The sequence below is a fragment of the Gossypium hirsutum genome, chromosome D07 (assembly GCF_007990345.1).
Source record: "Gossypium hirsutum isolate 1008001.06 chromosome D07, Gossypium_hirsutum_v2.1, whole genome shotgun sequence".
NCBI classification, from domain to species: domain Eukaryota; kingdom Viridiplantae; phylum Streptophyta; class Magnoliopsida; order Malvales; family Malvaceae; genus Gossypium; species Gossypium hirsutum.
This window is the reverse complement of record NC_053443.1, coordinates 12,439,509-12,511,597: the sequence shown is the minus strand read 5'-3', so window position 1 is coordinate 12,511,597 and position 72,089 is coordinate 12,439,509. Positions and strand designations below refer to the sequence as shown.

The window sequence follows — 72,089 nt, the reverse complement described above, 5'->3', positions numbered from 1 at the left end:
TAATTATTTAAAATTTAATTTATTAGTAATTTAGGATTAAGCTATAAGTTGTTGTGTTTAGTTTAGTATTTGGTGAGTTTAACATATAAAGTTTATAAAAAATTAAAAATCATTTTATTAAAAGTTTAATTATAAAAATTAAAAATCATTTTATTAAAAGTTTAATTATAACCGACTTTTTTAATCATATAGTTGTTGTTAACTCATTTAATTTTTATATAATGTAACTTTTATATAATTTAATTTAATTTAATTTTGTATTTATTTAACAGTAATTATTGATTTTTTGAAACAAATTAACTGAATTCATTTTTTTGATTGCAGATTTGCAAAAAATGGGTTCTCTAATTAATAATAATAATCACATATCAAGTACTATTAATGAGATGGTAATCAAATTTTTATTTGATATTCATGTTATTTGCTGAATTAAATTATATTGTATTAACTATTTTGCTAATTTAATAATGTCAAGGTCCATACCGCGTATTGAGGGGTTGTGTTAATAGTGTAGGGTTTCAGCCAGATGAACGCCTAATACCATACTTAGAGTTAGCTGGGTCGGATCAGCGGCATTGATCCGGACTTTTGATCCGCGATACAACTTGATTTCCGCTTTAGTCGAGCGATGGCGTCCGGAGACCCACACATTTCATTTGCCGTGCGGAGAGTGTACCGTCACTCTAGAGGATGTTGTAGTACAGCTCGGGCTTCCCATAGACGGGAATGCGGTCACGGGCATAAGTTCAATCTCTAGGCCGGCTACCCTTTGCAATGAATTACTTGAACGCTCGCCAAGTCAGGGGAAATTTACCAGTTTGAGATTTTCATGGCTAAAGGCCAATTTTAAGCATTTGCCAAGTACTGCTAATGAATGGGAGGTGGTGTAGGCTGTTCGAGCTTACATTATGCATCTTATAGGGGGTGTACTCATGCCGGATGCAAATGGCAGTAAGGTTCACTTGATGTACTTACCCCTATTATCCAATTTGCATAACACTCGTTCATACAGTTGGGGGTCCGTAGTTTTAGCCATGCTGTATCGCGAACTTTGTCGGACGACAGATCCTTCTGCGGTTGACATAGGCGGATGCCTCATATTGCTGCAGTCGTGGACACTTTACCGGATGCCATTCTTGGCATCCATTAGTCATCAATCATATATATTTCCACTCGTTAATAGGTGATGAATTTTTACTCATTATAATAATTAGTTGACTTTTTATATTATATTATTCTAACAATTTGTTTTCGTAGGTGGAGTATTAATCCGGGTATCAGGAGGTCACAGACGGTTCCGATATATCGTCTAACGATTGAGAATCATGCTGGAGAGGGGGTAAGTTTTTTGAATATAAACTTAATTTTATTATTTTATCTCACTCGACACACGTTAATATAACAACGTTATTAACTGTGCAGTTCATTTGGATGCCGTATTCTGCTCCAGAAATTATGGCAGTTATGCCATCATCTGCCCACGTCCACTCAAACCTATGGTGCATTAGCGCACCCATTGTCAATTTTAACATAGTGGAGTGGTATCATGGCAATTGAGTACTCCGGCAGTTCGGTTGCATACAGTATATCCCGACACTACTAGTACAATTGGGGGAGATCCATGGGATGAGCAAGAGGGGGAGGTATGAAGATAATTGGGGAGAAGTGCACGAAGAATATATTACGATATAGAACAACCGGTTCGAGAGGGTACCTCAGATGGATCGTGCTCTAGATTTGCAGCCCTCCTTAGAGTACATACAGTGGTACTGTGAGACGGAAACCATTTCTGTTTGGTGGGCGGTCGATTGTAGTCCCTCCGCATACGACACGAATTACACAACCCCTTCCAGATCTGTATCATGACCAGAGCCAGAGCTAGAGCCAGAGCCAGTGCTAGTGCTAGAGACAGAACTACATTCTAGGGGTAGTTCTTATCATCCATAATTTGGGGCGATAACTATTTCGCAGCCTCGTATCCACCTCAGTACTTCGCTCCTTCCGGCCAATATCCGCCGTCGTACTCCTCTCCTCCTGGATCAAGTTCATCAATGGCATTTGAGACATGATTATTCATCTATGTTTCACACACCCCAACATACTGTTGAGGAGAATGTTGATGACCGTAATCTCCCACAACGTGAGTTTTGAGCTCCACAAAAATATACCCCTAGAACCACACCATCAAACCATCAATTTTAGGGTTTTTTTGTAATAAACAACCTCATATTTATGTAATGATTTTTTTATGTAAATAAAATTATAATGGTTTTTTATGTAAATAAAATTATAATGTTTTTTTTTTATTTTGCAATTTCAAATTGCTCCATAACTGCAACAAATTGTAGACAATTTTGTGATTCAAACCATCTTTATCGATTTCTACCCGATTGAGACGATTATCCAACATGGTAGTTTCGGAGAGGGCATTTACTCCGATTATGACCGGCTAATCTGCATACGCCATACAAATTCCCGTCAGATTTCTCCCTAATGTCCATTTCGTTATGGATTCTAGATGATTACGGACGACCTTTCAGGTTTCTACGCAACCTTTTTTCTGGGACTAGCTTAAAGGTCGTCGGAGGTACCTCCCAAGTAGATAGGTCAGGAAGCACGGGGAACTCGTTTTCCCATACACGCAACGTGCGTTCGATAGTGTACACTTCATCGATAAATTGTTCTACATTGAGCCCAACTTTAGCACAAGCTGCCATGACGTGTGCACATGGAAAATGAAGTGTTTGAAACTTTCTGCAATCGTACCGTCTATTTCAGAGATCAACTCCGTAGGACCTAGGTGGTATACCGGGTTGACAATCGATGGTCTTTGTAACTCAAAACGTTTCATTATGTCGTGAATATACTTCTACTGTCATCGACCTTGCAATTCGACGGTTTACAACCATTACATCCCTAATGCCTTCGACAAAGACATGTCCCGCCTCCATCTGGTTTACTTGTTGCTGACCTATTCTTGGCATCAAGGTAGCCAACCTGTAAAACGTTGCCGAAAAGACAGATGAAATTAGAAGATGTTGTGTTTTTAATAACACAACGTTGATCCCCTCCACTAAGTTTGTAGTAATTTGACCATAACGAAAGCCCTCGTCAAAACTTTGAGCCCATTGCCACGGCTCCATGGTACCCAACCACTGTCGAAAAGATGTGTTGGTTTGACCCTCTATGTCACTCTCAAGCTGGGCGATTTTTTGGCGAAAAATGTGTGGCTTTAGCTCGTACGCTGCATATGTATTAAAAAAATTTAAGTTACAGTATTGCTCTAAAACATTAAAACTTATATTGAAAAGATAAGGCAATTCTTTACCCATTCTCACAACTTGTCTCTTCCAGTCTGCATTCTTATAATCTTGCTGGAAGTTAGCCGCAATGTGCCAGATGCAGTAAACAGATCTCCATGGTACACCAGAACGCCTAATGGCTGTAATTAATCCTTTCCCTCTATCGGAGATGATGCAAATGTTATCGTTGCTAATAACATACCTCCGCAGGTTGGTAAGAAAGAACTCTCACGATTCCATGTTTTCCTTATCGACAATGGCAAATTCTATTGGGAGCACATTCCTGTTGCCGTCTTGAGCAACCGTAAGAAGTAAGATCTGTGTGTATTTTCTTATAGCCAGGTTCCATCTACTTGCACAAATGGTTTGCAGTGGGGAAATGCACGCACATATTGATCAAACGTCCAGAACATCCGATGGAAAATTCTTTTTCTCGATTGTAGTTGGTCATTTGGCCCATAATAAGATCGTGTCTGCAACTCAATTACAGTCCCCAGCACATGTTCCCTCATGGCGGCCCATCCCTGTAACTCATTGTACGATGCATCGAAATCTCCGTACAATTGCTCCATTGCCATCTGTTTAGCTATCCATGCCTTCCGATATGATACTCGATACTAGAATCGTGCTTGTATTTTAGCAATCAGTACCGAAACTTTAATGGTCGGCATGTCTTTCACCATTGGCATGATGCATGTATAGATTGTTTTGGAGTCAAGTTTTCGATGATCTTTTGTCATACGTGTTGAAGTGCATGTGTGAGGCCCAACAAATTTTCGTATCTCTCACATCTGCGACTTCTGCATAAATGCAGCTCGTATCTGCCAATTGCAGCCTTCTGTCGACCTCCAACACTCACCAATATATAATGTTGGTTTAGACTCGATGACTTTGTAATCTACTGATATATTCATGCTATACCGCTTAATGGCAAACATGCATTCTTCCTTACTTTCAAATCTCTGGCCCACGCATAACTCCTCTGGATCATAATATACGCCCATTCGGTTAGCATGTGGTATTTTAGGGTACTCCAAAAACTTAGATGCCCGTGTCGTATCGGGGTCTATCCAAGACATGTGTGCCCCAGGATTCTTGTGTATCATAATACGACGAATCTGGTTTCGGACTGAAGACGCATTAATGTTTCCATCCTCATTCACGCCTTCGTCGTTAATATCATCCGGGAACTCGTCCGCGTCGGGATCACTCTCACTATCCACTTCGTAATCAACAGGATCACTACTATAGTATACATCATCACCAACCACATCAGTCTCGGCTGCAGCATTAAGATCAATATTTATCCTGTGTATAGTTGATTGACTATCAACATACGATATTGGAACCACCATACACGGTGCTTCAACTCCATCTTCTTCACCTAATGGTGTGGAATCTTCAGTTGCCTCCACACCGGCTAACTCAGCAAATAACTGAATCGGTGCATTTTTGTTACTCTGAGTCCTACAATAAAGAGCGACCATTGTCTCCACGTCTTCATCGTCTACAAGTTCCATTTCGGTAAATTTTATTGGATCTGTTGAAACTGGAAACTTGTAGAAAACTTTTGATATCCTTCCCCCACAACGTCTATAAAATTTTTCACTAATTTTTTCTTTCATATCATCAAACGAGATATTTCTATCAAATCTCATTGCTACTTGTTTGCGACATTCAAATATACATCCCACAGTTGTTGTCAAAATTTCTCCATTGAAATAAACGCATACAAAAACTGATTCTCCATTTTTAATACTAGATCTGTTAAAAAGAATTTCAAATTTCTTAAAACAGTTTCAAAATGTAAACAAATTACATAAAAATTTTAATGTAAAATTTTTCATTCAGAAGCTAACAAAATTAATAACCTAACAAAATAACTTTCAAATAATAAAATTACTAACAAGACTCTACATTCTATTTAAAAAGAAATAAACCAAAATACCTTATTTTTTTCTTCTTTTCCTTCCTTTTTTTCTTTTGCTTCCTTCTTATTTCTTCCGTTTCTCTAGTAAAATTTATGTCTGTGTTGGGGGTATTTAAAGGGAAAAATCAGACCATTGGCGCCTCTCAGTATGGCACCAATAATGGCGCCTCCCAGATAGGCACCACCATTGGCGCCTCTGAGATAGACGCCAATACTATGTATTATACGGGTTATATATTGACCCAGGAAAATATTTAATTATATTTTATAAAAAAAATTAATATTTTTTATTCATCGGCGCCTATCTAATAGGCTCCAATGAAAAAAGTAACCTATTTTAGTAAATACTTTTTTTGACACCCTATTTCAGTAGATTTTTTTTTCCGACCCTATATGTGTAAAAGAACCCCAGGGCTCTTGACATATATATGAGTCCACATGTGGTCTGGACTAATTGTTTACAAACAAGCAAATTGGATTGCCGGCTATGACCTTGGAAACATTGATTTTAATAAATTCACATACTAATTGATGAGAGTTAATTCGGAAATAAAAAAGGTAAATTTTATTCTTTTGAATAAAATGTAATTAAATTTAGTATGTATGAATTGACGATCAGAATCTATATGAATAGAATTTATAGCGGGATCTCAAAAAACAAGCAATTTTTGTTGGGCCTTTATTTTCTTTTTTTTTTTGGTTCATTAGGGTTTTTATTAGTTGGAACTTCTAGTTATATTAGTAGAAATTTAACATCATTATTTCCGTTTCAGTAAATATTTTTTTCCACAAGGAATCATGATGTCTTTCTATGGGATCGCAGGCCTTTTTATTAGTTCCTATTTGTGGTGCACTATTTTTTGGAATGTAGGCAATGGTTATGATCGACCAATATAAATGAGGGAATAGTATGTATTTTTCGTTGGGATTTTCCTGGAAAAAATCATCGCATCTTTTTACGTTTCCTTATGAAAGATATTCAATCCATTAAAATAGAAATTAAAACAGGTATATATGCAAAATTGTCCTTGATTTAGGATTTGTCTTTTAATTTTATCAAAAATTTCAATGGATTCATAAAATGAAAGCAGAGTATTTGAACAAACGAAGTCATGAAGGAAACTAGAAAGTTTAAAGGTATTTGGGCTTGATCTAATCTCTTATGGCATATAGGCTATTTATTGAGAAGAATGCTATTGAGCAAGTTTCATACGATTTCGCCTATTCAGACACTTAAACTTGCTCTGCACTGTGAATTCAATAAAATTTCTGGTGAAGTCAAAATATAAGAGTCTAATAAGAGATAATACCAAACTTATTGAATGTATGATCCATCACACCCAGTAACAACTAGTTGGAAGAAGTGACAACGGATTTCTTCCCTAAGAATTTGACTGAGTTCGAACCTTAAAGTCATCATTATTGTGAAGACTCTACTTGAATATCATTTTAAACCCAAACACTCAATGAAGACATTTGTAGTTATAAAAAGAATGAAATTCATATACTTGCTTAATTGTCTAATGAATAGATCCATCATGTAAAGACGTGGGTCTCAAAACTTAAAATCCAAACTTAACAAATAATTTAATTAATCTAATAGGAAAATATTAAAATCCAATGTATAAATATTAACTCATGGAATGTTTATAATGCTACTCTTTTTCTATATAATAAATAAAATTTAAAAGCTAAAAAAACTAAATTTAAAACCGAAAAAATAAAATCTTGGAAAAAAAAAAAGTTAAATTATTTCAAATCAAATCAAATTGTTAAAGTGGCCTCTTGCATTATCTTTATTATCAATAACAGTTATGAAGCCAATATCCTCTTCTCTATGACTGCCAACAGCATCAGTTTCCACCACTTTATAACCAGCGATAGCCACCTCTGGAGGACCAGGAAGACTTTCTGCCACATCCTTACCCATCTCTTTAGCATTTGAAGAATCTTCTGTAAGCTTTGACATCAATTCAACGTTCTCCTTCTCCTTATTCATATCTATCTCTTTAGCACTCGGAAAATCTTCTATACGCTTTGATATCAATTCGATTCTCCACTCCTCCATATTACGACCCATCTCTTTAGGACTTGTAGAATCTTCTATAAGCTTTGGTAACAATTCAATGTTCATCTCCATAGTCTTACCCATCTCTTTAGCACTTGTAGAATCTTCTATAAGATATGGTAGCAATTCAGTGTTCACCTCCATATTCGTACCCATCCTGTTGGCAATTATAGAACCATCTAAAAGCTTTGGTAGCAATTCAACGCCCATCTCAGAATTATAAGATACAGGAGATTCTGACAACTGCACCAAGGGTGGAAGCTCGGCATTACTTGGTTGAACATTCAATGGAGCCATTGTATAAAACATACCATGATAACGAAAGCTGGGAGCAGTAGTATTTTCTAGCTTCAAACGCTTCGGCAAAGGTTGCATGGCTTCTGAACTACCATATCTGGGCTGGCCAAAGTCTCCACTACCAGTAACTCTTAGAAGACCTCCTTTCACATGTTCAAAGTCAGGATGAAATGTATCGACGACAGCATTATACCGAACAGTGTTGCAAATGTCACATCTAGCATCATGACAGCCGTTATTATGGGCTGCAAGTGAGAAGAATTTGGTGCATCTACAGACATATCGACAGCAGACAGTCGAATGCAAATAGTTCGCAAAATAAGCCGGAGCATCATTCCCCGAAAATGCAGCTGAATTCTTGTACTGGATATAAGCAAGTAAAACCTTCAGTTGGATAGCTCGATTCAACCGATTATTAGCATCTGCCTGCGGTTCTTGTAAAGAAAGCGGAGGAAGATAACCATGACTCACAGCTTGTTCATTTACGGGACAAAATGATTGATTCTGTCCGGCAAAAGGAAATATAGCAGCAGCCACAGATGGATCATAATATGTTGAATTTGACATTCTCGATCCAGGCTCAAAGCCAGAAAATTTGGTTAGTGGATGAAATTAAATTATAATTTTTAGGATAATAAAAATATAATTTCAGTATTTTAATAGCTTCTATTTTTATAATTTTTAAATGATTAAATTAAATTTTTTATCATTTTTAAGGGAAGTCAAAGTGCAATTTTATTTTTATTAATTTAAAATTTTTAAAGAACTATATATGAAAAATCTTTCATTTTAGGGGAGGCGGTTTCGCCCCTATCTCGATCCCACGCCAAGCCATGTATTAGGAACCATCTCACCCCCAACTTGCAACCCTAGTTGGAGGACTCCTTGTTTCCAATCAGAATTCTACGCAAGTGAATATTATCAAAAGTAATTAAATATTCATTCAGATTATTACAAATTGATAATTAGATGGGAACAAAAATAACAGAAACCCTAATCAACTTAAAGTACAAAAAAAATTACACAAAATCCCAAAACGTCATTTAGGATTTTAAATGGTGGTAGAGTACGAACGAAAATAAAAAATCAAATATGAAAGTGAAACAGATAACTAAAAATCTCATTATTCAAGTAGAAATTTCCAAGTTAAGTTTAGTGTTTTGAAGATTACCTTGTCTATGAGGGAAAGAAAAATGAGGGAGAGAAATATGAGGCAAGTTGAATTAAATTTATGTAATTTATAATTTTATACTAAAATTTGGAGTAATATTTTTTTCATTTAATATTTATTTATATAGTTTTTTATGAGGTGACTTTTGTAATTATAAGTTTTTGAATAAATAACTTTTATATAATTAAATAATAATGTAAATGTTTTTTTATAATTTAATATGTTTATATTTGTTAATATATGATTAAATAAAAAATTTATATTTAATAATTTTCAGAAAAGAAGTTTATATTTAATAATTAAAAAGGGTCATCATTTCTTTTTTAGTAAAAGAGTAATGGAGAGGATCTCAACCCGTAAAAGAAATCAAATTTTTTGTAACGGTAGTCGTCGAATAATTTAAATTATTGGTTCCGATTCTAATTAAATTAATTATTTAAAAGTCATAAAAAATTAAAAAATAGAGAAGATTAATTCAATCAATTTTTAGTCTAACTTAACTGGTTTCAAACAATTCATTCAAAATCCGATTCAAATATATATTGACTAGTTCATCCTATTACAAGTATATATTATATTTGTAGTATATAAAATTTTATTAAAGGGATAAATCTCAAAACTATACATTAACTTTGGTCTAATGTACAATTTTATATATGAAATTTTGATTTGATCCAATTAGAATTCTACACGAGTGAATATTATCAAAAGTATCAGATATTCATTCATTCATTGAGATTATCACAAATTGATAATTAGATTAAATCGAAAACAACAGAAACCCCAATAAACTTAAAGTACAAAAAAATTTACACAAAATCCCAAAAACACCATTTAGAACTTCAAATAGCAGTGGAGTAAGCAGCGATAAGAAAAAATTTACTCCTCAACTAAGTAACCACTAAGAGAGAAAGTTACAAGCAACAAGAACAAAAATAGAAAATCAAATATGAAAGTGAAACAGATTACTCAAAATCTCATTACTCAAGTAAAAATATTCAAGTTAAGTTTAGGGTGAGTTTGGATGGGCGAGTGGGTGTGGTGCGTTTAGCTTACTTTTTGTCTCACGCTACAGTATTTAATCTCACCGCCACCGTTGTTTTTACACTAATCATAGGTAAACGCACTGCCCATCCAAACTCACCCTTAGTGTTTTGAAGTTGTTTAATATATGAGGGAAAAAATATCAGGAATTTATGTAGTTTATGATTTTATATTAAAATTTAGGGTGATATTTTTTCATTTAATATTTATTTATATTATTTTTATGAGGTTACTTTTGTAATTATAATTTTTTGAATAAATAACTTTTATATTATTAAATAATAATGTAAATGTTTTTGTAGTTTAATATGTTTATATTTGTTGCTTTCCAAAAAAATGTTTACATTTGTTAATATACGATTAAATAAAAAATTTATATTTAATAATTTCGAAAAAAAAGTTTATATTTAATAATTAAAAATGGTCAATCATTTCTTATTTGGTAAAAGAGTAATAAAGAGAATCTCATTTTATAAAAGAAATCAAGTTTTCTGTAACAGTAGTCGTTGAATCATTTAAATTATTGGTTTTGATTCAATTGATCGGTCTGGTTCTAATTAAATTAATTATTTAAAAGTCATAAAAACTTTAAAACAATAGAGACAATTAGTTCAATCGATTTTAGTCCAATTTAACTGGTTCTGAATTGTTCATTCAATCAATTTTTAAGGCTTTGTTCATTGTCTTCACCGTCAAAGAAATAAAAAGGGGAAGCTTTCAGAGCAACAAAAGGAAAGCTCTCTTCACTGTCGAAGAAAATAGTCCATTATATTCTAATTTTATATTTTTACGATCTAGTCCCTAACAACCTAATTTTTACTATTCTACAATTTAATTCCTAAAAAACAGATCTTCTTATTCCACAGTTCATTCCTAAACCTCGTTTTGTACAATTTTGCAAAATAGTCCATTTTCTAAAATTTCCAGATTTTATAATTTAATCATTACAACTAAAAGGGTCAAAATTTCCAAAAATTAGTCATTGATTTTTGAATAGTTAAACTTTCATATTCTATTTTTCAGAATTGTAAATTCTCAAATAATGTAAATTAGTCCTAAAACTCAAGTTTTGAAATCTTTACAATTTAACCCCTATAGTTTAAAACTTTACTATTTTATGCTAAACTTTCCAAAATTTCATATTTCATAATCATATAATTTAGTTACTACATCAACGTTTCAAATTTCACTACTCAAACACATAGAATTCGAAAATTTACAAATTTTACAATTTGGTCCTTACTTCAAATTTTATCAAATTAAATCATTTTTCAACTTGATCATCCAAATAATATTCAAAATAAATATTTACCACTTTCAACTTAATTAAACATAATATAAATTTATATTCCCTAATGTACGAAATTAATAATTAAGCTTAATTAAGTAAATTAAGATTAATTAAAACTAAAACATGATTAATTAAAATATAAATAAGTTTTATGAAATAAAATCAACTAAACAATGACAAGATAATAAAATCTCAAATGTATGTTTGTTTCATTAAAAACAACTTTTATGAAATATTTTCAAGAAATCTATCAAATAACAGAAAATATTTTACACAGATTCATCCAAACACCAGAAAATATTAGCTTTTCCAGAAAAGTAAGTCATTTTTCAAAAATTATTTTTCGGAAACCATTTTCAGTAAACAAACGGAGCCTAAGTATCTATTTTTTTTACTAGAGCGCATGTGTCAAATATTTATTGGGCCACATGATGCCATTCAATATATTTACCAACTTGAATATTAAAACCAAATTCAAATACCAAATTGAGACAAAAACCTCAAGTACCGAATTGAAAACTAAAGTAAATTTAGATATTAAATAGTATATTGAACACTTCTAAAATTATCAATCGATATTTTAAAATGGGAAAAAGACCTCTTTAGTCCCTCTTAATTTTAACATTGGGTAAATTGGCCCCTCTCAAAAAAATCGGAGTAATTTAATACCTATCAATTTCAAAAGTAAGCATATAAAGACAATTAATTACAACATTAATATTTTTTTTGTTAATTTTACGCAATTTTGATTGGTATAAAAATAAATTAAACCCTCAAAGCTTATACATTCTATCTATTTATATATTTGGAGCTAAATTTATATATATATATTGTTTCTTATTTGCTTAGATCTTTTAAGGTTTATGCATTTCTACCTGATATATATTTTAAAATTAAGATTGAATTGGTAGGATATATAAATATTAAGACCTTAATTCGTTATTATATCAATTAAAATTATATACAATTAATGAAAAAATGTAATAATTAAAATTATATAAAATTAATGAAAAATATAAATTATAATTATTAATTGTTTACATTCAAAATTTAAAGAAATTAAATTGTTCTAAATTTTTTTGAAATGAACTGATTTATTCAATATCAAAATTAAGAGGGACTGCATACGTGTTTTCACCATTTTAAAATTAACTACGGTCGCATAGCGTAGCCCATAGGAAATGTCGGTGCCAAGTGTGAATGCAAATCTAAAACAGCTTCTACACAATTGGACTACACTATTATTATGTTTGATTTCTTCTTCTTCTTCTTTTTTAAACAAATTAGTATCTAATTAAAGTCTCAATATGTGTATTTTCCACTAGACCACTTTTTCTTTTTCTTTTTTTCTAAATTCAATTTGTTCTTAATTTTAAAAAATATGTGGTTTCTCAAATTTGACTATCATCTTTAATTAATATAGTATACATGCATTTTTGCCATCAAATGTTAATAAAAATATTATTATATCTATATTTATACTATTATTGAAATTATTATTTGAATTGATATTACAAATTCATCGGATAGCAATTTAGTTATCAACAAATTAAAAAACTATTCATTTTATGAAATAAATTATATTATTACTGTCGAAACCGTTTTTTTGAAAACAAAAATTTTAGTTATTAACTTTTTTTAAAAAAAACAAAACTGGAGTCGCCACCGATCCTTTATTAAGGTGTGATCGGCCCACCTTAAAAATAATTTTGGGTCTGCGAAATTTGAGAAAACAGGTTCGGGAGTCAGTTACACACGAGGAAGGATTAGCACCCTCGTAACACCCAAAATTGGTACCAAATTGATTTTTTCAAATGCCTTAGCGTCGAAAATTTGAAAAGATTTTAAAAGGAAACTTTTTATTTCATGGATGGATTAAAATAATAAGACAATTCTTATTTCAAAGAAATAAAACACCACACCCAGTAAGTTAGGGCACAATGTTTTTAAATCTTCAAAATACCCGAATATTGCCTTTTGTTTTTGAAAATTCTTATTTCGAGAAGAAAATGTCATGACCAGTAAGTTAGGACCCAACATTTTGAATTCCCGAGAATAAGCTTTTATTAAAAATTTGCAAATTTATTACAAAACAAATACTTGGCTTTCTAAATTCATCGAAAAAACCGCAATCCAGTAAGTTAGGACACGATCTTTCTCGAGAATCATGATTGCCAAATATTTAAAAAATATTTTTAAAAAAGCGATTTTAATGCTTTGACGAAACCAAAATGTATTTTCTTTAAAAACATGATAAAATGCTAATGCATATATAAAACACATATAAGTATACATATAAAAAGGGAATAAAATACATAAAAACTTATAATAATTTCTAAAAATGCATGTATATATGTATATGAGAATTGCGTGAATAAAGTAAAAATATAAAAAAAATATGTACAATATGTATATAAAAAATGGAGCATATAAAAAATAATAAAAATGTTTATAATAATTTAAGAGACAAAAAAAATATATATTTATACTATAGAAAATGAATGTATTAAAATATGTAGGCATGCATATATACCCACGTTTGTAAAAAAAATCTATGAAGGATAATATAAAAAAATACGTATATTCATATTTATAAAAGTAAAAAAAATGTTTGTATATACAAATATATATGTATGTATTAAAAGCTTTTAAAAAAAAAGTGTATATATATGTATTATTTTAAAACATGCGTATATATATAGTAGGAATAATAATAATAATAATAAAGTCATAGTATAACATAATTAAAAAATATAAAAAGAAAAATAACAAATTAAGGATTAAATTAGAAATAAACGAAGTTTTGAAACCAAATTCAAAGATGGGAATTAAATAAGGACCAAATTAAGATGCGCGCAACAGTAGGAGGATCGAAAGGGGAATTATTCCCACCTTCCCAAAACGCTGCGCAGCACAGGACCGAATTAAAACAAAATTAAAATATGGGGCCCCAAATTTAAAACAAGTGAAAAGGGTTAATCGAAACGCGCTGCAGAAGGGAGGGACTAAACGCGCTGCAGAAGGGAGGGACTAAACGCGCAAATTTCCCACTCAAGGCCAGGACGCGTGGATCCTCCCCTCCGGGTCGGGTCACCGCGCGGGTCATGGCTACCTAAACGGTGCCGTTTTACTCTGTTGTTTAAAACAGATTTTTTCCTAAACAAAATCGTTTGCAGCAGATAAGAAGAGAAAAAAATAAAAATAAAAATAAAACTAGTGCCCTTTTGCTCTGCTAGGGTTTCATCCCTAGCATCCTTGCACCGCCGTTCGATTGCGCCAACGCTCCGATCGCGATGGAGTTGACAACAATCCGACAACTTCAACGAAGAAGGTAAGATCCCTTCCTTCTTTTCTTGGTTACTTTAAGTGAAATAAAATGAAAGTAAAGATAAAAGAAAAATGTAAATAAAGATGATAGTCATTGCAAAAGAAAAAAAAACTAAAAGAATCACCTTTAAAAAAACTCGAATTTTTTGTTCTCTATTGAATTTTTCCCTTTGTATTCTCTCAATACCAAAAAATCCCCCCATTTACATATTAAAAATGGCCTTTTATAGGTTGAAAAAAAGAAACAAAAATAAAATTATTTGCTTGTTTTTTCACATCCGGACTCTTTGAGTCTGTTTTTTGCAGGTATCGTGGTGAGCAAACGCGGAAGAGCTGGCCCTGAGACGTGCGGCAGTTGGAGGCTTGCTGGCGGCGTCGGGGCAAACATGCGGCTAGGGTTCTTTTTTGTTTTTTGTTTTTTGTTTTGCTTTGGGCCAGGGCTATTTTGGGCCACTTATTTGTTGGGTTAATACTATTTTCTTTTTTGTGTTTAAACCCAGGCCGATTGGGCCTTATTACAGCTGCCCCTCTTTGCTCATTGTCGTGTAACGAGAACAGAGCAAAGACTATAAGGCCCAATTGCGCCTGGCCATACTGAGCCTTAACTTCTTCAGTGCTTCTCTTCTAGTAGCCTTGTTCCTTCCTACTGCATCTTCAGAGGTATGGGAAACAGTGCTTTGATCCACTCCACTGCAACGTCAGGGAGATAGGATTCGTACCTTGTGGCTTCTCAAAAAAACAAAATTTACTATCTTTAGTCTGCTCCACTGCAACTTCAAGGAGATAAGACCTGCGGTTTTAATCCGCTCCATTGCAACTTCAAGGAGATTGGATTGGTTACTTCAGTCTGCTTCACTGCAACTTCAGGGAGATAAGACTTGTATCTTCAATTTGCTCTGCTGTAACTTAAGGATAAATCTGACGCGATCTGCTCTACTGCAACTTCAGAGAGATGAGATCTGTGGTTTTAGTCCACTCTATTGCAACTCCAAGGAGATAGGACCGGTTATTTCTGTCTGCTCCACTGCAACTTCAGGGAGATAAGACTTGTATCTTCGATCTACTTCACCACCAGTATGGGAAGACAAGATCTGCTTTCTTCGATCTACTTCACGTCAATACATGAAGACAAGATCTGCTCTTTTCGATCGATTCCACTGCCGATCGGGGGAATAGAATTACTCGTTTCAATATACTCTACTGCAACCTCAGGGAGGTAAAATCTGCCATCTTTGACCTGCTTCTCTGTCAGTATAGGAAGGCAAGATCCATTTTTCCTACTTCGCCACCAGTATGGGAAGATAAAATATGTATATTCGATCCATTTCGCTACCGATATAGGAAGACAGGACCTACTATCTTTGATCTGTTTCACGCCGGTACATGAAAACAAGATCTGCTTTCTTTGATTTGCTTCGCCACCAGTATGGGAAGGCAAGATCTGGTATCTCTGATTTACTTCACGCCAATACATGAAGACAAGATCTACTTTCTTTGGTCTGCTTCGCCACCAGTATGGGAAGACAAGATCTGCTTCTCTGATCTACTTCACGCCAATACATGAAGACAATATCTGTTTTCTTTGGTCTGTTTCGCCACCAGTATAGGAAGGCAAGATCTGCTTTCTTCGATCTACTCCACCACCTGTACGGGGAGACAAGATCTGGTATCTATGATCTACTTCACGCTAGTACATGAAGACAAGATCTGTTATCTTTCAACCTGCTCCACTGTTGCTCAGGGAGATAAGGCTCTATGATTTCACCAATCTGCTCTCTGTGAAACATGACCTGTATGATTCACTTTATGAGCCTAATTATGCCTAATAATTAAGATGTTATGATCAGAATGAATCAAATGCTCCTAACTAGGCGTGTATGAATGACATTTGAATGTTATGTCATGAAAAATGAATATTGAATGTTTAAAGTCATTATTGCTCATTAAGGCTTCCTTCGTGGCAACAACGCTTCGTCAAAACTTGAAAAATTTAAAATCTCGACTCTTGGCTCCTAGATATATCTGACCTTTTAACCCGGTGAAGGTCTAAACAATAGTCCTATTTCAGGTTCTTGAGTTATTTAAAGATTTCTAGAGTAATATGAAAAACTTCCCTTGTGAAAGTTTTACTAGTCCATTAATTGTCATCTTAATACAACATGCTTGTGAAAATATCATAACGATGAATAAAACAAAGTTAATTTGGGAGCATAGCCCGCAATGAATTGTCAATGATAGAAGAATTGTCTGAGAACATTTATACTGAAAAAGAATAAAATATTCCAAAACAACGAATTCAATACAAATACTATGATCAGGTGCCCCAGATATCTCTGCTCGAATTTCTCTATACAACTTTTCGAAGACCCTTCTGAATTCAACACGTGTTTAGAAGATTCACATTATTTTGTTGATGCCCCAAGATATCGTCTATTCCTTTCTGCCGATTTAGGCACAACAAGACTACCACGTGACAATCAAAATTTGAGCCGCCCTTTTCAGGTTTTCAACTCAAATCCCTTTTGGTCTTAAGGTGCCCTTTGCGGGTTTTCACCTTAGTCTCTCCATTTTTTTTGGAATCAAAGCGCCCTTTGCGGGTTTTCACTTTGGTTCCTTCCCCTCTTCAAGTAAAGTATCTCTTGACCGAATCTGAATTTACTGGATTAGGCAAGTTTTTTCCATCCATTTCAGCCAGGATCAGGACTCCTCTAGAAAAGGCCTTTTTTACAACATAAGGACCCTCCCAATTCGGCATCCATTTCCTCCTAAAATCCTTTTGTAGAGGAAGAATTTTTCTCAACACCAAGTCGCCCTCGTGAAATTCTCTGGGTCGGACTTTCTTGTTGTAGGCTCGCATCATTCTTTTCTGGTACATCTGACCATGCTGAATAGCCTTTAGCCTCTTTCCCTCTATCAAGTTCAACTGATCGTATCGAGATTGAACCCGTTCCGCTTCATCCAATTGTAGCTCAGACAAAACCCGGAGAGAAGGGATTTCAACTTCGATGGGCAAGACTGCCTCCATGCCATAAACTAAGGAGAAAGGTGTTGCCCCGGTGGAGGTCTTGGTTGACGTTCGATAAGTAAGGAGGGCAAACGGTAATTTCTCGTGCCAGTCCCTGTAAGTCTCAGTCATCTTCCCTACAATCTTCTTTATATTTTTATTGGTCGCTTCTACTGCACCATTCATTTTCGGGTGATACAGCGACGAATTGTGATGTCTGATCTTGAATTGACTGCAGACCTCTGCTATTGAGCTGTTGTTCAAATTCAGCGCATTGTTGGATATGATTCTTTCAGGCATTCCATACTGACATATGATCTCTCTCTTCAAGAAATTACTGACTGATGACTTTGTAACATTAGCATACGAAGCAGCTTCTACCCATTTGGTGAAGTAGTCAATAACCACGAATATGAAACGATGCCCATTTGAAGCCTTCGGCGATATTGGCCCGATAACATCCATACCTCACATGGAGAAAGGCCATGGAGAAGTAATGACATGAAGATGTGAATGAGGTGCATGCATTTTATCACCATAGATTTGACATTTATGGCACTTCTTGGAATAATTGATGCAATCCCCTTCCATGGTAGACTAGTAGTACCCGAATCTCATAATCTGTCTGGCCATTGTGAAACCACTAGCATGCGTTCCATAGATGCCCTCATGGACTTCCTCCAAGATTTTCTTTGCTTCCACAGCGTCCACACATCTTAGCAGAACTTGATCTTTTCCCCTCTTGTATAAGATCTCCCCATCTAAGACGTAATCAATGGCTAGTCTTCTCAGAGTTCTCTTTTCATTCTCCGTTGCCTGGCCAGGATACTCATGATTTTTTATATATCGTAGTATATCTTAATACCAAGGACTATCATCGATTTCTCCTTCCTCAATATTGTAACAATAAACCGGGTCTTCATAGATACTCATTTGGATAGGCTTCATATCCTCATGTCTGTTCACCTTGATCATAGAGGCTAAAGTAGCTAGTGCATCAGCCATCTGGTTCTCATCTCGTGGGAGATAGCAAAAAGTGATGTCCTCAAACTCCCTAATCAATTCGAGGACCAACTTTCAATAACTGATTAATTTGGGATCTCTCGTTTCCCATTCACCCCTGAGCTGATATATCACCAATGCTGAATCTCCATAGACCTCTAGCACTTTGATTTTCCGCTCTATAGCTGCAGGAATACCCATGATGCATGCTTCGTATTCTGCCATGTTGTTTGTACAATCAAAATCCAATTTGCAAGTAAAAGGATAATGATCACCATTCGGGGACACTAAGACTGCCCCAATCCTATTACCCAAAAGTGCACTTCGCTGGATTAAGCTTGAGCTGGAACTTTCTCAATCTTAAGAATAACTTTCTCAAGACCCGCACATGTTCGCCCTCCGTTCTAGATTTCACGATCATGTTATCAACATAAACCTCGATTTCCCTGTGCATCATGTCATGGAACAAGGCTACCATGGCTCTTTGGTATGTCGCTCCTGCATTCTTCAATCCAAACGGCATCACTTATAACAAACGTCCCCCATAACGTAATGAACGTAGTCTTTCTCATGTCCTCGGGATGCATCTTTATCTGATTATACCCAGAAAAACCATCCATGAAGGAAAACAATGAAAAGCCCGCAGTATTGTCTACCAATGTGTCGATGTGGGGCAATGGGAAGTTATCCTTTGGACTAACCTTGTTCAAATCCCGATAATCCACACACATTCGTACTTTTCCATCTTTCTTTGGAACTGGTACGATGTTAGCCACCCACTCAGAATACTTGACTTCTTGCAGAAATCCGGCATCAAACTGCTTTTGGACCTCCTTCTTTATCTTCAACACGATATCAGGCCTTATCCTTCTGAGCTTTTGCTGCACTGGCTTGCAATCTTCTCTTATAGGGAGACGATGGACTACAATATCGGTACTCAACCCCGGCATATCCTAGTATGACCATACAAACACGTCCTTGAACTCTCGGAGTAATTCGATGAGGTCTTGTCTTGTCTTTGCAGAGATATCCGATCCAATCTTCACCTCTTTACCTTCTTCTAAGCTCACAATTTCTATTGATTCCCTGTGAGGTAGGATTTGCTTCTCGGCCCTTTCTACCATCTTCAACAAGTCAGGAGACAAACCACAGTCTTCGTTGTCTTCAAAATCATGCGATCCCTCTAAACACATGTTTCGTTCAAAATGAGACTCTAAATTTGTAAGAGTGACATTCGCATCATTGATATCGTGGGACCTGTTATAAGTATGAAAAACAATATAGATTCAGGAATTTGTTTGGTGCAATATGGTCATGAATGAAATGCGGGTGTAGTTTAAGAGAAACTTAAAATAACTGCTCTTATGGAAAGAAAGATTTGCTCCAAAAATGACTGCAAACATGAACTTTATTAAAATAACGATTTTCTAGACATGACCCTATTTCACAAAGGCATCCTTATCACTTCTAGGCTAAAAAGCAATAAGGGTGTTCTGGACATTACTCTGAGGAAATCCTAAAAACTACAGGTATTTCTTCTGCAGTCCAGTTGTTTAGCTCCCTTTCCGACTCGTAAGGACGAATATCTGGCAAAGTTCTTCCTCGCGTCGCTTCTTCATACACGGCATGAATACTCCCTAGCTCCGTGTTAATACTTCTGACCCCTAGCATTCCTTGATAGACGAGTCCTCCCGATACAAAAGTCTTGGATAGGTGAGGAAAGGTCATGGGTTCCCATTTGACTTCATCACCTGTCAAGCGAGCCCTTCTCCTCACTCGCTTCTTTTCCTGCTCTATCCTCTTCTGCCTAGCATCTGGCTTGTATCCTAAACCAAAACGGTCCTACTTGTCTTTCATCCCTGGAGCCTCAACTCGGCCCTGAAGATATCTCCCTAATCCTCTTCTCGGCAAAGCTCCCTTTCCAACAGTCAACTGCAGACCCATCTCTGTGGTCCTGGATATTCTCGGCATCGGAATCTTGTTTCCCTCGCGGATGAATGTTGCGTTTACGAACTCCAAAGAACGGAAAGAGCATTCGATTGCATCATCGCTTGTTTCTAGATAAGGCGCACCATTGGTCACAGATGCAATGATATCTTCTTTAGCATCTATCATCACAACCCTGCCTTCTGGCACCAGCTTCAGTTTTTGATGTAACGATAACGGTACCGCACCTGCTGAATGAATCCATGGCCTTCCTAATAGGCAACTGTAAGAAAGCTTGATGTCCATAACTAAGAAGTCCACCTCATAAATAGTTGGGCCAATTAACAAGGGAATGTCAATTCTTCCCATGACCCTCCTCTCAATACCATCGAATGCTCGAACCACGTTCTGACACGACTTCATATGCAAACTATCCACAGGTAGCCTGTTGAGCGTGGATAGGGGCAATACATTTAATACCGATCCATTGTCTACCAGAACCCCCAGTAATATGCACCATTTACACATTGCAGTGATATGTAAAGCTCTAGTAGATCCCATACCCCCAGGTGGTATTTCGTCATCGTTGAAAGAGATGAAGTTATCAGCGCTTATATTACCGACCAGTCGATCCAACTTGTTAACAGAGATATCGTCGGCCACATAAGTTTCATTTAGCACATTCAGTAGTACATTTCGATGTCCCTCCGAGTTCAGGAGTAAAGCTAGCACAGATATGCGAGCTGGTTGTTTGTGTAGCTGTTCCACAATGCTGTACTCGCTATGCTTTATGAACTTTAATTACTCTCTAGCTTCCTCCTCCTTGATTGGTTCATTGACCAACAATTCAGGTTCGACCGTCTTCTTCTTCTTTCCATCCGAAGTTTCTTTTCTTATTGGCTCTACTCGAGCCTTCACCTGTTCGTCATGCCCTTCTTCATCATGGTCCTCTTTATTAATTGCATCCTCCTTTCCCGGGATTGTCACATTACAATTGTAATTCCAAGGAACCCTCATGTTATCCTTGTAAGTAAACATGGTCGGTTTTTGAATGATAACCTTTGGTGCTACTCGTGCTCCAGCCTCACTATTCTTAGGTCGTGAGATGATGACCACAGGATGCTTAGCCTTTGGAACTCCCAATACCAACTCCGATGTACATACATGACTCTCCTTCTGAATTCCTTCACAAAATTCCATCCCCTTATTATCCATCATACCTGTACCACGGCTCTGAACTCCGTACACTCTTGGATTTCATGCCCCATTTCACAGTGGAACTCACAGTAGTTCTTCCTCTTCTCACAGCTTTCTTCTGAAGCAATTAGCCCCCTTTTCACCATCTCTTTCCAGACCCATCTCAAAGAAGTCTTCACGTCCGCAATGTCTGCCTTAATTTTTCTGTCCTCGCCCATCATATTTATTCCACTGTCAGTATGGTTTGGTAATGGATTTTCTACTTTGGTGGCTTCATCAAATTTAACGACACCCATACCAATGAGCCTTTCAACCAACTTCTTGAAGGCAGTACAGTTTTCTATGGAATGCCCCGTGATTCCCGCATGATAGTCGTACTGTACATTTGTGTCGTACCATTTGGGGTACGGGGGCTGTAAGGGCTTCAGATAGAAAGGGGAAACTACATGTGTGTCGAATAAGTTTCGGTATAATTCCCTGTACGACATAGGAATTGGCGTGAATTGGGGCCTCTCCGTATTTTACCTTGTACCGGCCTCTTGTCTCGACGAGCTTTGCTGATTGGCAGCCACATTTCCTGGCTGACTCACTGTTACTGACTTCGAGTAACCCTTGTTGTACATGCTCGCGTTGTTCACCTCATTTTCCTTCCTCTTCGAAGCTGATCTTCTGTTACTCTCTCCAGTATCGATCTTCCCACTCCTGATGGCGTTCTCAATCATCTCGCCATTCATGACTATGTCAGGAAAGTTTTTTGTGGCACTTCCTAACATATGTGTTATGAACAGTGCCTTCAGGGTGTTAATGAACAACATGGTCATTTCCTTTTCCAGGAGCGGTGGCTGAACTTGGACTGCGACCTTCCTCCATCTCTGCGCGTACTGCCTAAAGCTTTCGCTCGGCTTCTTCTCCATGTTCTGAAGGGTGATTCTATCAGGAGCCATGTCTGTCACATAACTATATTGTTTCATGAAGGCTTGCGCCAAGTCCCTCCATGAACCAATCGTGGCACGACTCAACTGATTGTACCACTTGGATGCTGCCCCTGCAAGGCTGTCTTGGAAGCAATGTATTAATAGCTGGTCATTATTAACGTATCCAGCCATTCGCCTGCAGAACATGGTGACATGAGCCTCTGGGCAAGTCGTCCCATTGTACTTCTCGAATTCAGGCATCTTAAACTTATGAGGGAGTACTAGATCTGGCACTAAACTCAACTCTTTTGCGTCAATGCCTCGATAACTTTCTCTAACTTCTCCTGAACTCCTCCTTCACTCTTTCCTTCTCTACCACTTCATCAAAGTCAGGAATGGCAGAGTTAATAGGATTATTTTCGGGATTAGAACCCGGCCCAGTTTGGAGGTTCGAAATACTAGCCCGAAACTGCTGAGGCATGATAGTGACAGTAGATTTACGCGGGTACTCAGCTTGGGCTCGCATATGTGGAGGAGTGAAATCTGGAGGGTAAAAAATTTCATCATTAGTTCCCTCATCGACATTTGCCATAGGGCCCTTTCCTTTTTCACCTCCCTTAGTTATCAATTGGGTTAACTTTGCCACTATATCCTCTTGCGATTCCCGCATATTCTCAGACATTTCTTGCTTCATCTTGTCTAACCGCTCCTGCATTTGTAGCTGAAGCCGATCTTGCATCTCCTTCTGGTACTGTTCGAGCTTTTCTAATCTCTGATCCATATCTTTTGTCTTTGCTCGGATACCGTATCGGTGTTGGATTGGTTGGTTGGTTTCCAGGTTAACTGAGCAATAATTTTAATTAATTAGGATCAATTAAAGGTTTTGAATGCATATGATGCGATGCATGAGATGAATGCAAGAAATGCGTTAATTATGATGCAATTCCACTTGGAAAACTTTATTAGAAAACAAATCTCTTTACATAGAATAGACTACAAATACGACTTCGCCCTAATACTTAAGACCTTGATTTTTTTGAAGCAACGAGGCTAACTCCCGTCCCCGGTCTGACTCCAATTCATACTTTACGCTCAACGTGTCAGCTTGTACTGCCAAAGTTTGTAAATGATCAGGTACTTCTCGAATCTGAACCAAGGCTTGTCCCATAACACGATCCCTGCTTCTGACCTGATTCTGGAGATAGTGAAGCTGTTCGTTTTGATGGTCTTTGTTTGCCTCCAAATACTCAATCCTAGCTTCACTATTCTGCAATGCTATCTCTAATTCTTCTATAGTCTTCTTCATTTGCTCAATCTTGCTTAAACTTGCTTACAGTTCTACCACTGAATTATGATTTCGGTATTGATGAACAATCTTCTCAAGTTCGGCCACTCTAGCCCTTAGTTTGTCCCTTTCATCTTGATTTTCTAACAAACTCTTCTCAAGCGATCTATTTTGCATCTGGGCTTCTTGGAATCTTTCTTCCCATCTACCAGCCTTGGTTTTTTCTTCTTGAATCTCTTGACGCCACTGCTCTGAGGTTTTTCCCAACCCAGCAGTTCTTACTGACAGACGTAGTCTCTTATAATCCGTCTTCAAGCTGTTCAGATCTTCCTTGACTTTGCGCTTCCCTTTTCTCAGGCCTTCGGTTTCCTGCTTTTGAACATCTACGTCCAACTTTAAATTCACCTTTTCTTCCTCCATTTGCTCTATTTTCTTCTCTAATTCTGCATTCCTTCTTTCGAGGTCTTACTTTATAATTTCCATCTTAGAAGGGACGACGCGCAAATACTCCTCTATCGACTGACTATTTTCTGAACTTGGCCCAGGAATGTTGTCATTAATCCTCCTAACACGCCATTCGTTATATTCAGAAGTTGTCATTGGACCCACGGCTAATCTCTTCATTCGGCGAGTCTGATTCCACGCATTGGCCATCTCACGAGCCTTCCTTTTGTAGCAATCATCCTTATATGAGAATTCACACTCGACTAATCCCTGAGTTGCAGGCACAAACTGTCTTGACCTGTACTGTCTTGACACTAGCAATGGGGCATAACCAACGGCTCCCCAAATCCCGAGCAACGGAACCTAGTCGAAATCCCCGCACCTATATAGGATCTCATTTGGAAGCAATCACGTAGCTCTCCACTCAATATCTTCTTCTTGCAGACTCTGAAAGATTACCATCCATTTATCTTCCGAGATGTCATCTCTCCTTGACGTAGCCACTATCTCCTTCAACGGTGAATAACTCTCAGAGAAGACCTGATATGAAACCTTATCAACCTTTCAAAAGTGGCTGTGGAACCACGCAAGTAGTAACTGCGCACATCCAATAAATCTACCCTCTCCCGTTCTTCGACATGCATTCAATGATCTAAAGGTTTCTGCCAAAATTACCGGGACTGGTGTAACTCCCTTGTCAAGCCGATCGAATAAATCAGTGACCGCCTCGTCAACATGTCCCAAAATCTTAGGAAATAAGATTAGACCATATATACTTAGAGCAAAGACGTCTACTTTCTTCCTCGCATCTGGGTGTGCTAAAATGAGGTCCTTCAAGCTTTTCCAAGGAATACACCTACTATCCCCTTTTTGCTTAATCCGAGCTGTAACCCACTGCTCACTCATCCCTGTTATACTCATCAACTTCCTCAAGAAGGTTGGTACATTCACCGCTTTCGAATAAATTCTATCCACTTGAACCTTCGAACACCGAAGTAAAGCCGTGTACTCCTCTATTGTAGGCACCAGGTCAACCTTTCCGAATGTGAACCAACTGTAGGCAGGATTCCAAAACTAGGCAAGAGCTCGAAACAGACGTTTGTCTACCTTCATGTCAAGTAAATAAGGTAAATCCCCATAATTTGAATAGAATAGCTGCCTAACCTCATTATCCCATTGATCCCAAATATCCTTAAACTCCTGCAAGTTGTTCTGAGCTACGCTAACACAAGTGAAGTCCCATAACTCTGATACGTGTCCCACGGCCAAACTATCACCTTTTTTGTGCTGTATCTTCTCAGACCAAGTCCGGACAGCCGCATTGTCTTCCACTCTATCAAGAAACCCATTTCCCATGATAAACTTTCTATATGGCAACCGAATATGAACCAACGCCTTTATAATGAAATGTCATGCAATTATGATGTCATGCAATCAAAACAAAAGAAACCCAAGTCAGTATCACATATAAAAATATAATCCAATATAAAATAACAAGAACACTTATTTAGGAATCTACTAGGGTTCGGTATAGTTCTACCTAGGGCAAGTTCCTAAAGCTCACTATATGAGGTTTAGTTTCTAGAGTAAGGGTACCCGAACCAGCAGATTCCTCGATCCTCACCCATTATAGGCTCATATGGATCGAGTTCAGTTTAGGGGGACACATTTCCCTATGGCTGCACGGAGATGAAAATCTCACGAAGACATAGGTACGGATGTATCCCGGAAGCGGTCCACTATCCTGCACGAAGGTGAAAACCTCACGAAGGACTAGTTTCTCGCTCCCACTTAAGGGTAAAATGCAAAATGCAAATGCAAAGTTGCCAAAGTTCCATGATAAAACATCAATGAGTGCAAAGGGAGAATTTTTAAAAACTTTTTGATTTTCAACACAAAAACAAATATGATCAGTTTATGGCTCGACTCTCTAAGGTCCCTAGTGGAGTCGCCAAGCTGTCGAAACCGTTGTTTTGAAAACAAAAATTTTAGTTATCGACTTTTTTAAAAAAAAACAAAACTGGAGTCGCCACCGATCCTTTATTAAGGTGTGATCGGCCCACCTTAAAAATAATTTTGGGTCTGCGAAATTTGAGAAAACAGGTTCGGGAGTCAGTTACACACGAGGAAGGATTAGCACCCTCGTAACGCCCAAAATTGGTACCAAATTGATTTTTTCAAATGCCTTAGCGTCGAAAATTTGAAAAGATTTTAAAAGGAAACTTTTTATTTCATGAATGGATTAAAATAATAAGACAATTCTTATTTCAAAGAAATAAAACACCACACCCAGTAAGTTAGGGCACAATGTTTTTAAATCTTCAAAATACCCGAATATTGCCTTTTGTTTTTGAAAATTCTTATTTCGAGAAGAAAATGTCATGACCAGTAAGTTAGGACCCAACATTTTGAATTCCCGAGAATAAGCTTTTATTAAAAATTTGTAAATTTATTGCAAAACAAATACTTGGCTTACTAAATTCATCGAAAAAAATCGCAATCCAGTAAGTTAGGACACGATCTTTCTCGAGAATCATGATTGCCAAATATTTAAAAAATATTTTAAAAAAGCGATTTTAATGCTTTGACGAAACCAAAATGTATTTTCTTTAAAAACATGATAAAATGCTAATGCATATATAAAACACATATAAGTATACATATAAAAAGGGAATAAAATACATAAAAACTTATAATAATTTCTAAAAATGCATGTATATATGTATATGAGAATTGCGTGAATAAAGTAAAAATATAAAAAAAATATGTACAATATGTATATAAAAAAATGGAGCATATAAAAAATAATAAAAATGTTTATAATAATTTAAGAGACAAAAAAAATATATATTTATACTATAGAAAATGAATGTATTAAAATATGTAGGTATGCATATATACCCACGTTTGTAAAAAAAAATCTATGAAGGATAATATAAAAAAAATACGTATATTCATATTTATAAAAGTAAAAAAAAATGTTTGTATATACAAATATATATGTATGTATTAAAAGCTTTTTTAAAAAAAGTGTATGTATATGTATTATTTTAAAACATGCGTATATATATAGTAGGAATAATAATAATAATAATAATAATAATAATAATAATAATAATAAAGTCATAGTATAACATAATTAAAAAATATAAAAAGAAAAATAACAAATTAAGGATTAAATTAGAAATAAATGAAGTTTTGAAACCAAATTCAAAGATGGGAATTAAATAAGGACCAAATTAAGATGCGTGCAACAGTAGGAGGATCGAAAGGGGAATTATTCCCACCTTCCCAAAACGCTGCGCAGCACAGGACCGAATTAAAACAAAATTAAAATATGCGGCCCCAAATTTAAAACAAGTGAAAAGGGTTAATTGAAACGCGCTGCAGAAGGGAGGGACTAAACACGCAAATTTCCCACTCAAGGCCAGGACGCGCGGATCCTCCCCTCCGGGTCGGGTCACCGCGCGGGTCATGGCTACCTAAACGGCGCCGTTTTACTCTGTTGTTTAAAACAGATTTTTTCCTAAACAAAATCGTGTGCAGCAGATAAGAAGAGAAAAAAAAATAAAAATAAAAATAAAACTAGTGCCCCCTTTTGCTCTGCTAGGGTTTCATCCCTAGCATCCTTGCACCGCCGTTCGATTGCGCCAACGCTCTGATCGCGACGGAGTTGACAACAATCCGGCAACTTCAACGAAGAAGGTAAGATCCCTTCCTTCTTTTCTTGGTTACTTTAAGTGAAATAAAATGAAAGTAAAGATAAAAGAAAAATGTAAATAAAGATGATAGTCACTGCAAAAGAAAAAAAAAACTAAAAGAATCACCTTTAAAAAAACTCGAATTTTCTGTTCTCTATTGAAATTTTCCCTCTGTATTCTCTCAATACCAAAAAATCCCCCCATTTACATATTAAAAATGGCCTTTTATAGGCCGAAAAAAAGAAACAAAAATAAAATTATTTGCTTGTTTTTCACATCCGGACTCTTTGAGTCCGTTTTTTGCAGGTATCATGGTGAGCAAACGCGGAAGAGCTAGCCCCGAGACGTGCGGCAGTTGGAGGCTTGCTGGCGGCGTCGGGGCAGACATGCGGCTAGGGTTCTTTTTTGTTTTTTGTTTTGCTTTGGGCCAGGGCTATTTTGGGCCACTTATTTGTTGGGTTAATACTATTTTCTTTTTTGTGTTTAAACCCAGGCCGATTGGGCCTTATTACAATTACGATGATATTTTTTAATATTTTTATATAACATTAATAAAAAAATTATATATGATAAAAAATAATATAATTTTTAAAATTTAAAATTTTCAATTTCAATCCATTTGATTCTTATATATATAGAGATATATTGAATAATATATTTTTTACATAATACTTTTAGTCAAAATCCAACTCTTTCAAGTTAAATATTAATAATACACTCTCATTCACAACTAATCCAACCATCTCATTCATAGCAAAAAGGAAAAAAGTCAAAATTTGAATTTAGTCCCTCTATCGTTTTTAAATATTAAATTTAATTTTTATACTCTAATTTCACATAATTTAATTCTTTAACTAATTCAAATATTTAATGCTGTTAATTATTTTGATTAAAATATCGATATGAATTTTTCTTAAAAGTATTATTGCTAACAAAATAAAATCATACATTAACTTTATAACATTATTTAAGGTTTATATATTATATACACAGACGATTATATTAAAGGTTAATACGATTACGATTACTATATGAAATGAATGAATATTTTATTTTTTTAAATGTCTATAAAATTTCATATTTACATATGAAACATAATCAAAATTATATATATAATTACACCATATTGTAATTTGTATATTAAATTAAAATTTATTTTTTATTTTAGCGGGGATAGTTACGAATGTGATAAAAGATGAAATTATGCCTAATTTGACCAAAACAGAATCAATAGTTTTCTACCACAACACTTGCCTATGGATTTATTTCTCCAATAATAAAAAAGAGAAGAAATAAAGTAATTTTTAGTTGTTTATGTTTGATAATATTTTTAAAAATTGATCTATGAATTTTTTTTATTAGTCTCGAATTTCTTATTTTAATTATTAAATTTATGCTTTGTTAAAGTGCGATGATATGTTATATTGAAATTGCATTATATCATTATATGAAATTTTTAAAAAGATTATATAAATTCTCAAAAAAATAAAAAAATTAAAAATTATTTAACTGATGATGTGACACAATTTTTAAAATGTCATGTTACTATAAATCCAAAATTAAGGATCAAAATAAAAATACTGTTAAATTTAGGGATTTACTTGAAAAATATATCAGGACCAAGGTAGCAAATATTGTTAAAGTTCGGGACTAAATGTTACCAAGATAAAATGGGAGCGTTCACACAGGATCCCGCGTTGCGCCAAATTCCAAGTGGCACCCAGCTAGCTTACCTTGTCACCGACAATAACGAAATCAAAGCTGTTGATCTCCGTAAACCCACACCCCTTATCATAATCTCTCTAACATCAGAAAGCGAAAGTCTCCCAAGCTTAGAACCCAAAATCCAACAAAAACAAAAATCAGTGAGTGAAGAGAGAGTGGCGCTTGTGTTTTGGCATCATCTTTCCATTGTTTTTAATCGTTTGATGCGTCGGTGATTGATCGAAAAGATGGCGATTCACCGTACAGCAAGAAACAGCGGCGTCGGCGTCGGAGGAGCAGGGGCGACGATCGGAGGTTTTGGATTTACAGTTAGATTATTGGCTTCTGCAATTACGTTTGCAATTTGTTTGTTCTTTGCTCTTTCTTTCTTCTTCACTTACCACTCTCACTCTCCTCATCTTCAAACAAACCTTGTAAGTTCTAACTAACTTTCTCTTTATTTTAACTGAAAATTAAATTAAACTCTTTTTTCGACTCATTATTGTTTTTTAAAGATGAATTAAAGAAGGAAAGCATACGGTGATTGATGGAACGGTTTCGTTTCTTTTGTGTTTTCTAGGGTTTCTCAACTGATTCCTATGGAATCGGATCCACGAGGAGGTCCGTTTTGGCACTTAAATCGGATCCGCTCAAGCCTCGACTGGATCAGATCCGGAAACAAGCCGACGATCACCGTTCTCTTGTCCTCGCTTACGCGTCTTACGCTCGGAAATTGAAGCTTGAAAACTCGAAGCTCGTTAGGGTTTTCGCCGATCTATCGCGGAATTACTCGGATCTCATTAACAAACCATCTTATCGGGCTCTGTTTGAAACTGATTCACTGTCCATCGATGAGTCGGTGCTCCGGCAATTCGAGAAAGAAGTGAAAGAGCGAATCAAGGCTACGCGCCAAATGATTTCGGAAGCCAAGGAATCTTTTGATAACCAACTCAAGATCCAGAAATTGAAAGATACGATCTTCGCTGTCAACGAGCAGCTGACAAAAGCGAAAAAGCAAGGTGCGTTTTCCAGCCTCATCGCGGCCAAATCAATCCCTAAGAGCTTACATTGTTTGGCAATGAGGTTGATGGAGGAACGTATCGCACATCCAGAGAAGTATACCGATGAAGGGAAGCCAACTCCTCCTGAGTTTGAGGACCCTAAGCTTTATCATTATGCGATTTTTTCGGATAACGTACTTGCAGCATCAGTGGTGGTGAATTCCGCCACGAAGAACGCCAAAGAGCCCTGGAAACACGTTTTCCATGTAGTGACTGATAAGATGAATCTTGGAGCAATGCAGGTTATGTTCAAATTGAAAGATTACAATGGAGCACACATTGAAGTTAAAGCAGTTGAGGATTATAAGTTTTTGAATTCTTCTTATGTCCCAGTGTTGAGACAGTTAGAATCCGCAAATTTGCAGAAGTTTTACTTTGAGAACACGCTCGAAAATGCCACGAAAGATACTACTAACATGAAGTTTAGGAACCCAAAGTATTTGTCAATTTTGAATCACTTGAGGTTTTATTTACCAGAGATGTATCCCACACTGCATAGGATACTGTTTTTGGACGACGATATTGTTGTGCAAAAGGATTTGACAGGGTTGTGGAAGATTGATATGGATGGGAAAGTGAATGGGGCGGTGGAGACTTGCTTTGGGTCTTTCCATAGGTACGCGCAGTATATGAATTTCTCGCATCCTTTGATCAAACAGAAGTTTAATCCCAAGGCGTGTGCTTGGGCTTATGGGATGAATTTCTTCGATTTGGACGCTTGGAGGAGGGAAAAATGTACTGAGGAATATCATTACTGGCAGAATCTGGTACGCTTTCGTTGCCACTCTCTTGTTGTTTGATTGATTTATTATGCCTTGCTTGTGCTACTTTTGGTGCTTGATTTATGCCATTGGATGATGCAACCTTTTTTAGTTAGTATAGCTTGATTGTCCTGTTTCAAAGCTTAAAGCATTTTAATTAAGGGTTAATTACAGCGAATGTCCTCTAACTTTGGTCCAGATTCTAAATCGGTATGGAACTCCAAAACATTAAGTGAGTTATTTAAGCATCATACTATTCAGGTTCTTACATCATTCTAGTAGTCAATTTAGAAGTTAAATATGCTAAAATCAAATATAATATAGAGCTTATTTAAACACATGGATTAAATTTTAAACACAAACAACTTGAATATGACATTGAACAAAAAGAAATAGTCCTAAATTTTAATGTCATTGTATGGTTTTTCAACATGTTTGATCGTTATACATGCAATGGGTATATATGCTTTTTTGATTTACGTGTTTTTAATATGTTTCACGTAAACGTAAGATCCAAGCTAGAATTCAATGTCCAAGTTGACACTTAGGCTAATAGAAGGATTTGATTAAAACTGACTTGTTGAGAACTCAATTGGAATGTTTTGCAAGATTGGGATTCGTTAGAATATAGGTCGAAGTTTGGTGAAGTTTGGTGGAGTTTGGTGCAAGTAACACTAATTGAGAATGCAACTGTGGAATTGGAAATGCTAGAACTAGATGTTCTTTGGGTGTTTTCTCGGATTATGTTCTTTATGGCTGCCTGTCATCATTATTCAGCATTTCTAGTTCAGTTATCGATAATCGATGAACTAACTTGATTTTGCAGAATGAAAACCGGACCTTGTGGAAATTAGGAACTTTGCCTCCCGGTTTAATCACATTTTATTCCACGACGAAACCACTAAACAAGTCTTGGCATGTACTCGGACTCGGTTATAACCCAAGCATTAGCATGGACGAGATCAGCAATGCTGCGGTGGTGCACTTCAACGGGAACATGAAACCATGGCTTGATATCGCCATGAACCAGTTCAAACCTCTTTGGACCAAATACGTGGACTATGATCTGGAGTTTGTCCAGGCCTGCAATTTCGGTGTTTAAATAAAACATCATCATTGAAGGTTCTGCACTGGTAAATGCTTCAAAATCTAGTTTTTGTTACAGCAAGAGTTTCCACCATACCATCTGCATTATTATTTTTTCTTGCACGTTAAAATTCAATTGTCTCTAATTCTGCGTGGAAGAAAATTAGCATCTTTATTCTTAGTATAGAATACTTTTTCATTTTTAGAATTTCTTGGTTTATAAATTATTCTGCAAATGTTGAAATTATCCTGCAATGATAAAAAATGATGAAGAGTTTTTTTGTTCATAGTTGTCAGAAAAACAGAATGTGAGATGTTCTTGATATTGAGGGTTCTTATGTTTTGGTATATTCATCTCAGAAAATTTTAAATTCTAATCTAAATTTGAGTTGAGCTCGATATTAATTCAAACTAAAATAACTCAAAAGTTTTAAAATTTAAGTTTATCCAAAGTTATTTCATCTCATTTAATTGAAAAAGAAAAGAATAAACTAAACTTATGTTTGGATAAAGTAAAAGAAAAGCAAGGTTAAGTAATATATATTGTTTGGGTTTTTAAAATTAATAAAGATTAAAATATGTTGGGGGAAATGTTTTTTATTTTTATTTTTTATATATTTAGGTAAATATGTTGATTTTGGAGGGAGAAATAAAAAGCGGCGTCCTGTAAGACGCGTTTTCACTGGCATGTTTTTTGAAGACACGGTTTTTTGACACAAATTTCTTTAGTCAGATAATTAAATATTAGTGGTTTTGTTCTTAAGTCTCGGGTTTGATTTTCCTCTTACTCACAATTGTATTTTTACTTTTAAGCTTTCCTTTTATTTTTAATTATTATTTTTAACACATTAGCTTTTTGGTTAGATGGTTAAATAATAATAATTTTATCTTTAAATCCTAAATTCAATTTTTTTAAAGCACATTTGTATTTTTTTATTTCATACTGTTTAAAGCTTTTTTTTTAATTAATGTTTTTAATTAATAAATATATTATTTTTAGGTTTTTTATTTTTAATTCATCTTTTTAATTAATAACTCTTTTATTCATAAAATAAAATAATTATTGTCAAATATAATAATATTTATTTTTCAATCTATATAATGAGGGTAGTAAATTTCAGTATTATATATATTCTTTTATGTGTATTTGAAATATTTCACATAAACATAATGATATTTGAAATATCATACCGACAATGTAGATGAAAATAATAATAATTGAAATATTTTACATGTAAAAATAATAATAATAATATTTGATATAATTATTTGATTTTATAATATTAGAAATCATCACCTAAAATATAGGTGGAGAAAATAAATATTTGATATATAAATATTATATATAAATAAAAAAATAAAAAAATAGTTAGATGTTTTTAAAAAATAAAATATATTTAACATAATAATAAATATCAATTTTATTAAAAATAATTTTTATTATTATATAATTTATAATAATTATTTGATTTTATAAATAAAAGAGTAATTAATTAAAAAGATGAATTGAAAATAACAAAAATTGAAAACAATATATTTATTAATTAAAAATAAAAAATAAAACAACATGAAATAAAAATTACAAATGTGCTTAGAAAAAGAATCAAACTTGGGATTTGAAGATTTTCTATTATTTAACCATATAACCAAAAAAACTAATGTGTAAAAAATAGTAATTAAAAATAAAAGTAAAGCATGAAATAATATGAAATAAAAGTACTTACATGTGTAGGAGAAGAGTTGAACTTGAGACTTAATGACAAAATCATTAACATTTAATCATTTAACCAAATAAGCTGATGTGTTAAAAAAGTCAAAAAGAACATTTACTCAACTGAGGTGGCTAAAAGTATGCCCTGTAGGACGTGTTTTTAGGACACATGTAACACCTCTAACCCTTTTCCATCGTCAGATTAGGGTCACGGGCATTACTAACACTTCAAACAATTAATCAATCATAATTACACATATATATTGGCCCTTAACAATATAATATACAAGGGCAGGTCACAACAATGAAATACTATCATATTAGAATATTATACAATCAAATAGCTAATCATGTTATGCAATGCTAAACTTGGTCTTCCACTGTCTACACTCTTATCACTATTTATATATTGCTAAGCTTAGTCTTCCACTGTCTATACTCTTATCACTATTTATCCATTCTTGATACATACAAGACTATTTCAATTATTAGCATCAGAGCATTGGTCTATACTTCGACTATGATTATCTTTTTAATTTATCTTCGATGATGTTAGTAGAATGCACCAAATATAAGTTTGCTAATCCATTCCAATTCAGAGTAAAAGTTACTCTTACAGCCCTTATTTTGAGTTTTTGGACCCTTAAAATTAGTTTAAAAATAGGTAGGGACTAATTCGAAACAAATTTGGAAGTTTAAGGTCATTTTTAAAATTTCTTAAAAATAAGGGGGATGCGCCCGTGTGGCCAGGCTGTGTGGAATGCCCCAAGCCATGTGACTCTCAAAGTTAGGACACATGGTCGTGTCCCAGCTCGTGTCCTTGCCTGTGTAACTCACTGACTTGAAACACACTCGTGTCTCAGTCTGTGTCTTCGCCTGTGTGTGACACATGCCCGTATGGCCAGGCCGTGTGCACCTAAAAGTACCTTAAAACTCAAGCTTACCATTTCCTATTTACTTGGACACTAAGCAACCTATTTACCAATTATTTAACCTATTCAAAACACAATTAAACATGTTCAAAATACACCTAATTCATTGCCTAATATGCCTAACCAATGTACCCTAATTGGTACCTCATTTTATATGTTCAAATACATCAACAACACATCAAACATTCAAGACTTTCAACTTCTAAAGTTACCAAATTTAAAGCTAAGCACATACCAAGCATTATGCAAAGCTACCAAACTTTAAACTATCACATACCAAAATATAAATTAGGCTAACATACCAACATAGCCTCATCCACAACCATATACACATTTAACCATCATTTCACTAGCAATTAAGATAACAACACCTTATAAACAATATCAACAAAAGACTCCCTAGGTACATGCAATTACAAAAAAAATATCACCACACTTGAGCTCGAGATTTGTTGCTTGATGCTGAGTCGGCGATAAATCGAAAAGTACCTAGCCAGAGCACGGAAAACAAAACCGCACGTTGAACATAACTCAGTGGTATTTCTATGATCTGAACAATATAAATTTGATATAAGTATTTAAAAATGCAAAATGCAACAAGTAAGCTATGTTCATGTGTTTTAATTTAATAGTATAATTTTTTCTCATTCGTTATTCACATCTACTAAGATTTTCACATGTTCAAACATATATTAATGGCATTTCAATATCGAACACATAAATTTTATCGTTTATTTTCCCTATTAACACGACTTGGACTCGGATGGATACATGAATCCAACCAACACACCAGTTTGACACCCAGTGCCTCATCGGATAAATCCGAAGTAATAACTGCGCCCAACGCTATATAAATTGACACCTAATGTCTCATCGGTTAAACTGAAGCAAATTGGCACCTAGTGCCTCATCGATTTGAGGTCTAAGAAATCTCTGAACTCTTCCTATTTTATGGCATGCCATCTATATCGACTCAGCCCGATATAGTTAATAGGTTTCATTTCACTTTTCAATACAACCAATGTCTCAATTTCACATATATACACATTATCACATATAAACATATATTCAATTTGATAATAACCACATTTTCTCAATACACATATATTCAATTCAACAATCATAAAATACCACATTTCATGATATTCATAATCTAGTCATTTTAATCAACATTTGATTTTTTTTTAATCAACAGTTCAAAATGCAACAATTTACTAGAGTTTGGATTATAGAAACACAAATTGTGAATTCCGAGCTATTCGACGTCAGATTTATCCTTCCCCTTTTTACTCGAGGATTCTGGTACGACGTTAGCTACGGAATAAAACAATTAAATCACATTAATACTACACATTTCAATTTCACATTAAAATTTTTAATTTTTACACTATATTTTGCTTATTCTTCAATTTAGTCACTAAATCGAGAATAATTTTAACCTTCACATTTAACTTAATATTTTTACACTAATTTCACTCTAAGATAAATTTGGCTTCCTCTTTTTCAATTCAACCCATTAATTTCAAAATTTTCACAATTTAGTCTCTGTTGCTCAAAATCAACAATTAATTCTACAATTTAGTCATTTTCCATTTCTAACTTAAAAATCTATCTATTTAATCCCTAATATTTAAACTATTCAACAATGTCAACATCTACAATCTTGGACAATACTAAAAATTACGACATGAGTCGAATAACCCTAAGTACCAAGATTCCAAAAATATAAAAATTATAAGAAAATGACTAAATTACACTAACCAATTTGAACTTGAACCCCTTAAGTCCCTAGTCGTGCGTTCTTTCCTTCTTTTTCTTTTTTTCTTTCTTTCCTTTTCTTTCTTTTCTAATTTGCATGCAATTCTTTTTCTCTTTTTTATTATTTCTTTTATTATAATAATAATTATTAACTTTATATTATAACATACATAATATATATACATGCATTACACTAAACCATAATCGGTCACCTATACAAAATCATTAATTAAGTGGCATAATTTCTACTTTAGCCCATTTAGTTTATTTTAATTTATAATTCAACTTTTAACCCTTACGTGATTTAGTCCCTGTACCTTAACAACTCCTAATTTCATGAAATTTATTTAACCAGAATCTAATTCACTACTAACTAAGCTCGTAAATATTTTATTTATATTTACGGTTTCATTTCAGGAGAACGGAGTCCCGAATTTCACTTTCTGACACCCTTGACTATTGGGTCATTACAACACATTTTTGTCTTTTCTCTTCAAAATCGATCTATTTTCCTAAATATCACGGAAACTAGCCCATTTCCCTAATTTTCTTTTTAAAATTGGCCTGATTAAATGATTTAGAGGAAAATAAATGATTTGTTATAATATATATTTTAATTATATTTTTTATAAAATAATATGAAAAGTAATATGTTTTCAGTATATTATAAATTTTCTAAATTTACAAGTAAATTTTAAACAATACAGCCACGTGTAATAAATATCTTTTCTTATAAAATAATATTAAAATAACATACAAAGTTTTTAGTTTATTATAAAAGGATAAAATTGATATTTTTTAATTAAGAAATATTGTAAAATATATTTCCACATTTTCATAATTTTTTAAATAATTAATAATTTAATAACTTAATCAATTTTCTACCATATCAATCCAAAATTAAAAATTTACATAAGAAAATTAAATTTTATGAAGTATCCCTATACTATGCATTTTCTTTGTACATTTAGTCTATCTATTATAATTTGATTTTTTTTATTTTCATGTATATTTTCAATTTTAAAATCAACTTTTTTTTCATTAGTTTCATCACATAATTCGATGCGACTATTTCTTTTAAATGAAGTCATGTGATGCATGCACCTTTTTTTTTTCTTTCTACATTTGGTAAAATATTATACAATTTTTTTTATCTTACAGCTATAATTATGTTTGAATCCAGATGTACACTCCATCATTGTTTTTAATCCTACTGTTACTGTAACACCCCATATCTGATCCAATAGTTTGGTCCAAGTTACAGGATGACATATTCGTTGCCAGAGTAATTACGATTAATTACAATTCAAATCGAACAACTCATACATGCTATTAAGTTCATTACGCAATCACAATATGATTTACAATTATATTTGAGCCTCAACTTATGAAAGCTCTTTAGATAAGGACTAAAAAAATAATATTTCAAAATTATCGGGTTAATGTCACGATTTTGTAGATTTTAGGTCGCGACACCACTCACTGTCCATTCCTTGTCGCGACGTTAAGGACTCAGTGTCGCAGCATGACTTGCTATTTTTATAATGTCCATATGCACCAATTCACAACACTTAAAACAAATGTTCATATGCTTTATTTCAACCAAATCATTTAATATACCATTCTCATATGCTTATTTTCACCATTTAACATTATATATACATGTACTTCACACAAAATCATCAATTTAACCTTATACCATCTACAATTTAAATCTAACCTCAATACGTATAACGATTTCCACATTGCAACCATTTAAACCATTTGCAATTTATATGACAACATTAACATTTCAATGGCTTAAGTCTCAAAATGCCATTTACCAATTCAAAGATTCAAATGACTATATACATTATAGGAATGACTCAATGTTATATATATGTCATATATCAAAATGAAAAGAGACTATACAAACTTTACTGAGTCAAGGACTGTTGATTAGATGTTGAATTTGTAACAACCAGTTTTAGTGAAATCAAAATAGTGTTTTTGGGATCACAAATTCAATGATTAAATTATTATTTTATTACTATTTTAATGTTTATGGGATATTAGTAAGCTCGTATTAAAATTTTGTTAAGAAATTTTGATGTTTGCATGATTAATTAAGTAAAAGGACTAAATCGTATAAAGTGTAAAAGTAGAGTTCTATTAGTTAAAAGGGTCAAAAGGTTATGAAATTTTAAACTAAAGGACTTGAATGGTAAATAGATCAATTTAGGTGATAGTGGATGTTTATGGACATGGTTTTGATGAAATTATTAAAGTTTTTAAAGGTTAAAATTGTAATTAGGTAATTAAGGTTAAAACAAAAGAAAAGAAAATAGTATCATCTTTAGTTTGATTCTCCACCGAAATTAGGGATAGGAAACTCCATTTTTGAAGTTTGAAGGTTCTCTCAAGCTTCTTTGCTTGCATGGTATGATTTTCAATCCCGTTTTTAATGATTTCTATGTTTTTGAAGTCATTTTAGCTTAATCTACCTAGCCCAGGGGTCAATTTGTAAAAAAGTTAAAGATTTAAGGTTATGCCATGAATTTTCTTGAGTGGTTCTTGATGTTAAATGCTAGATTATGAACCTTTGTTGATAAGTAAACAAGTTTTACAAAGTGATTTTTGATGAATTTTGGAAATTAGAGACTAAATTGTTAAAGGTATGAATACTAGGGTTTTAATGTGAAATGATGATAAAAATGGGTTGTTTCAAGGTCTCTTGCATGTTTAGTTAACATGGATTTTGATTAAAATGGTTAGATTTTAAGTTATTAGTCTAAGGACTAAATTGTGAAAAGTTAAAATGTTAGGGGTAAAATAGTAATTTTGTATAAGTATGAATTTTGGACTAAATTGAATTCTAAAGGTGTTAAATGGATTGAAATTTTTGTATTTAGATCAAGATAGACCATGTACGGATTTAGATCGAGGCAAAGCAAAAGCTTCGGATTAGCTTATTTTAACTTCTACGCCCTTAGTTGTCATGGTAAGTTCGTATGAATGGTTATTATATTCATGTTGTTCAAATGTATGCTATTATGTATTCATAATGTAATTGAATGATGCATATCCAAATCAATCCTGTGATGGTTATCGAGTCCCGATTGAACCTTAAGAATTCGTAGGATACAAATCACATGTTATTAGGGATTTCATGTTTCGGGTGCTGGTCTTGAGTGTCCTACCGATGGATGAGGTCCTGCATTTGTTGCGGATACTCCATAGCTCATCTGAGAAGCATCATGTAGCTTACATTCTGACCCATAAATCTTGTGAGCAGACCCATTTCACAGCTCGTGTGAGCAAAGATGTAAAGGAATGGTTACGGTTATGTAAAGGCACACTTTGTGTGAGCTTTCCTGAGCATCTGATGCAATTTTAGATGGTTCAACGGGTATGAAAATGAAATGAAATGATAAGTGTTCAAATGGAATATATCTTGAACTTATGGAAAGGAAATGATGATCTAAATGATGTGAATACATGTGTATATTACTTGATATAGATGAATTCATTTGAACCATGTATAAATACACTAACTTGTGTATTTGATGATGTTGTATAGGCATTATGCCAAGCTTACGGTTTAGTTGGTATTACAATCATGCTATTTACATTATGCAAATGAAATGGTAAGTTGTGTTTAAGTTATAAGAGCTGACTAAGCATTAATTTCTTACGTAGTTTTTTTCCTATGTTTTATAGATTATCGGAAGCTCGATTGGTTTGGAAACTTGTTGGAGATTTATCACACTATCCAGCATAAATATCGATAGTTTTTGAATGTTTTGGCCAAGGTTATAATGGCATGTATAGGTGGACTTATAATAGTAGTTAGTTGAATGTTTAGTTGATGTTTTGGGATGTATAAGTTGTGTAAGTTAACTTTGTTGGTACATTTGATGCCTTGCTAGTTGGTGTCATTGTGGCTATCTTATGTTGCATGTTTTGAATGGCTCATATGGTATGTTTTGAATTGGATTGATTATGGTCAAGTTATGGTATGTTTTAGAAAGTATTGAATTAGACATTGATGTATGAAATTAGGTAAAGTTGATATGTTTAGGTAAGTTTTGATGATTACATTTGAGGTGTCTTTTTATGGCATATTGGTTAGTTGAATTAGGATTTTTGGAATGGAAAATATATGTCTATTTTTGAAGAGTTTTGGTGCCTTGAAAATGTGCACAAAAGACGTAAATGTTCATGCATGAAATGGTATAGGAAATGACTTGATTTTAGGGAAATTTAAGTCCACAAGGGCTGAGACACGGGCGTATGACTCAGTCGTGTGTGGCACATTGCCTGATGACATGACCGTGTGTCATCTGAGGGCTTCTTTGTATGCAAGTCAATGAGTTACACTACCTAACACACGACCTGACATATGGGCGTGTGGGGAAACTCAAAGAGTTACTCGGCTTGGAACACAGGCATGTGGCTTGGCCGTGTAACCCTACTAAAAAAGTTACACGGGTGAGGACACGGGCTGGGACAGGGCCATGTGTCCCTATTTTGAAGGTTACACGGCCTGACCACACTGTCGTGTGACCTCTGTTTCTAAAATTTTATGACTTTTTCTTAAACTTTCCCAATAATTTCAAATTGGTCTCGATTCGATTCTATGATATTTTTAGGGCCTTGAGGGCTCGGTTTAGGGACGATATGTATGTATATGTTTGGTTCATGAATTGTTTATGCCATTGAATAAAGTTAAGTTTAAATGTTTTTGATTGTATGATAATACTTTGTAACCCTAATTCGATGATAGATACGGGTTAGTGGTGTTACAAAATCACTCATTGGGACTTCGAGGTCTATCGATACCTATGCACGAAAATAAACAAATTGTACGCTGAGCAATAAAGCTCGGTGGTACTTTCATGATTCAAGTCATATAAGTAAAAACATTAACATGATAAGAATATGTCCAATATATAATCAAGATTCAACCATTTCAATTCACCTATTCACGTCTTATATACCAATTCTTACACGATCACAACTGGTAAATCAATGCACACATATCATGTCATATTTCTAACAACTAGAATACATTCATTTCATTTCAACCCATAACAATTTGGCACCTCAGTACATCATCGAAAAATCTGAAGTCAGCATACTGACATAAATAGTGCATTATCATATGAACCGAAGCAAATATGTTGGCACACATAGTGCATCATCAGATAAACCGAAGTATAATTTTGTACACCGACCCTACCTAAACAATTAATAAGGTACTAGTGATCCAATTACATTTTATAAACCAATTTACATATCATGATCTCATACCATTTCATCATCAATTAGCATCATATGCCATTATCAAGTTCATATTATGCTTGTTTATGTTATGCACATTTCAATTCAATCCTCAACTTATTATCATTCAATATGAATCAATTGACAAGTATAAGCTTACCTCGATAGCTAATAATGAAATTAACATGTATATATATATGCATAATGATATCGAATAATAAAAGTACAAACCAAAATTATCTGAAACTCGTCTACGATTCTCGACTTTATCTTCTTTCACGATAGATCGATGTCGTCTTTAGCTATGTTTGATAATTAAGTAATAAAAACATCAATTTACATCTAATTCACATTCAAATACATGCCCGTATATTTTTCATTTTATTCAATTTAGTTCTTATACTCGAAATACACATATTTTTCAATATCTAACATCAAATTAAAATCTGATTTCACATTCTTTCATTAGGGACCCTATACTTTTCATCTACAACATAATCTGATGATAGTTTTCAATTTATTCAATTTAGTTTCTAATGTTACAAAGTTATCTAATAAGCTTAATTTAATTTCCAATTTAATCTTTAACATAATCTAAGTTCACTATCTAATAATCTCTTCAATTTTAAGCATAATTCATCAATTTCTTTTTAATGACAACTTTCTAAAAACTTAACCATTGAACAAATTGATACATAGACAAGCTAAAGCAAGCTCTCATACTCATAAATCTATAAAAGATTGATGAAAATGACTTAATTACCGTTGCAATTTGATGACCGGATGCTAGCATGAACTTAAGATTTTCTTTATTTGTTTTTGTTTAGCATGGACGGTTGGAGAAGATGAATAATTCATCTCTCCTCCCACTAGTTTGTTATATATAGTATGATTAATAGTTTAATTAAGTATAATTAATAAGACATATTTAGGTTTAATTTAATTATAATATATGCTTAATGAAATTATTATCATATTCCACTACCAATATGAAAAACATTGGTTTAATACTCATTTAATTACTTAACTGATTTCATACTAACTTCATTAATCTTTATATTTCATCCTTACGGACTCTGTTTATGAAAATAGGGTTTCAAAACTGTAAAACCCTATACCCTATCCAGAAGTTTTCCCGAGCTATAAGACATTACAATAATAAAATTTCAACATTTAAACAATATAACCAAATAATTCATATGGTATCAAAACACTATCAATTTTCTTGTCATACGAGCATATCCAGACCTAAATCGAGCTTAGGGAATACTTAAAATAACCTGAGATTAAAACTGGATTTAATTGGAACATATATAAAAATTTTGGTTAAAGGTGAAAAACAGGGGTCACATGGCCGTGTGACTATTCCACACGCCCATGTGGCTACTTCACATGCCCGTGTCTTTAGATCGTGTACAACTCAAAATATGGAATCGACCATGTCCCAGCCCAGGTGTCCAACCATGTGAATATTAAAAATAGGGTTACACGACTGTGTCACAGGCCGTGTAGCAGACCGTGTGTGCATTCGAAGTTTTGTCACACGGCCGTGCCACCAGGTCGTGTAACTCTTTGAGACCGCGTGGTTCATCTTGCACCTAAAATTTAAACGACACACAATCGTGTGGCAGCCTATGTCCCAGGAAGTGTACTCCCTATTTAGCCCCTAATGCAAGCCAAAACAAGCACCAATTCTTGCACACCAAGACACACCATTTCAAGATACTTTCACATATACAAAACCCTTCAAAACACACCTAAAAACAACCAAATCATGCCAAATCACAAACAAGCTATGTACCTAACCAATATGCCCTCATTGACACCACAATTTAAAACATAAACAACTAACATGATCACATACATTATTCTGGCTTAAACATACCAATTCCTTTTCATCCATTCAACAAGTCAACATATTACACTTATACATATATTAACCATTTCCATCTCAATATAACACTCAAAATTAGTTACCTATAACTATCAACAAACACTTACCATATCAATCAAATACTCAACATGACATTTACAAGCTATTATTTCAACAAAAGAAATTTATCAACTTAGGCTTATAGGTTTAGATGTATTTACAAAGATACCTAGTTACATGCCACTTTAAATAGACTCAAAATGAACAAAATGACTATAAAAAATATAAGGGATAGTGTGTGATCTCTTGAGCTGATCCAATCGAGTCATGATTCCAAAAGACCTACAAAATAAAATCAAATGAAGTAAGCTCAAATAAAGCTTAGTAAGTTCGAAAGCATTCACTCCCATTCTATATTTGCATCTATAGTCTTTTGCCCTGGTGGATCTCTCTCTCATTTAATAAAAGTCTGAAATCTTGGATTACTAATTGGTGGGATACTAGGCAATCCAAAATTTTTTTGAATGATATTCAAGAAAAGAGTATTCTAGAACAATTCATAGAAGTAGGGGAATTTTTCCTGTTGGACGCAATGATAAAAGAATACTCGGAAACACATCTACAAAAGCTTCGTATAGGAATCCAAAAAGAAACGATCCAATTGATCAAGCTGTACAATGAGGATCATATCCATACGATTTTGCACTTCTCGACCAATCTAATCTGTTTCATTATTCTAAGTGGTTATTCTATTTTGGAGAATAAGGATCTTGTTATTCTTAATTCTTGGGTTCAAGAATTCCTATATAATTTAATTGACACAAATTAAGTATAAAATGTAAGAACGTATCCCATAATTCACCTATCTCAAATAACCAAGAATATTTAGTTTTTAATATTCACACCATTAATATTACCGAGTCATGAATTGATATACCATACATAAATTCATATGACTGGAAAATTTTTCCTAAATTCATCAGATAATTGAAATAGTATTTACCATACAAATTACCTGATACAGCACACCGACACAAAGCCTGCTAGGGTCAAGGCTTGATACATACACCGGCATAAAACCTGCTAGGAACAAAGCCTGATACGACATACTGGAACGAAGCCTGCTAGACTTAAAGCCTAATTCCACACACCAACATGAAGCCTGCTAGACTCAAAGCCTAATACCCTATTTGTAATATAACTCCATTTCATTATTAATTCTCATCAATCAATATTCAACAATTACTAACATTACTATTAGTAAAGTAAAACAATTATTAAGGAATTTAATATAACTTATGTTATAATATGAATTTACCTATGCAGTAACTACCAGTATTCGATGCTGATTATTCGACTTTTCCACGATTATCGACTGATCTACTCACTTCTTGATATGAAAATAACAAAAATTCAATTGCCCCCAACTTTTACCTTTTGTATACTTTAATTCGTAGAACCAAAACTTCCAATTCAACACAATTTAACCCAATCTAAGCTTAACCGAACCACCTAAGGACTATGTTCAGTCCCTCCGCTAGCTCATTAAAACCATGAATGAATTGCATATTTGAATAGAAATGAACGGAATGAATAAAAAAAGAGAAATGAGAAACATTCAGGAATTATTATGGTTTGCTTTGAAATGGAGAAATGGAATCATTCGGAAATGAATGTAGGTTTCCAAAAATGTAAATATAAATGAAAATGAAAATGGAAATATGTAGCACCCCAAACCCGGCCTAGACGTTATGACCGTATCTGGTGTGTCACATTGAAGTGTCTCTCGATAATTTGACTTGTTAAAAAAAACTCATTTCTTATTTAAGGAAGCCTCTTATTAATATCTAACGGAGCACTTTATCATATGTTTGCCTTATTAATTGCATTTTGTTATATTAAGTTGTTTTAAAACGCGGAAGCATTTTGAAAACTCTAACGTCTAAAGCTCATGTCTTTGAAAACAATAATTATCTTCAAAATTCGTTATTAATTTACTAGCAGTGTAAAATACGAAAGTAAAAACCCAATTAAAATTTAAAACCAAATTAAAGGCCTTATTACAAAAAACAAAACCCAACTTATTAATTAAAATAAAACTAAAAGCTAAAGTGAACAATAATGATTGTGTGGCCACCTTCGAGTCCCTCATAGCACTGAGTCGCCTATGGCTAAAGATTACCTGCATAGTTAGAAGAGAGGGTGAGTTTACGAAAACTCAGTGTGTAATCCTCTACCAAACAATCAACATGCAACATGCAGAATCAGTGTGGGCCTGAGCCCTATACAATAGCAGTGTGTGGGTCATAGCCCAATACAATAACAGAGTGTGGGCCTTAGCCCAATACAGTATCAGTGTGGGCCTTAGCCCAAAACAATATTCAATACAAATACAGTAATGCAACCTATCCCAATCGAGCCAACACACTACTCTGTACCGTCAACACACCATGTGGGGATAAGATCGACCTACCCAGCCAACACACCAATATCGCAGCAAAGCTGCCAATAACAGTAACGCAACAGAGCTGCCAGTAACGGTAACGCAGCAAAGCTGCCAGAAACAGTATTTGTGGCAAAACCACCAGTACAATACACTTTCCCTATATCAGAAACCACAACCCCATACAGTATGTCATGTCATAAATCATACGTGTATGCAATATGACATACTCAGTAATAGTCATATAAATATCATAAAGCAAAATTGTCATACATAGCATAAGGCCATAACAGTCATTTCATTTCCTAGGGGTATAGTGGTCATTTTACCCTATAGGGGTATTACGGTCATTCTACCCTTTAGGGGTATTTCGGTAATTTTACCTATCGAGGGTATTTTGATCATTTTACCTTTCGAGAGTATTTCGATAATTTTACCCATCGAGGATATTACGGTCATTTTACCTTTTAGGTTATTTAGGTAATTTTACCCATCGAGGGTATTTCAGTAATTTTACCCTTCGGGGGTATTTCGATAGGTTTACCCTTTAGAGGTATTTCGGTAATATTACCCATCGAGGGTATTTCAATAATTTTACCTTTCGAAGGTATTTTAGAAATTTTACCTGTCGAAGGTATTTCGGTAATATTACCTTTTGAGGGTATTTTGGTAATTTTACCCAATGAAGGTATTTCGGTAATCTTACCCTTCGAGGGTATTTTAGTAAATTACCTTTTGAGGGTATTTCCATAATTTTCCCAAGAATCGCATGTTGGGCTTACCACTCGAGCCTCACACGCCCGTGTGGTCTCGAACGCAGTGTTCACGGGTTTTCAACTTTTGCCACTTTGCAGTTGAGAGAGGGTGTGATTACACACATGTTTGTGAAAACGCACTAAGATTTGCGAATGCCCCAAAATCTGTATTCAAACACGTTTTCCATTAATCAATAAATAATAAGGCTAATCCCCTTCTTTTACAACCTTGACCCAAAACTAAACTAATACCTGCCTCGACTAACAAAAATGGCTCAGCCCTCTTTTACAACCAATGACAATCGACTTCAACCTTTGTGGCAAATATCTGCAATACAACAACTCATTAAACAGTATTGCGTGTTCATGTGGTTGGAAACCACACATGATCATATGCAGAACCATAGAATATTCGGCCATCACAAAAAAGAAGGCTAGCCTACCTACCTTGATCAAGGAATAAGAGATATTTCGACGACTATACAACGCTTACACTACACCATACCTCGAGGAAAACCTTAACACCATAACAAGCAGCATATCGAGAGAAAAACATCAGTCTATTCAATTTTAGGATGAGAAAAAGAAGAGGATAGAGTGAAGAGCAACACTTACCGATAGTCGACAATACTTGTAACACAAAAATGGAGAGGAGAATAAGAGATGAGAAAAGAAGATTCGACACAAAAAGAAGAAAAATGATTTGGTAGAGAAGATACAAAAACTATTCAGCCACCCCAATTAAAAGAATAAAGGAAGAGTAGGAAAAGGTAGATGCACAAACCCGAGAGGTTCCGAAGGTCCTTTGCGAAAATCGGCACAAAGAAAACAAAATGGGAGAAAAAAAAGCTAAACAAAACCGAAGCAAATAGAGTGAAGAAAAAGCCCCAAACCGATTACCTTACTGACAAATGAGCAAATTCGGCACAAAACCCCTCCCCCAGCCGATTTTCCAAGTTGGAATGTCCCCCAAACGGCACACTTCCCCCCTCACTCTCAAACTCATTAATTTTCTCCTAAAATTGCTCCCCTTATCCCTCCTTAATTTTCTCCGTCAAATCCTCCCAACTCCCTCCATGACCAGTTCAAACTCCCTTAAGCAGTATTCTAATCCAATTCCATCACCTACCCAACTCAAGCAGCAAAATAAAAAATCCATTGCTCAACCTAAAGCTTGAACCTCAAACCTCACAGTTACACAACACTCCACCTTGCCACTAGACCACAAGCTTTTTTTGTGTCATAAGAGAAACACTATTATTTTTAAAGCTTATATACTAGTGTCTAGGTTCATTTAAGAGAAAAAATTAAAAATTTTTCAAAAGCCAAGGCTTGAACCTAGTCCCCTCAAACACTCTTATGCACACCTAAACCACTTAACCATTAAAGCAAACAAGCAATTTGTGTCATAACATGCAGAAATTAAAAACTTATATTTTTAGGGAGTTACAAAACTTGTAATCCTATATAGGATTATTTAAAAAATAGCGGAAGAATGAATTTATGTTTTAGGACTGTGTTGAAGCCCGAAAATGAAAATAAACCATTCGCTCATAGTAAACATATTTAGTTATGAAATACTGAACATATTTTCTTGAAATTTTACTAGTGGCAAAATCGTCAAAATTTTGTTGGGGGTAAAATAGGGATGAGAAAATTATTTATATATATAAATATTAAAGTTTATTTTGGGAAATAGAAAAATTGAATCGGGTTGGATTACATTACAGAGTATTGGGTCAAAAGGGCCCAAGAAGTTCTCGTAATTGGACCCAATGTGATAGAGGCCCAAAAGCCCCTCATGGACATGAAGGGGGCGACAACCCTAGTAGGAATTCTAGGTAAAAACATCCATCTCTCATTTACTCTAAGTAGGATGTTGGTTTTTTATTTGAAATAAACCATTGTAACTCAACAGGGGTTCTACCTTCTCATCCAATAAATAGATAGTACCAGTAGAGCTATTTACACAACATTGAGAGATTGTTATTTTGTTAAAAAATAGAGAGAATTCTCAACTATTACATATATATTTTTCCAGAATAAAAATTCTATCAGTTTCTATTATAAAAGAGAGAATTTCTATTTTCACCCCAAAAGGAAAACTTTTTCTAGTTTTATCACATCCCAAAAATCGGGTTAGTAGAAATTGGGATAATGAATTGAGAGTGGTCACGATCGAATTTTTATTTAGATAATCTTTTGCTCATTTGATAAGAAATAAATATCAATTATAGTGATTGAGTAGTGGTGGAGCTATCCTTGATAATCTGAGTTCAAATCCCTTTGTTCTCGTTAATTTCTATTTCGCACAAGTTTGAGAATAAGGAAGTGTTGTGGCTTAGTGGTAGGAAGTTCCTTAACTATCCTAGAGGTCCTTAGTTTGAATCCCCTTGCTCCCTTATTTTATTTTTCTATTTTTGGCACAATTCCCATGTGCACAATAGATGCCAACCGTCCACCCCCTTGTTGCCTTATGTGGATGATTCTTTTTCTCCTAAAGCAAGTCAAACTTGCCTTATGTTGTGAAACACATCCCCCTTTTCACTTCTTATTTCACTCTCTTACCAAAACCTCCTCTCTTGCCAGAAGATTGTGATACAATGAACCTGGTCATGGTTGACCAAGCTACATAGACCCTTTGTGCCATCCACCAACCTCATTTGCACCATAATCTCTATTTTTTTTCATTTTTTCATCTTCTTTTTCTTTCAAATCAACATAGAACCACCACAACTTCCTTTTAACTTTTGTTCTCCAACCACCAGAATCGAGCCTTCCACCACCATTAAAGACCTCTTAACCACCGTAGACGCCACCCCTTTTCACTCCTCCATTCCACCAATGTGAGTCGTCGTGACCACCACGGGTTTCCTCCTCCTCCACCTATTTTCTCTTATTGTTCTCATTTATCCTTTCTTCCAATTATAGTGACCGAAACCTTCTCCATTTAATATTTTCTCACCACTGTCGAACCATCGCTCCTCCATAGCCAGAACATCGCTGAGCCACTGCTGTCGAACCACCATTGCTGCCGATCACTCAAACATTGATCTTATTCCATTCTCAATTATTTTATCATCTCGTATTCATTCAAACGTTATTTTGTCAAAAAATAGAGAGAATTTATTCTCAACTGTTACATATATGTAACATCCCAAACTCGGCCGAGAAGTTATGGCCGAATCTGACGACGTCACCTGGTAGTGTTTTTTGAAAAATATATTGTCATTAAATCCTCTTTTCTATTTAACTATTTTTATTATCTTATGTTAACTTCAAATTGTGTCATTCGTTTTCAAAACATTATTCATTTACAAATCATTATTCAATTTCAAAACGTTTTTTTATTTTTACTGCGGAAGGTTTTAAACGGTTTACTTATTCGTGGTATTTTTGATAAAACATTAATTTCATTTGAAAACTCGAGTTTTACCTAACACTAGCAGATTTAAAACATAAAATCGTATAAAGGCCATAATTACAACAAAATATTCCCAAATAAAAGTAAAATCATAAATAGGTAGTAAACAGTGTAAAAGAAGTCGCATGGCCACCACTGAGTCCTCTGCTGCACCGATCCGCCTATATTTTGGGATTACATGTACAGATTAAACAGAAGGGGTGAGTTTATGTAAACTCAGTGTGTAATCCCCATACAAATGAACAGACAGTAAATAAATAATCACAGTCTAGGCTTAATCCCTTTTCAGTATCAGTATCAGTCCAGTTTGGGCCTTAGCCCATCTCAGTACAAAAACAATCATGCAGTAGGGCTTTAGCCCATCACTATATCATTAGTAGTAACAAATATGCAGTCATAAAAATCCTACCCATCCAGCCTCTACACACCATCTCCGTCTAACCCTACACTCCATGTGGGGATATAATCAACCCACCCATCTCTACACTCCAAGTAGTACCGAATGCGGTACTAGACAATAGTTTGCAGCTGAGCTGCTAGTAAATTAGGCCAGAGGCCTTTTAGTACACTTCCTCCGAACATTATAATCCTCCAACCTAATGCAATGCAATATACAAATATGACATGCTATAACATAATATCATGCATGTAAACAGAGCATATAACATCAAATCAGTGGGACATCATTAGGCTTAATCATATCAGTCATACAGTCATTTCAGTCAATTAGGGGTCTAGGTAAACTTACCGACCCTACTGTAGGTTTACAGTCGACATGGGCGACCCGTGAAACCTTATCAGTCAAACAGTGAAAATGGGCCTACAAGCCCATGATGTTTGCCCGTGTGACCCACATGACCCAAATTGGCCTTGGCCTCGTGATCCATTTTAATGTAACACTGCTAGTTAATTATTCATATGTGTTTCCACTATTTAGTTATATGATCCTTCAAAGCTGTCTACTTGAGTTACTGTTACTAAATTATTTGTATCTTAAGCTACAGAATTCTGAATTAAGATCCACAAATTTTCCTTGAAACTAGACTCACATATCTTCTTACCATAAAATTTTCAAAATTATTGGTTTATCCAATAAGTACAATTTATTCTTTAAAGTTTTTCATATTCTGCTGTCTGACAGTTTCAACCTTTCTGCACTAAAAATTAATTATCTTGTCGTACAAAATTTGGATGATGTTTCCGTTTATTTCTCTTAAAAGTAGACTTATTCAAGATTTTAAAAATATAAATTATAACCTATAATTATTTTTATAAAATTTTTAATAATTTTCCAAAGTCAAGATAGGGGATTCCGAAATCATTCTGACCCTGTCTCACTAAAATTCAAATATCTCATAATATGAAATTCTTTTGCTTACTTCTTTTCATCTATGAGAAACTAGACTCAAATATATTTAATGCAATATTTTTTTATCCTCTAATTCAATTTCCACAGTTTATGGTGATTTTTCAAAATTAGCCTACTGTTGCTGTCCAAACAGCAAGCAATTTTAGCTTTCTGCCGAATCCCTTATATTTGTGTTTCGGGTACACACCTGGTTTTGTTTGATGCTAAAACAGTCCCCGAGCACTCCAAAGCCCATAATTGAACAAATAACACCCTAATCAGTCTTACCTCGTGATTAATCAAAATCTCGAAACCAAAATACTTATTCATAAAGCGATGAACACTTACCGCAAAAACTTCAAATTGGTATGTTTACGAAAATCACGATGAGAGCCTTAATCCTCATGAAATGCTACTGCCAACACCCCAAAATTAGACTATTGAACACAAAATAATCTCTTAAAATGATACCCAACAACTTACTGTATTTGCATAAGTGTTGCTTAAAGCTACGAAATCAAGAGGAAAGAATGGTTTAGGGGGAACAAGGGAATTTCGGCAGTAGAGGAAAGAAAAGAAAAGATAATCGAGTAAGAAGCAAAGAAAAACAAAAAATCGGTAGAGATGGGGTAGAGAAAACGAAAAAAATATGGAGAGAAAAATGACTCTTTTTTTCGAAAAAGTGATCAGATTTTAGATATTCTCCCCTAATTCACTCCTAAAATTGCTCCCTCACTTCCCACTACACATCCACCACTCAGAAACCTAGTTTAGCACAACTCTTGCCGAAATTAGGAGAAAAAATACAACCCTTTCCTTCTCAAAGATTTGAACTCATGACCTCCCTCACATTAACACCCCACTTATCCACAAAACCAGCAGGCCCATTCCGTTAATTATTTGCCAACTTTTACTTAAAAGCCTACTGACCAAAGATAGGGTTTATTCATAAAAGTACCAAAATTTGCCCAAGTCCTGGCTTGAACTTGGGACCTCCCAAACACTCATAGAACACATAACCATTAAAGCTGACAGATGTTTGTGTCACACCTTCACAATACCCAAAATTAAAATTTTGGGGCATTACAGTATACATTTTTCTAGAATTAAAATTTTTTCAGTTCCTATTATAAAGGAGAGAATTTCCATTTTCACCCCAAAAAGAAAATTTTTCTAGTTTTGTCACATCCCAAAAACCGAGTTAGTAAAAATTGGGTTAATAAATCGAGAGTAGTCACAACTGAATTTTTATTTAGATAATCCTTTGCTCATTTGATAAGAAATAAATATCAATTATAGTGATTAAGTAGTGGTGGAGCTGTCCTTGATGATCTGAGTTCGAATCCTTTTGCTCTTTTTAATTTCCATTTGGTGCAAATTTGTTTCAAACCCTTAGCAAATTTCATCCTATATATTTTTTTATTTGCGCAAGTTTAAGAATAATGAAGTGTTGTGGCTTAGTGGTAGGAAGCTCCTTAACTATCTTAGAGGTCTCTTGTTCAAATGCCCTTGCTCTTTTATTTTATTTTATTTTTTTATTTTTGGCACAATTCCCATGTGCACAATAGATGCCAACCGTCCACCCCCTTGTTGTCTTATGTAGAGTATTCTTTTTCTCCTAAAACAAGTCAAACTTGCCTTATGTTGTGAGATACATCCCCATTTTCACTTCTTGTTTCACTCCCTTGCCAAAACCTCATCTCTTGCCATAAGATTGTGATACAATGAACTTGGTCATGGTTGACCAAGCTACATAGACCCTTTGTGCCATCCACCACCCTCATTTGAACCCTAATCTCTATTTTCTTCATTATTTTTCATCTTCTTTTTCTCTCAAATCAACATAGAACCACCACCACCTTTTATTAACTTTTGTTCTCCAACCACCACAATCGAGCCTTTCACTACCATCAAAGATCTCCTAACCACCGTAGACGCCATCTCTTTTCACTCCTCTTCTCTTCCACCACCGTGAGCCGTCGTGACCACCGTCACGAACCACCGCAGGTTTCCTCCTTCTCTACCTATTTTCTCTTCTTTTTCTCATTTATCCTTTCTTCCAATTATAGAGACCGAAACCTCCACCTTTTAATATTTTCTCACTACCGTCGAATCGCTGCTCCTTCATAGCCAGACCACCGCTGAGTCGCCAGTGTCAAACCACCATTACTGTAGTTTACTCAAACATTGATCTTATTCAATTCTTGATTGTTCGATCATCTCTTATTAATTCAAGTGTAAGTAAGGTTGTTTGATTCGTAAAACTCTTCATTTTAGAAATACTATGGTTTGGACGATTAGTATAGGGTGATAATATCATCAAGTTATTTTATTATTGGTTTAACATAAGAACTAATGTGATTTCGTATCAACTTGAAGGACCAAAAGACACTGATAAATGAGATCCTTAGTTTGATAACGAAGACAACTAACCCAAGTCTCGATATAAGGATTCATCTACCGGTTTAAATCCAAGTGAAATCTCCTCTAATAGGATTGCAGAAATTGGATCTATGGTTTAAGGTGTAGGGACTCATTCTTGATAATAATTAATAATATTGATTAAATGATAAATAATAGTGATATTTTAAATGTGATATTTTTGGTTATATGATTCCTGAAATATAAGCATGTGTGAATACGAGCGTATTCATAGAGATCGATAAAAACCAATAAACGAGGATACCGAGTAAGTTAATCCCGAAAATCCAAGATCTGTGGTGTTGATTTGGTGATTGAGTGATTCTGTAATATGTGTTAATATGTTATTTCCATTTCTCATGTCATGTGATTTATGGCTAATATAATATGATTATCGATATTCTGATGTTTGTGAAAAATGTTATCTGTTATCATTCTGATCTATGGATTCTCATGTTGAGCATGCCCTATTTTGAAATTCTAATTTGCATGATAAACATGCCATTATGAAAATATATAAGATCTGGTTCACATGTTAAGCATGCTATATTCTGATAATCTAATTTGTATGTAAAGCATGTTACTGGAAAATCTGATTTATATGCCATATCACATGCATGGGGTGGGAAAAATGTATGGAGGAAGTATCTGGTAGCAAATCTGTATTTTCTGGTGGCATGTCCACATTATTCTGTATCTGGAAGTAAACCTGCAATATCTGGTGGTTCGACCACACTATTCTAATTATGGCAACACAATTACCCTATCTAGTGGCTAGTCCACAATTATTGGTGTGATATTGGATGAACGAGTTCGGGGGAACTCTTATCGGTATGTAGCGGAGATGGGTAGGAAATTTTATAAAACGTGTATCGTTTTTAAAGTATGCATCGACATGTTCATGCATAAGTATCAGTATTAGAACTTGTGATTATTATGATGATTGATATGTGAATATGTATGTGATTATATTTGTGTTGATCTTACACTGGTTTTTAAAGCTCACCCCTTCTTAATTTTGACTTTTCAGATAATAATCAAGGCTAGGACAGGCTTGGCTTACGGAGGTGCTCTCGGTCATTTTCAGAAAAAAAATATTATTTTGGTACTTGATATTTTGGGGATGTGTTTTTATTACTGTGGAGTTTTACTTATGATTTTCTTTTGGACTTTGGATTATTTTGATTTTGAACTTTTTTGCATGATTTAGGTTTTAAAATTATCATTTAAAAGATTGTGAAACCGACAATTTATGATGGATTTTTCATAACTAAGTCAAACAAGGCCTAACAAGGGTGTTTTCAAAATTCAATTCTTTGTTTTCGAAACTCAACACTATCTGCTTACAAAATTTATATTTTATGAAACATACATTAAATCTACGTTTTGAAAATGACAAACGAGTTTTAGATATGCAAATTATCAACTGCGATGTTTTAATTGAAGTATGACACTTTTTGAAAAAAAATATCAAAACTTGAGTTTTCTAAAGATAAACAATTTCAAACAAAATTCGATTTTCTCAACAAGGATGTTTTTAACAACCACGATTTTTAAGAGAAAATAGCTAAATGATTTTTTTGCGCCATTAATATGGCAAATGTGATCTTTGAGATTTGGCTATAATGTTTAGGTCGGGTTTAAGGGGTTACCAGTTTTGTGTTTTGATTTAATTGGTTCAAGCCTACACTCAAAGTAGTTCATAGTAAAGAATAACGGAGAAGATCATTTGGTTGAAAGCCGAAAAATGTCAAGGATCCGCTTATCTAAAAATACAGACAGGAATCCGATTAAGGTTTATTGCTACAAATATCACAAACCGGTTCGATTTTTAAAATTTTAATTTTCCGTTGTGTAAGAAAACCGTTTGAAAACCAGATTTTTTCTAACAAACACACAACCCATCTAAAGGAAGCCTAAGATATAACCCTTCTTACAAATAAAACATAAGATTGGATTACATGTTCTTATAGCTAACATCTTAGTTATTACAAATCGAGAACATAATAACAAGATTTGAAGTCGTTCTTGTAGTTGGGACCTTAGTTAGGTCATTATTCAATAAAATATATAAAGCTAAAATCGGTAAAAGTATCATGAAAACCCTTGTGTTAAGAGTCAGACAACATTTTACCCTCTTTATTAAAAAATAGATAAATTGGTCTTTATATGTTAAATCAAAGAGTAAATTGGTCTTGTTAAAAATTTCATCCATTTCTACTATTAGAAATTGGTCCCTGTATGTTAGCATGAGGTACACGTGTCACACCAGGTGTCACTGTTTGGTTATTCTATTAGTCATGCTAGTTATTAACAGTAGCAATAGATGAAATTTTAATAAAAAAGACCAGTTTGCTTTTTGATTTAACGTATAATGACTAATTAACCTAATTTTTAAAAATAAAAATAACAAAATACAGTCTAACACCTATAGGAAGGTTTACCATATTTTTACCTGCTAAAACCCCTAGTTTTCATTCATATTTTTACCTTCTTTCATATCCACCGCCATCCCTTCAGCCGTCTTAATATCAAATCCTTGAATCAATTTCGCCACTGTCAAGTGCACAAGTTGCAAACCAAACGTGATTCCTGGACATGACCTTCGACCGGAGCTAAACGGAATGTACTCAAAATTCTGACCCCTAACATCTAAACCAACATGTGTTGTCATAAACCTTTCCGGCCTAAATTCATCAGCATTTTCCCAAACTCGTTGGTCTCGTTGTAATTTCCATATGTTAACGACCAAACGAGTACCTTTAGGGACATCGTAGCCGACGATATTACAATCTTGCATGGCTTCACGAATTCCGGTGATGGGTCCTGGTGGATATAAACGTAGAGTTTCTTTAACAATGGCTTGTAAGTATTTGAGGTTATGAATGTGTGATTCTTCAACCCATCGATCTCTTCCAACATGGTGGTCTAATTCTTGTTGTGCAGCCATTAATGTGGTTGGATGGTTTAGTAGTAAAGAAAGTACCCATGTGATGGTCACTGATGTGCTTTCTGCACCAGTCAATGAAAGAACCTACAAAAAAAAAAAAAAAACAGAGTTAACTATTAGGTTTGAAGAAAAATAGTGAAGGGTAAATTATACCAATGGTTATTAGCTATTAGTAAGTCTATGTTTTGACCACTCAATTGAACTATTTAAAATTTTTTTATTTAAGTCACTAGGTTGTTAAAATTATTGTTGTATGACTTTTTCTATTTGCATCGTTTACACTAGACCTGTCCATGGGCCAGGTCACCTAAAAAGTGGGAGGGTTTGAGAAAAAATATAGGCATGAAAAATGGGTTTGGGCAAAAAAAAATAAGGTTTGTTTAGAAAATGGGCTAGGCCTTGAGTAAGGCTTTTTTGGCCCGGATATGTAAAAAAATCTGTTGGGTTTTTTTACTGTTTTGTTGCTTTTTTTTACTGTTTTGTTGCTATTTTCTTGTTGTTTTTTTTCACTGTTTTGCTACCGTTTCACTATTATGTTACTATTATTTTGTTGTTATTGTTTGGATACTGTATAACTCTTGTTTTATTGTTAATTTTGTTACTATTTTAGAGGCATGTGCTTATTAAGTTACACTATCTTCATATTATTTAAGTATACATATATATTAATTTAATTTTAATTTGTTGGGAAACATTTATTTTAATGATTTTAAGTATTTTGATGTATTATATATTTTAAAAAATTACATAAAAAATTAATACGGGTTGGCCAGACTCGGGTTTTAACATTTTTATCCGAGCCGAGCTTGGGCAAAAAATTTAGTCCATTTTTTGGGTCGGGTCAGGCCCAAGCCTAAAATGGGCCTAAAATTTTGGATGGGTCCGACCTGAACCCAACTCGACCCGACCCATGACACCTTCACCCTACAGCAATTGAAAACTATCTTTCCCATTCTATTCTACAATTTACTTATTATTATTATTATTATTATATAAAATAGATTTAAGTATTATGAATCTATTAATCAAAATGTAAACAACCATCTTCTCTAATCTTCGACATTGATCGTTAGATTGACTTGGATCTAACCAGGGATGAAGGCAAGGGGGTAGGGAGTGGCCTTGGCCCCCTAAAAAATGGTAGATTTTCCAGTTAGTCCCTTAATTTTTAAAGAAATTATATGTTAGTATAATGATAAAATTATACTTTGGCCCCACCAATAATTAATGATTCATCTCTACCCCAAAAGCAATTTTCAATTTGGTCATTAGATCTAACATATGTTCTTCTACTCGTCAATATATACTAATTTACTGTAGCAATCATTGAGTCGTTGTTTGAAGCTCACTAACTAAACTTTTTAAAAGAAAAACTTAATAATCTAATGACTTAAATAAAATAAAAATTTTCGAGTAGTTTAGTGACTATTTTGTCACTTTTTGAAGTTTAGTGACCTAAACGTAAACTTACTAATAATTTAGTGACCTAGGATGTAGTTTACCCGATATTTTAAAAGATAGTGTGTGATGTAACCATTACCAATGTGGTCGCTTTGACAATGGTGTCGCGTGTATGGCCTGAAATTACAGTATCCTCGGGCAAGTGAGTTAACATCACGTCCATGAAATCACTTTCAGAGGCACCCTGGTTTTCCCTTTTCTTCTTAAGATGTTCTCCGAGCCAAACACTGATTATTGAGTCGAGTTCTTTGGCAGTTTCCTTCATGGAACGAACATGGCCTTGAATATCGAAGCGTTCGAGCCACGGCAGAGCATCCGCCAAAACGAATATCCCAAATAGATACAACGCTAGGTTAATGGCTTTCTTGTACCGCCACGGCTCGCTGTTTACTTCCCCGTAATCGTTACCGGAGAATCGTTTTCCGAAGAGCATCCTAAGGTTGATGTTAAACGTTAACCGTTCCAACGCCTCACTGATAGTCACTTTATCACCGTTTCGTGAAAGCCCGTACAACTCTTTGACGAACGAGTCCATTTCGGAGAAACGGATGTGCTTCAGCTTCTCTAAACGGTGACTCGAAAGGAGCTCGACGATGGCCATCTTACGGATATTACGCCAATATTCATCGTATGGGGCGAATGCGATGATGGCGTTGTTGTAACCCATGTACCGCCCGCCGGCAGTATTGGCTCGTGTAGCCAGGGTTCGGTCATTGTCGGTGAAGCAAGCTTTGGCGATTTCCCAACCGTTCACTACCAACACTCCGTGGGTTCCGAGTTTGAGTGAGTAGAATGGGCCGTGTTTCCCGCCATTGTTGCTAGCTTCTTGCATAGTGGTTCTTTCCCACCTAGGAGATGGAGGTGGCCGATAAGTGGCAATGAACCAGATGGTTCAGGGATGCAATTTTTCTTGGAATTTTTTGGTGAATTTCTCGAGAAAATATATAGAAACAGCAACAAAGATGCAATTGATAGAATGAGAGTGTAAAGATCCATGGTGATTATGGGAGGTATTGGTATTCAAGTTTTGTGTTGCCGACTAACTTATATAGCAAATAACCAGGATCAAATATTTATATTAAGTAAAAAAAATATTATTAAACACATTTAAAATATTAAATGTTGAATATTTTGATTTTCAATGAAATCAAAATTTAATAATTTATCAAATACACCTTTAGATAATTATGAGTTTTCAATTTTTAATAGTTTATATCGATTAATTATATGTATATTAGGATGATTGGGTTGGTGGTTAAGGGTTGTTCACCTATAAAATTCATTTGAGTTTAAGGTCTTATAATGAAACGTATGATTTAAAACTAATTAATAATAAAAAATTAAATGTGTACAATATTAAAATTTAAAAATAAATTAAATCATTTATCATTGTGTTATCATTAACCTTGAGTCGGTGTCGAGCTAATTTATGATACCAACTCAATCAAATACATTATTAACATATATAATCGATAAAAGTAATAAAGTGTGCATTTAAAATTAAAATGCATAAAAAGTTAAAACAAAGTTTTAGCTTAGTGGTAAATTAAAAATTTTACTAATGCAATTGGTTCGAGTTCAAATCCTTCCATATGTATATTTTATTTATTTTTTTAAATAAAAAGATTAAAATACTCTCGAATAATATAACTTATTATAGTTACGGAAGAGCATTTTCGTAATTTTCTTAACAGAGTTGGTGACCCGGTTGAGGGCGACACCAACTCTTTTAGGAACTTAAATAACAATATAAATTTACAATTGATGAAAGTAATAAAATGTGCATAATAAAATTAAAATGTATACAGATATTAAAATAAAATTTTAGCTGAGAGTTAAATTAAAAATCTTACTAATGTAATTGGTTTGGGTTTAAATGTCATCATATACATATTTTTATTATTTTTAAATAAAAAACTAAAGTGTCCTCAAATAATATAATTTATTTTAATTACGGAAGGACATTTCTATAATTTTTAACCAAATAAATAACCTAATTGAGGGTGACATCGATTCAATAAAAAAATTAAATAATAGTATAGATGAATATCAGTTTTTTAATGTCAATTTTCTTGGAATCGTGGCATAAAGTATTAGATTAAAATTTGAGTTTAATAAAAATAGGTTTTCATTTTCTCTATATGAAATGCTTGAAATTGTCATGCATTATCCAAATAAAAGTAAAGAAAAAAGGGAAATGAAGAGTGTGTATATATAGAAGAAACAACTCTTGGAGAGATATTAATATTAAAAGTTAATATTAATTCTATATATATTTTTTAAAAAAATTATTATATTTTTTGGAAGACTTATTTATTTTTATATTTTTTGAATTGGGACTAAATTAAATAATTTGTAATATTGAGGGTTGATTTTTAAAAAAATATGATTAAGTTTACACAATATGTAAATATTGAGGACTAAATTTGTTATTATACTAATTTTTAAACTACCACCTCACCCTTCCGTCAAACACTTAACGAAAAAAACCTCAAAAAAATAAACCCATTTAATTGGGTGGCCATTTTAAAACATTTAAAAATAAACTTAAGCACAGTTGGGTGACCTGTAGTATAGTTTACCCATAAAATTATAATATTTTTAAAAAATACATAAAACATATCTAAAAACATGTTTTTTTTCTTATTTTTCTATTTTTTATCAGCAAATTAAAAATTTATAAAACTAAGCAAAAGGTTAATGATACAAAAATAAAAACAAAACATGACAACAAACACCAATAATTGACACCAAGGAGAATAGAACTTCCAAGATAACATAAATCATAACCAAAACACTAAAAACCTCACCTAAACCATTGCAAAAACTTCACAAACTCAACATGTCCTAAAAGATAACTCCTATATTACAACACCCATTCCATTATAAACACCCTTTAACAATTTATAACAAGTTTATTCTTTCAAATCCAAATCAATTCTTTTATCACCTCATCTTCATTATTGATAACATGTAAACCTAAATTCTTACCAAATTTCAATGTCTCCAAAGCTCATCCCATAACTTCTTTTTTCGATCTTGAAAGTCCAAATTTAAAAGTGATTCATAACCGTTGGAATGAGAGTTTTCCCTATGATCAGGAGAATGAAATTGTTGACATCTTCTGTGGGGATATCCAAGAGCCTTGGAACTTAAAGAGATATGCCCGAGGTGCTGATGATGTGCTTTGGATGATAGAGAGGTTGAATATTTTCCACTCCTTCTTCTGAGTGGTAGTCATTTTGGAAATATACGTGATTAGAAAGAGAATGAAATCACCGAAGAGAAACTTGTGTTCCCTACTCATTTTAAGTGACAAAAACAACGTCAATATATGTTTCTTGTGTCTTGTTTATGCTAATACTTAAATTGTCCTAACTTTTATTTTTTGTGTTGGCTCAGACGAGGAAGGCCATCTTTGGGATGCAACAGGACACAACTCAAACAACGTTAGCTTAGAAGGAAGATGAGTTAAAAGTAAAACAATAGGCCTTTATCTTTGCCAAGTCCCAAATGGAAGAGAAGGTTGTTGATTCTTCGGATTTGGGCATGAGGAAAGCCATCTTCGGGATGCAACTACACCATGGACATCGGGTTTGATATTTTTGATCTTGATGGTTTTAAATGGGATGAGTGTTAGAGAAAATAAGGCCCTTGTGTGTATCTAATATTTTGAAAGAGGAAAGTTTAGAGGCTTAAGATTGTAATCTCCCTAACTCAGCCTAGAGGTTTTGGCCAGATTGAGAAGGCTACATTAGCCACCGGAATGACTAAGTAGACTATCTAATCACTTTCTCTAAGAAAAACCCTAACTCATCTAATTTTAAGAAAACTGTGGTTGTGACCTTGGGTTAGGTCAAAACATTCATTTAATAAGCCGTCTATACTTTAGAATTCATTTTATTGTTGATAGTGTTATTTTAGAAAACCATTAGTATTTTCGTCATTTAGACATTATTCACAGTTGAGTATGAATCCTATTTCAATCAAATTTGAGAAATAATCTTCCAGTTAAACTCTGTTTATTTGTTTCAATGAAACCCTGATTATTCTAAATTATTTTATTATTATTTGACCTATGAATTTAGCCTATAAATAGGCTCTTTTACAACCTTATAAAATACACGCATTAGAGATTAGAACTCATAGCACTTTTGGAGAATTTGGTGTTTACATTTTGAAGGTTCTATATTTTTTGAGTTTCGAGGTTTAGTTTTTATCTCCATCTTTGTACTCTTCGGTCTTTTGCCATTATAGTAAAATTATCTTTGCCCGTGGTTTTTTTATCCTTTTTGGGAAAGTTTTTTCGCGTTAAATTTTTGTGTTCATTTTCTTAATTTCTTCCGCTATTTTTTTACTTGTTCATTACTTAATCAGGTCAATCCTCAACAAGTGGAATTAGAGCTAGTTCAATTTTCGTATATCAGCTCGTTCAGAGATAGCAACAACAAGGTTTGACATTGATAAGTTCGATGGTGTCACAAATTTCAATCTGTGACAAGTTCAGATGATGGCAATTTTAGTTTAGACTGGCCTGAAAAAGGTCATTACTAGGAAAAAGCCCAAGAATCTAAATCAGTTAGAATGAGAAGAGCTTGATGAAAAGGCCTTATCTGCAATCTAGTTGTGCCTCGCGAATAGGGTATTATAGGAGGTATTGATGGAGAAGACCTCATCCGCCTTGTGAAAAAGGTTAGAAACTCTTTATGCGACTAAGTCTCTGGTTAACCGTTTAGTGCTGAAACAACGTCTATTTATGTTTCACATGAATGAATGTGAGCTTCTTAGAGATCACATCAGTCAATTCATTACCCGTTTAAATGATTTAAATAACATTGAGGTTCAGATTGACAATGAAGATCAGTCTATACTATTATCATTTTCCTTACCTCATTCATACAAGTCTTTCAAGGAGACCCTAATTTATGACAGAGAAAAACTCTCGTTCGAGGATGTGAAGGGTCATTTTTTGAGTAAAGACAAACTCGATAATGAGTTTGGTTCAGATAGCAAGGCAGATAGGCAAGTTTCCTTTTTGGTAGCATCAAAGAAGTGAGCTATAGTAAGAAGTTAGGTCACATCAAAGCAGATTGTTATAAACTGCAAAATAAAGGGCTGCTGAGAGTATTGAGGAAGATGTAGCTGGTGCTAATTTGGCCGACAAAAGCGGTGATGATATCTTGTTAGTATCAACGAGCGAAAGTTTTAAGCTTACGCTCGAGTGGATCGTAGATTCGGATGTTCTTTCCATATGTGTCCCAATAGAGAATGGTTCTCCACATACAATTCGACTGAAGGTGGAATTGTGCGCATGGGAAAAGATTCATCCCGTAAGGTAATTGGTATTGGTACTGTTAAAATTAAGATGCACGATGGGATGATTAGGACACTCTCAGATGTTAGGTATGTACCAAATTTACAAAAGAATCTCATCTCCTTGAGTATGTTAGACTCAAAAGGTTGCGAAATCAACAATGAGTTGAGCGGCATTAAGGTGTCTCGTGGGGCTCTTGTTTTATTAAAATGTAAAAGAACCGACAGTATTTCTATTCTGGAAGGTTCTACAATGTCCGGTGAAATCAGACGTCCCTCGTCCGTTATAGAGTTGAAGTCAACTCGTTTAGAGTGGAAACAACTTGGTCATAGGGGGAAAAATGTATGACCATTTCTGTAACACCCCTAACTCATATCCATCGTCGGAACAAGGTTACGGAGTATTACTGGACTTACAGATCAAACAGACAAAAATTTCAAACATTCCATAACATATAACATTCATGTCAGAAACCAATCATAATCATGCATATTGTTCCTAATACGAGCCCTCGGGGCCCAAAATACACCTTAGAAACAAATCGAGACTAAATTGGAAACTCAAAAATATTTCAGAAACATTTATAATTTTCAAAGCTGAAGGGGTCACATGGCCGTGTGGCCAGGCTGTGTGACTCACATGGCCAAGAGACATGCCACTATCTTAGGCCATGTGGGCACTCGAAATAGGACACAACTACGTTTGCTTTTCGCGGATGATAAACAATAACTAACTCATAATCTTTCAATAGTTCGAGCCATCTACGCTGTCTCAGATTCAGATCTTTCTGTGCATCAAATAATTTAAACTCTTATGATCGGTAAATATGTGACATTTTTCACCGAACAAATGGTTTCGCCAAATTTTCAATGCAAACACAATAGTTGCCAACTCTAAGTCATGTGTCGGATAGTTTTTCTCGTACGACTTTAACTGTCTAGAGACATAAGCTATTACTTTGCCTTCCTGTATCAAAACACAACCTAAACCATTCAATGATACATCACTAAAAATAAAAAATTCTTTACCCTATTCAGGCCGAACCAAAACTGGTGCTTCGGTCAATAATGTTTTCAACTAGTTAAAATTTTGCTGACATTTATCAGACCATTCAAACTTTACATCTTTCTGTAATAGCTTTGTCATTGGTGTAGCTGTCATCGAGAATCCTTTTACAAATCTCTGGTAATAACTAGCTAATCCTAGAAAACTTCTAACTTCAGATAAGTTTGTCGGTGGTTTCCAGTCAACGACTGGGGAAATTTTACTCTGGTCGACTATAATGCCTTCAGCTGATACTATATGTCCCAGAAAACCAACTTCTTAGAGCCAAAACTCACATTTGCTAAATTTAGTAAACAGTTGTTTATCTTGTAGGGCTTGCAACACAATTCTCAAGTGCTCGGCATGCTCAGACTCGTCTCTGGAATATATCAAAATATCATCAATAAATACCACAACAAATCTCTAGATACGGGCTGAAGATTTGGTTCATCAAATCCATAAATATTGCAGGTGCGTTAGTTAAACCAAACGGCATCACAAGAAATTCATAGTGTTCGTACCTAGTTCTAAATGCAGTTTTTGAAACATCCGAATCTTTCACTCGTAGTTGATAATAGTCAGAATAAAGATCAATCTTCGAGAACACTATGACACCTTTCAATTGGTCAAACAAATCGTCAATGTGAGATAGTGGATATTTTTTCTTGATTGTAACTTTGTTGAGCTGATGGTAGTTAATGCATAATCTCATTGATCCATCCTTTTCCTTAACAAACAGAACCAGAGCACCCCTAGGTGAAAAACTAGGTCGAGCAAAACCCCTATCAGTCGACTCTTGCAACTGTACTTTCAACTCTTTTAACTTTGTAGGAGCCATTTCGTAAGGTGTTATCGATATTGGTGATGTTCCCAGTATAAGTTCTATAGCAAACTCGATCTTTCTGATTGGCGGTAATCTAGGTAACTCCTTTGGAAACACATTAGGATACTCGCAAACCACTAGCACTGATTCAAGCTTTGAGTCAGACACTTTAGTATCCAATACATAAGCAAGGTAAGCATTACAACATTTTCTCACATATTTCTGTACTGACATGGCTGATATCACAATAGGCAACCTGTTCAAATTATTTGACTCAATATGAAGCATCTCACCATTCTGACATTTCAATACTATATGCTTTCATCTATAGTTTCACCTGTTACAATGTTTACACTCAGATCTGGTGTTTCTAACACTACCCATACTCGCTACAGATGTAGCCTTAGGTTTAGGACTGGAGCGTCTGGTATCTCTATGTCTATTAGAATGTCCCACAGAAGCAGTATAACATTAGTGATGTTCTTTAGATTTCTTTGATGTTGACTGATATGACTTTTCTGTCAATCTCTTTCTCGAATCTCTAGCTTCAAATTCAGTGTGTCTTTTCTCTTTACCCAGCTCTTCGGCTTTATGTGCCCGATCAAACTGTACAACAAATTCTTTTAACTCAAGGATCCCGATTAATAGCTTTATATCTTCGTTTAATCCATCTTCAAATCGTTTACACATTACAGTTTCAGTCGGAATGCACTCTCGAGCATATTTACTTAATCAAACAAATTTTTGTTCATATTCAGACATTAACATTCGACCTTGCTTGAGCTCTAGAAATTCTTTACGTTTTTGATCAAGAAACCTCTGACTGATATATTTTTAATTTTCACACTTTTCCCTAACAGTTCTCACACCTTTACGATTTAGTCAATACCTAAAATTAACTTCTCTAAATTCAAAATCCTTTTTAATTTCTTATGATATCCGACTACCTTCTCCGCTAATATTAATAATTTCTAATTGATTTACTTCAAATATTCTAACACATGTAAGATCTAATATGACACTGCTTTCATCTTAGGAAGTGTTAGAGATGTTACATCCTCCCCCCTTAAAATAAAATTTCGTCCTCAAAATTTACCTGGTTCAAATACTTACGAATATTGTTGCTTCATCACTTTGCCACTTTCCCATGTTGTCTCTTCCATATTATGATGTCTCCATAATATTTTTACTAAATGAACTTACTTATTTATTATTTCTTTTACTTCCCGTTTGAGAATATTGATTGGTTTTTCTTCATATGTCAAATCTAATTGAATTTCAATAACTTTTGATGCAACCATGTGTGATGGATCAAATCAATACCTTCACAAAATTGACACATGAAAGAAATTTAGTCAGATTTGATTTGAAGCTTTAGAGTGAAGGGAAATTTCTACTCACCTCATAAAAAAAAGAAGTTTGGAGGAGAGTATTATTTTGATTTTTGGAAATAGCTTATAACATGTACATAGAGTCAAACTAAATATGTTTATGGAAAAATTTTAATGGAAATATTGATGGTTTCTTATCTTTCTTGTTAATTTTGTAAACTTGATGATGTTTTATTGAGCACTAAGTTGAATTATGAGAAGTTTTAGGTTGGAAACTGGTATATATGAATTATATGTTGGTTGAATTGGTTGATAGGTACCATATTACCATTTTTATAGGAGTTGATAATTGAAATTCATAAGATTATAGGAGACAAAACACACATCGTGACATCAGGAACATCTTGTTGCAACGAGCTATAGTCAACGAGTGACGTCATGACGTGGTACCCTTGAGGTCGCGAAGAGCCTTAGTCAGTAAGTGATGTTGTGACGTGGTATCCTCAAATTTACGACATCAACTCAATAGATTAAAATTTTACAATTTAGTGTTTAAACAACTTTTGATTCCCTTAGGGAGTTTTCGTGTGCTCGTATAAATCTCTGATATGTATATAAATCATATTTTAATTGTATAATGAGCTTAATAACTTGAATGAGAATGTTCAATTGATATGAAATTATTATCATTACTCCGATAACGAATGTAACATCTCGGTACCTTGACTGATGATCAGGTCAGGTATGGGGTGTTACATTATATCTACCTAGATTCTATGAACTTGGAAGGATGAAATGGTTCTAGAAACAATAAGAGGATCATTCCTTTCTTGGTCTAGAATTTCCTACTCATCTATCGCCGAACCTCAAACTAGCCCATTCTTTATTGCTTCCAATCAGAACATTGATAATTCCGTGTATGGGTCGCTTCCCTTTGTCCTCACATTAATTATTAGAGAGTTCTATTTGGTCATTTGTTCTATTTAGAAAATAAGCATGTCATACAACATATTCTTGTACCTGACCCTTTTGAATGGTATCTTTTATTGCATTTTTGAGTTGAACATATCGGTTTGTAGTATGTCCTCCTGCATTGTGGTAACAACACTGAAAAGGCGAATCATCTCGGCGAAGGTTAAAAGGCATAGTTGGTGAATTTGGTAGAATTCCTTGATACTCGACTTGCTCAAATATGACAGCAAAGGAGCAATTAAGTTGATGGTATGTTTGATGATGATTATATGGAACCCACTTACTTTGATGCTAGTTAGGGCAGTTGTCTCTCACGGGTACTGTATGATGTGGTGGGCCTCCAGTATTAACCATCCGCCTACCTCCTTTATACAGAGGGTTATACCGTAAAAATCGTTTGTCACCTACCGAAGGGTAAGGGTGTTCATAGTTTGGTTAAAACCGAATTAACCAACCAAACTGATCTAATTCGGTTAATCAGTCGGTGGCTAAATTTAGTTTAGTCGGAGGTTGGTTAATGATTTTTTTAAATTTCAATTATCGGTTAATTTAGTTCCAAATTGTGTAATTAACCGAAATAAATAATATTTTTTTATATTAGTAATGTATTTTTTGAACTATTATTTTTTATATTAATTGAAATAAATAATATATTATCTATAATATATTTTTCGAACTATTAGAAAAAAAAGAAAATGAACATTAGCAATGCATTTTTTTATATGTTTTATACTTATTTTAACCAAAAGAAAAAACCATATAAATTTTGATTAGTTCAGTTAACTGATCAAATTAATCAAAAAATTCTAGTTCGATTAATGTATTTGAAAACAAATTGGTTTGATTAATGGTTAAATATTTTTACATTTTGGGTAATTCGATTTGGTTATAACCAAACCAACCGTTTGAACACCCTTACCAGATGGAGAGTTCCCTGTTGGGGTTGATGTTGGCGACTTGTTGCCTAATGGTGACATGGAAGGGAAGATCACTTAAAAAAAGGATATTATTGGTTTGCTTGGGCTGTTGGTTTAGCTTGATCAATGTCCATCTGGTCATCTTCTGTAAAGCGATGACCCATTTCATATAACTAGGATAATTTCTTTGGCAAGATACTGATGAAAGGAGATCGTTGAAATTTTTGATTGGTTCCTACTAAAGAGGCTTGAATAGAAAGAGTATCAAAGACAACTTTGGTTATCATAGTTACAGTGTCAAACCTCTTTATGAATTTACGAAGAGACTCGTTCGGTTTTTACTGGATGGATATGAGGTAAGTTGGGAGATGGTTGTAAGGTCTTGTTGGTTAAACATATGCTCATGAATATCCCAACCAATCGATCAAAATTATTTATAGATCTTGAAGGAAGTGAGAGGTACTATTGCTCAGCAGTGCTACAAAGGGCCATAGAGAAAACTATGCATTTCACAATATCTGAGGCTCCAATAATGTTCATATGGTTATTGTAGTGAGCTAGGTGATCTTCCAGGTGTCCAGTATGAGTGTAAGTCAACTAAGGAAACTTGAAAAAGACAAACAAGTTTCACGTCAATATGGAAGGGGCTGAGGGTTCATTAGCATAGCTCTAAGGAACTTAATTAGGTTTAGAACATTTATCCTTTTGTAAAAAAATCCAATTTAAGCATTGGAATTTTCTCTTCAATAGGAATAACCATATTTTGGGGCTCTCATTTTGAATGAAAGTCTTGCAACACCTCATTATCATTGTGATAATTTTTTTCTACAAAGACGGTGGATTGTACAGTACATTCCGACTCTAGTGGGATAGGTAAATTTCCACCCTTTCCAGCGTCATCGGTTATTTGTAGCTCGGAAATTAGTTTTTCATTACAAGAATTTTTTTTAATATAACAAATGGTAATGTTCTTTTTGTTCTTGGAGTAAGCATTGTTGAGCCAAGATTTACTATTCCATACGACATCTTTTTCCTCCATCTTAAGAACATGATGTTGAGGGTTTAGGATTTATTTTTGTTAGGAAAATTGGTTTGGAGGAATAACAGTGGTACTGGGCGGAGTTTATGGAGCTACGTAAGAAAGGATTTGCTTCAAAAGATTAACATTTGGGTCTTGTGGGGTGACAGGGAAAAATGGTGTGTTGGGAACCGTAGGCGAGGCCACTATTGTTGGGAACCGGAGTAAATGACACGTCCCCATCAGTACGAAACTAATGCATTCGGCTAAGTTCAAGATGATGTGCTTGTATCTTAGTCATAAGTTATACGACTGCGTCCACTGTTCCAGAGGTATCCCATTGAGGTACGGCGCACCCAGTTGGTTTACAGCCTGTAGTCTCTCAAGCATTTCATGGAATCGATGTTAGATGAGCTCGTACCTGTCGATGACAATCAACTATGCATTCAAGGAAGCAACCCAAAATGTATATGTCAAACTATTTTATAGTAAACCAATTATATGTACAATGCACCCATATTGATGACATGTCAAAACTCCGCATCCTTATGGTATCGAACCATGTAGTTAGACTCTTTGTGACGTAAACAACACCTATGGTGTGCACGATCCCATAGGCTTGAATGCCATTCGAATGCGGTTTGTATTCCGATGCCCCTGTAAAAAATGATGCACACATTGGCTGCAGCACAACATGCCTTCTCAGGTTAGATAAGAAGAAATCCCAATCATCACTGGATTCTTCTAGAGTTATTGCAAAAGCTATTGGCAGGTTTCTTCCGCTAAAAATCCTGTGCAATAGCTATTAACAACTTATCCTTGTATCTCTCATATAGGAATTTTTTGTCAATTTGGAAAAGTGACTTACAGTACTGGAGTGCAATTATGCATTACTTAAAAGTCTAGAAAAATGGTGGAAAACTCTTTTTCTAGGGACCAAGCGATCACCGTAATATGTAGGCTCCATTTGCAGTTTGGTTATGGAACCTAGTACATACCGCTCTAGTACTCAACACCATGCTACAATTAGTGGTAATAATTCTCCTACCCACTGTGCATATTCTCTAATGCCTTCTATTTTGCCAACCATGCCTTGTGGTAGGGCACAGTATAATCGAAATCGTTGTAGATGTGTGCAATCAAAATAGGGACCAGAATCCTAGAAATTGTTTTGACCATGGATAATATAAAGTTAGATATCATATCCAAATCTTGGATTGTAACACCTCAAACTCGGCCTAGACGTTATTACCGAAACTGGTGTGTCACATCAAAGTGTCGATCAAAAACTGAATTTGTCGTTAAAAGTTCATTTTTATGTTTAAAACCTTTTACTCGTGTTTAGCAAATCATATCGTCAAAATCGTTTACTTAATGTCTGGCATTGATACTCTAAATTATTCCAATCGCGAAAGCTACTAAAGTTTGAGATGTAATAACGTTTGTTTTTAAGTGTTTTTGAAAAATAGTTGTTAATTTTGAAAATTCGTGTTTAGCAATTTTAAATAAGAAAATCTAAAGCCCTTTTAAAAATTTAACCCCTCAAAGGCCTTATAATAGAATTAAAACCCAAAATATAAAATTCAAATGAAAAGTCTACAACAGAGCGTCAGCGGTCGTGTGGCCACCTCCAAGTCTCTTGCGACTCCAAATCACCTAAGGCTGTGGATTACTTGCACAGATAAGTGGAAGGGGCGAGTTTACGAAAACTCAGTGTGTAATCCCTTATCAAACAGTCAGTATATAGAACAAAATCAGTCTAGGCCAGAGCCCTTTAACAGTAACAATACAGTGTAGGCCTTAGCCCAATACAGAAA

The 72,089-nt window shown here is 34.3% G+C and overlaps 1 protein-coding gene, 1 long non-coding RNA gene and 1 pseudogene across 2 annotated transcripts; 2 read left to right on the top strand and 1 right to left on the bottom strand.

Annotated features, from left to right (window-relative positions):
* The first annotated feature begins 27,512 nt into the window (after positions 1–27,512).
* Positions 27,513–28,436, top strand: LOC107956622 (uncharacterized). Its single transcript, XR_001700175.2, has 2 exons — positions 27,513–27,907; positions 28,210–28,436. It is a non-coding gene; the product is annotated as an uncharacterized lncRNA (long non-coding RNA).
* A 1,166-nt stretch (positions 28,437–29,602) lies between these two features.
* Positions 29,603–32,800, top strand: LOC107954056 (galacturonosyltransferase 8). Its single transcript, XM_016889525.2, has 3 exons — positions 29,603–30,041; positions 30,188–31,435; positions 32,256–32,800. Exons 1-3 carry the CDS (start codon positions 29,856–29,858, stop codon positions 32,529–32,531), a joined length of 1,710 nt encoding a protein of 569 aa, XP_016745014.1. The 5' UTR covers positions 29,603–29,855; the 3' UTR covers positions 32,532–32,800.
* A 13,720-nt stretch (positions 32,801–46,520) lies between these two features.
* Positions 46,521–59,849, bottom strand: LOC107956012 (dimethylnonatriene synthase-like; annotated as a pseudogene).
* Between the last annotated feature and the right edge of the window lie 12,240 nt (positions 59,850–72,089).

What these genes read in the sequence shown, in the direction of transcription:
- LOC107954056 (XM_016889525.2), top strand. Translation starts at nt 29,856, where the DNA reads ATGGCGATTCACCGTACAGCAAGAAACAGCGGCGTCGGCGTCGGAGGA. An exon ending in CTCATCTTCAAACAAACCTT is followed by an intron (nt 30,042 to 30,187) that starts GTAAGTTCTAAC and finishes TGTGTTTTCTAG; the next exon opens with GGTTTCTCAACTGATTCCTA. An exon ending in ATCATTACTGGCAGAATCTG is followed by an intron (nt 31,436 to 32,255) that starts GTACGCTTTCGT and finishes TTGATTTTGCAG; the next exon opens with AATGAAAACCGGACCTTGTG.